The sequence below is a fragment of the Nelumbo lutea genome, chromosome 1 (assembly GCF_056320005.1).
Source record: "Nelumbo lutea isolate HS-2025 chromosome 1, American lotus-T2T, whole genome shotgun sequence".
NCBI lineage: Eukaryota > Viridiplantae > Streptophyta > Magnoliopsida > Proteales > Nelumbonaceae > Nelumbo > Nelumbo lutea.
In genome coordinates this window covers 219,021,556-219,082,503 of record NC_142684.1, presented here as the reverse complement: position 1 = coordinate 219,082,503, position 60,948 = coordinate 219,021,556, and the positions used below count along the sequence as shown (strand labels likewise).

The window sequence follows — 60,948 nt, the reverse complement described above, 5'->3', positions numbered from 1 at the left end:
ATCGTGAGGATAGTAAACACCTCGCGTGTTGTCTTTTATGAAAAAGATTGGTTCTTCCGTCTTCGGCCTCTTTGGAGGGTTCTGCTCTTCTCGGGCTGCCTCGCGAACTGACGTCCGTGCTACTGCCGAAGTGCAAGCTGCTACCACCGAACCGCCCACTATCACATGGATGGTTCCCCAAACTGGCCTCTCTTCTGGGGGAGGTCGCTGCAAGGCTTCGGCCGGTCTACTGCTGGACTCAGGGGCATCCTTTCCGTGCTTCCCTTGCCGACCTACTTTATTATTATTGCCATTATGTACAAAATTTTTCAAGTATCCGCGATGGATGAGTCCCTCAATCTCGTCCCAGAGATTATTACATTGTTCGGTACTATGACCGTGATCTTTATGAAAACTACAGTATAGATTTTTATTTCTCTCGTTTGGACTACTCTTTAGGCAAGGTGGCCACTTTATGTAGGGGGCATCATTGATCATCATCAAGATCTCGGTCCGCCTTGTGTTCAACAATGTGTAATCCGTCCGAACTACTAAGGGAGCTCGGGACGGCTGGCTTGGCTTTGCCTCTTGGACCTGGCTTCTTCTGTCGCTTGGGTTGGAGGGCTCGCCTTCTCTTTTTCTTTTCTTGACCCTGCCTTCGGTTCTTTGGTTGATTTCTTCCTCTGTTCTCATGAACTTGTCCGCGAGCTTGAGGAAATCGGCCACGGTTGCTAGCTGGTTGGCCACCATGTGCGATTTGAACTCTTTGTGCGTTACCCCTCTTTTGGCCGCCGCTAGCTGCACCGCGGGGTCTAACTGCGGTATCTGCAAGCATGCTTCATTGAACCGCTTGATGTAGCTCCGGATAGATTCTCCTTCCCTTTGGACTACCCCAAAGATACTTTCCTCGGTTCTGGGGCACCACTTGCTGGTAACGAAGTGTGCGGTGAAGATCTACACGAATTGGGCCCAACTTCTTATTGACCCCGGAGCTAGGTTCCGGTACCAGGTGCGGGCCACCCCCTGAAGGTGGTGGTGAAGGCCACGCACATGCATGACTCACTGGCCCTAGTGAGGTGCATTTGTGACTGGAATGCGTCGACATGGTCATTGGGGTCAAAGGACCCATCATACTTGTCTAGAGATGAAAGTTTGAAGTCTCTTGTCATGGGGACTACCAAAAGTTCTGATTCGAGGGGGGAAGGAACTGAGAGAATTGGGACAGTTTTTACCTCATCCGAGCTTATCTCTTCCTTACCTCTGAGCTCGGGTAAGACACGGGTAGCAGTTCGGTGACTTCACTGGCGCCTTCTTTGAGCGGGGCTGGTGCTAGCGCTGCTGGGCACTGAACCGGTTCTCCATGAGTGGGAACTCGGGCTTGGAGCGCTGAGGTGACTTTGTGGGTGAGGTTCCCGACCCACCTGTGAGCCGCGAGGCGGGGGTAATTTTTCTTTACTTTTGGCCTAGGGATGAGGCTTGGCTATTAGGGGGGTTATGGAGTTGGGAAACTTCTCCTTGGTTAGGGCGCCCACCTTGAGGGGAGGCCTTAACCGGCTTCGAAACAGGGTGCCGGGGGGGAAGCAGTGACTGGTTTAGGGGTAGCTGAGGGAATTGCTGCTGATAATGGTGTTGGGAGAGGTGGTGTAGTACCTGGTGTTGCTGGAGTTGGTGCTGCTGGAATTATTGCATTTGGGCTTGCATTGCCCGCATGCATTGCATTAGGTCGTCCAGCAAGTTCTGGCGGGTCGCCAATGGGACAACAGTTGGTTCAGTGAAGGTTGTTTCGATAGGGAGTGGAAGAGGGGTGTTCAATGAAGGAAGGTTCAGGGGCACCACTGCTTGTGGCGCATTCAAACTGGGGATCCCATCCACTGAAAGAGGGATGGTGAACTGCCCAATGCACACCATGGGAACTTGGAGTTGCTCTCCGGTGGTGGTCGTTTCTGTGCCACGTCTAGCATTGTTGGAGGAAGCCATGGGTGTTGGAGTTTTTGGAAGAATGGTAGGTAAGAGAGGTAAAAGAGATTTAGAGGGAGGCTTTTAGAAGCTTTCCCACAAATGGTGCCAATTGATGGAGCGCAATCCGGCCGATCTTAGCTGTCAACAATTTTGCCTCTGACTAGAGCAACGGGGAGCCTGAAATGGAGAAGATGAGGGAACTCCGGGGGGAACCTGGTGAGATAACTCCGAAGCTCAAGTTAGTATTCTCTCAAAGGCAAAGTAAAGACCAGATGGCGCAAAGTTCACATACCTTGTTGTTGGGGGTAGGGGGCCTTTTATAACCACTTCGTGCACTCGCTCCGAGGCCTCTGTCAGGTCGGGTATGATTACCTCTATTTCTGCTAGTTCGAGTGTCATCCTTTCTGCTGGGATAGAACCACCATTGTTCCTTGTCAGAGCCATCTCTGTAACTGGAGATGGCGGTGTCAGGTGGCGGTGGCAGGTGGCCGTTTGAAGTGCGGTCGTCAAGCGTCAGATCCCAAGTTAGTCAGGTGCGTTGCCCCTGGGTACGAACTTCCTTAGTGTCAGGCATGGTACGGTTTGTTCAGTTTGGAGTCCTGGAGGCGAAGTGCTGAAGTGGTGATCGATGTGAAGTCTTGAGTTCGGAGGTATGTCCCACATTGCCATAGTGCAGGCCAGTCCAGTGAGGTGAGTCCCGAACTGCTATAAGGCAGGCCAGTTCGGTGAGGTGTGTCCCGAACTGCTATAAGGCAAGCCAGTTCGGGGAGGTGTGTCCCGAACTGCTATAGGCCAGTTTGTGAGGTGTGTCCCGAACTGCCATAGGCCAGTTCGGTAAGGTGTGTCCCGAACTGCTATAAGGCAGGCTAGTTCGGGTTACTGTCCTTTGAGTGGTTTGGGGCCAAAGGGAGAGTTCGGGCTCCTAGTAGGGAGTTCGGACTGCTGGTAGGGGAGTTCGGTCCGCTGGTTCCTCCCGTTGGTGCTCGCACCTTAGGCGTGCTTTTGTGCCAAGCTGTGCCTTTGCCACATGTTGCGTAACTATGAGGTCGGGCCAAATCTTCCTTCATCAGGTGTGAATAAAAAAAATGATCTGATTTGGTCTCATTAAATTAATAAACCAAACCAAATCAAATTTACATATTATATATATATTAATATTATATAATATATAATATTTTAGACTTAAAATTATAAATATATAAATATTTAATAAAAGATTTTATTTTCTAAAAAATAATAGAGTTTTAATTTTAAGTTTTAGTTTTAACTTTTAACTAATCTCACTCTTCTAACTCTTCAATGCCTTGCCCTAGCTGCCTTCTTCAACCGAAAACTACCCCTCTATATACCTTTCTTCTCAACCACTGACCACCAGCCATATAGGCCCATTACCACTCCACCTTTGCTAATTCTTAAATCGTAATTACTGATTTGATTTGAAATAATCTCCAACTGCACCAAATCAGACGGTAAACATCCCTTAGATTATAGGGAAATTGTCTAAAATTCACCATGAGTTTTTAACCTTTCACATAAACTCACCACAACTTTTCAAAATGTCTAAACTCACCATGTCACTAAGTTTTTATTTTCCAAAATTCACCTTCCGTTAGTGCATGTTAATGCCTCTAAACAAAGGTGTCCATGTCAGCATGAATAACAATTTTTATGACCAAATTACCCTTGAATGGCAAGTTAGTGGAAAAATGGTATTTTTCAATTTTCAATTTTCTTGTTTTTTTTTTTGCATTTTTAGTGTTTTGTTATAATTTCCAATGCTTTTTTTTTATTTTTTTTTACATTTTCTATTTTCTACAATCTATAAAATTTCCTGTATTTTTTTGTTATTTTTTATAATTTATGTGTTTTTCTATAATTGTTGGTGTTTTTTCTACAATTTTTATTTTTTGATTTTGTTTTTCAATTTCTATAGTTTCTATAATTTGAAAATAATTTTTTATTTTGTTTACAATTAATATAAATTTTTATATATGTTTTTTGTAATTTCTATGTTTTTATGTATTTTATATTTGAAAATATTTTTTGAACTTTTTTCTTTTTTTTTTCATGTCTAAATATTAAAATGGCAATATACTAACACCCGTTAATTTATTTTGTATATATTTTATATTTTTTTATGAAGGTTAAAATGATAATATATTAACACATGTTAATCTGTTTAACGTCAAGTTAGTGACATGGTGAGTTATAGACATTTTGAAAAGTTGTGATGAGTTTAAGATAAATGCTGAAAACTTTTAGATAATTTCCCTAATTTATATATTAAATGTTTTAATTTTTAGTTTGAGAAAATCAATGGTACCTAAGGCTAAGGCTATGTTTGCTTTGAATGAAAAGGTAAAAAAACCCATACAAGATTTGTAAAAGTTTTCCTACCTTTCCCTATTTATTCGTTTAAACCAAACGCAGCCTAATATAGGAGGACTTTGACCAATTAAATCACTAAGGTGAATTTTGATGAAAACCAGCTCTTTTATGATACAGTTGAATAGGAGGTGTAAGCATTTCCGATATCGTTAGTAACGGAGCGAAAACCTATTTTTGCAGAGTTAAAGGCCCATATGCCAACACCGAAAAAAGGGCCCACATCGCCCACCGTCCAACTCAGACCATTCGGCCATATAATTCAAACTGTTTAAATTTTTTTTTTTTATTATTATTATTAGGTAGCTAATTCGTTCTTGACTCCTTGTTGACCCGGCCATAAAAATAAAATGATAGAACTATAGAAGTTCAACTGTTCAAGTAGGCAGGTAGCTAGACCCCTGATGATACTGCGACGGAAATCTGGGGGGGCAGATTCGGACCATCCAGTCTCGGAGCAGAATTGAAGTAGGCCCTAACGACTCGATTAGGGACGGTCCAACCATCCAAGTTGCAAGCGGGGGCCGACCCAGCGGCAGCGGTCCAGCCTTATTTTATACACCTACCCTTGGGCTCCTCTAGCACATGCATTATTCACCGATAAATAGGAAAATGAAGAATTTGTAGCAATGAGAAAGAGCTTACTGACGTATGCCATATCCCACGTAGAGATTTCTCTTTGTTTCTTTCCATTTCTTCTTTGTTATGTGTTAGTGTTATTATCATGTAGAAAGATTTGGAACAGTTTCTTTCTTTTCGTCGGAGACGGACTGTTTCAGAATATATTCCTACCTGCTTCTCGAATCTCCACAGACCATGCAAACTGGGCTGCTCCTTTCCTACTGTTGCTGTCATCAAACAAACAGCTAGAAAGAAGAATTTTTCTCCGTTTCTACTAATCTTTTATTATAAATAGTAATAGCTCCCTCTGTCGTCGACACTCGACACTTACTCTCTCCAAGTCTCGAGACACAAATGGATATGAGTTGATGTTGATCAAGTCTTCTTTCTGTTCTCTTTATGTTGCGTTCCAAGTCTCAGGAAATAACACGACTACTTCTTCACCCTATCAAAAGTTAACTCTCCGCCTTACGTCAATGGCTTTGCACCTTCCGGAAGATTCACCAATGGCCGAACCATATCCGACAATTCGACATAATATATAATAGGTAATTAAACCTGATCATCAATTGCCAGCTCCTTTTTTCTTTTATTCTTCTGTCTTAATTGACAGTATAGTTCTTGACACACAAATTAATTGATAAATGGTTCGTGCTAGATATATAATTTCTTAATTTGTTTTCTGAATATGTGGAGCGAAGAAGTTTCCATCACCTTATGCTTCGGGAGCCTCCGGCATCTACCTTTACTTTGATTTAGGTTATATTTGAAAAACAAGAATTCGGAGAGAAAAATGAATCGAAGGCTAGAGACGAAAAGGTAAATTTTCATTTACTGCCGTGGGCTATAAGGCAGCTTGGCTAACCATTTTATGCAACTTGCTCAACTACGGTTGAGCTCAACTGTTTTCTATTATTCTCTATTACCCCCGTCAAGTTGGGCAGGGAAACAAGACCCAACTTGCCAACTAACAAAGTGAACTGTGCAACGCCTACAGGTTTAATTTAATAAATAAGTCAGCAGGTTGCTTCGCTGTGGGAATATAGAAAGTTTGAATGCGGTGCTTCCGAACATGTTCGCAAACAAAGTGGCAGTCAATATCCAGATGCTTAGTTTGTTTGTGGAAAACAGAATTTGATGCAATATGCAAAGCTGCCCGATTAGTTCTGTTTGTTCAATAAATTAAGCCTAATCTTAATCTTAATAGGGTATCCTGTGTTGTCTCCTTCTCCAATAATAGACTAAGGAGGATGAAACCAAAAACCATGTTTTGTAACTATACCTATTCATGGGCCGGGTAATTCAACGGTCTGACCCTTATTTTTCTGCTTTGGACAAAACTTCAGACCCGCAAGTTTGAGCTCAGGCTTTAAATACATTTTTCAGGCCGGGCTTGAACTTTCTCAAATAAGCCCGGCCTGATACTATTACATATAATAGAAAAACATGTATGTTATATATAAGATATATTTATTTCTTACATTATTAATAAATATTAATTTATTATTAGAAAATACAAAATAATTTATTAATATAATATTAATTTATAAAAATATACTGAAAATAAAACATTTTGTATATAAGTCAGGCTCAGGGCTTTATATATGGGCTTGAACTCAAAATTTAGGCCTAATGGTCAGACCGGGTTCGGGCTCCGGCCAACACATTTTCAAAGCCCGACCCATCAACAGGTCTACTTGGAACAGCACTCCAACCACTAATTAATGTCAATTCATTTATTCTGTGACTCCTGTATTGTAATGTATGTTGGGGTTGACCTGAGGTTGGCACGTCATTCAATGATTCCAAATGCGGCATCCCGAGGACAGGAAAGAAACTGCGTCTGAGTCAAACTGTCTGTTTGCCGGTGTAATTTACGATCGAGAACCACACAAACCAGTTGGCTGATAAAGTCAACTATATAATTCTTCAGACTGCCTTCCAAGTGCAATGCTTGAAGTTGAAGGTCATTTGAGATGTGTCACCATTTTAGTTTGCAAAGCTTAAATGATCTACTCTCTCTTTTGTTTCTTACTTATTGCAGTTACACTGTTGAGTCTGAGAGAGGTGGAAGTCAATGTACGTATAGATTGTATGTTTTTAATTAGAGGAAATTAAACATGATTATTGATTTCAGTCGAGGCGTTATTTTAAGAATGAACAATGACTAATGCACAGTACTCTGCATCTGTGTTTAATGTTTCTGAGACGTCTGAAACTGCATGCACACCAGTCACCAGTAACCACTAAACAAGAAACTAATGTGATTTCATGTTTTTGCGCACCAGCTGACACAAGGAACCAAACATTGGAATTGGAAATGACTACTATTTATATAATTCAGTCAACCCACCCCACCAATTAAGGTTGGGAATTGGGATGCTGCTGCTAATTATTTATTTACACAAACGTTAGATTAGTCGTCTTGAAGCAAGTAAGGACAGTTGCAGTCGATCTTAATTACTTCCGTTTCATGCTCTAATATATCATATCAGTTCGTTGTTTCACTTCATCAAGCCTTTCTTTCTGTATGATTACTACTATTAACTTTTAACTTTGGGATCATGTTAAATATTTAATCCTCAACTGGTGATAAGCCACCGACAGTCCGACATGCATATCACATTAATGCACTGGGAAAGAGAAAAAGACACAATAAAATTAAGCCAGCACTCCATGTGGTGACTGGTGCATGGGCTTAATCGAGAACACAAACATTACAGTAGCGCCACTACCACTCCTGTAGTATATATTTGTTGGACGTTAGGCCAATAGCATACATGATCATATAATACAAGGGACGGGCGTATACATATACATACAATATGAACAAAACTAATTTAATTTATTGGACTCCTCCCATCCATCTTTGATACACAAAGGAGCTCATCAGAGTTGAGAACTGAAATTCATGCATGCTTGAAAAGACAAAAGAATCCCACAACCGACGAGTTTGTGGATTATATTGTGGAACACATGATATATATATATATATATATATATATATATATATATATATATATATATATGGAATTAAAAAAAAAATCTTCAAATTAATATTCATTAGAAGGCTTTTTAGTGAGACTTAACACAGACAGAAATCTATTATATCTTCAATCATTTTTTATCACGTCATCTCAACATGGGAGTGAGACTTAACGGCAATCAGACAGCGGTTTATGCTCGAAATCGAAGCCAAGGGGTTGTGAAGAACGAATGTGCGTAGTTCCACCATGGAAGGTACATAAAAGGATTGTAGAAATAAATAAGAACCCAGATTTGTAATGAGATCTTGGAGAGCCATGGCGTTGTGATTCATTGGTCGGTCAAAGTTGACTACTCGCCAGAACACAATACCGGATGAAGAACTCGCTACTGGTGCTCCCACTTCTATGGAGCCTCTAAGATTCCATGTGGGAGAAGAAAAGTTTAGAACCAGACATTAGATGAAATAAATAAAAAAATATTTGTTTTTTGGTGTCCACCACAGCACTGGCACTGGCGTTAAAGGGTAGACAGTAGACTCCTTTAATTTTGAAAATGGAGAATAGGAATGGCGTGGCACAACGTTGACCGAGATGTGAGCTCTCAACCAACAACTTTAATGAACGATGAATCCTATCTGCACCCACTATTCAAGTACGTGTCATGCTCTCTTACACGTTAAGTGTTAAAAGGGGTTGCGCATGTTTATGCTTTCTTCATGGCGAGTTGGTTGTCTCTAATAATCTCTATCACCCATTTTGCACACACCCGTCCCAAAAAATCACTTTTCTCTTTTTGTTTTCTTTAATGCCTACTACTGTGTAGATGCTCTGAACTGAAAGAGCTGCATTGCTGCTGCGTCACTGCGCGCGCGAGACTTATATATACGAGAGTAGATTGAATGATAATACTGTATGTAAAACTCTCTCCCTCTCTCTCTCTCTCATGTATCCGGCGACACTGAAGCTTTCAACCTCCTTCGTTCGTGGAGTGTGAAATGGGTATAATGGTCGCGACTAGACCCGTGTTAACTTTAACAGGAAGGGTCATCAACAACGTTGTGAGCTTCATTGTCTTCTGTTTTCTTGACCTTTTTGATGTCATCCTCTGTATTGTTTACAAGGTTGTTGATTTCTTAATCGAAGCCGAATGGAAACCGTGTTACTGCTCCTCCGCCAAGGAAGCCATTACGAGAATCGCTACCTTCTTGCTCTCCGAACCCGGCGAGTCGAAGGTCGTTTGCCTTCGTTCCAATAAGTTACAGCTGGACGACGTCTCAGAAACCCTCTACTCGCGTCCGTCTTTGGTGTCGGAGGTCTCGAAATCCACTTTAAGGGAGCTAAAACGGCTGAAAGTGGAAGGAACGACGAGCCGGTCGTCCCACTCCGAGAGGATCAAGAACGGGACCCTGAGATCAACGTTCACGATTAACTCCACTATTATTGAGATGTTACAAGGCAAAATCGGAGGCCAACAATCGCATCCCATCCCTCGATGGTCTGATTGTGATTGCAGTACCTGCACTTCCTGGATTTCTTCCTGCAAAGAAACTCTATACGTCCGAGTCGAAGGACCTAAAGGTAATTAATGCAATACAGTCCGGATAAATTTGGTGGGTTTATAGCTGAGTTTGGTGGTTTTTTTTTTTTTTCATTTTTGGGTCTGAAGTCTGAACTGAAATAATAACATCAGGTAATGAGGCGCGAGAAGACGTATTGTTCATTCATGGCTTCATTTCATCTTCTGAATTTTGGACGGAAACGCTATTTCCGAACTTTTCTGGCGCTACGAATTCCTCATATCGGTTGATGGCGGTAGATCTGCTTGGATTCGGACGGAGTCCCAAGCCAACGGATTCCCTTTACACTCTGAGGGAGCACATAGAAATGATCGAACGTTCAGTATTGAACCCGTATAAAGTAAAGTCATTCCACATGGTGGCCCACTCACTGGGCTGCATCTTAGCCCTGGCCATCGCCGTTAAACATCCCGGAGCTGTCAAGTCCTTAACGTTAATTGCACCGGTAAGTTTTAAATATGTCATAATTAAGATTTAAGAGGCTTATTATATATATATATATATCATTGATGATTAAGATTATATTAAAAAAAAACGAGGCATGCAGCCATATTTTCCGGTACCAAAGGGGGAACAAGCGAACCAGTACGTGCTAAGAAAGGTGGCGCCCCGGCGAGTATGGCCGTTGATAGCATTCGGTGCATCGATTGCTTGCTGGTACGAACATATAAGCCGGACCATTTGCCTGCTTATTTGCAAGAACCATCGCTTCTGGGAATGGCTCGCCAAAATCGTCACAAGAAACAGGTAAGAGGTAACCCAACCTTGAAAGTGAAACCCCACTTAATTACTTCCGTCGTGGCGGTCTTATTATTGATATTTTGTGACAAATTTTAACCTAGCTAATTGATAATTGACTGGATCTGGATGCCCATTAATAACAATAAAAATAATATACACTGCGAGGTTGCTGAATGAGAAGTGGATCGAGTTACAGAGGTGTCTGGTCAGTGAGCTAGAAGCCTGATCAGGTGTAGTTTTGAGTGAGATTGAAGACTGGCTTGATACTACGTGGAATTGCAGGCTGAGTCCAGTAGCTAGCTAGCTACCAAGGTATAGCTTGCAACTGGTCAGTGCGCGCGGTCACACGAATATTGGGTGAATCACCTTGGACCTTGATGGCAGGAGGTGGAAAGTACAACATGAAGAGATAGATCTTAGTAGGTTTTCAAGAAGCTTAATTGGAGATGATAAGCTAGGAAACAAATCGATTTTGTGTTTCTAGGAGATGAATTCTTGTTCATCTTTATGGTTGTATGTGGCGAGGGAAACATAGGGTGAGAGAGAGAGAGAGGAGCTGCTCCGTCTTCGGTTGGAAGATCCAAGACAAAGAAAAGAAAAAAAGAGAGGAAGGAGAGAAGAGGAGTTATAGTTTAATCAAGCCTTAAGTTACATAAATAATTAAACCTCACAGTGAATTAATTAAAGGTATCTTACGAAGAAAAAAAAAACAAGTCCAACAGGTTGATCAGTCTCAGCACATACCATACACATGGAGCTTGATCCTAGGGTTCTTTTCTATTTTGATTGGCATTAAGTCTGTGGGCAAGCATCCTTCATCCAGGGCGTTCTCCACTATATATCCAACTTGTGATTAATTTCTTAATTTCTGTGTTTTTGTTAGAGAGGAATTGATCATGGGTCTGGCCTACTGCCTTTGATGAATTCTTAATCGATAATAATTAAATGATTGGCTTAGTATATCTAGCTAGCTCCATCTGATAAAACCGACCAAACCAATCTGGTTGGTTTTTTGAAACTTTTGGTCAGTCATATTTTATAAATATAAACAACCCGACAGGTTGGGTTGGTCTGAAAACCGAAACGGACAGAACTGACTATGGCTAATAAAAGTTTAACACTTCTGGTTTTGGAATAGAAACAATAGGATTCCTTCCACTTTTAAGACTTTACACAATACTTTTTACAAATATAGATAGTTGTACTCCACTTTATTTATTACTTTATTAATCTTGAAGTTGGAGGAAATTGGGCTCCCCTTCATTCATTACTTTTTTGTAATAGCCTTGAAGTTGAAGAGGCTTACACAAATGGATTTGGGAGAGTTCAAATCAGTTCCCACAAAATTGCCCCCCCAGCACATCCCAGCCATGTATTGGAAACATCTCCCAATTATGACATCATCATTTTTTATATTATCATCAGAAGATGTTTCCAATACACGGCGAGGATGTGTTATGGGACGTTGTGAGGGGCAATCCTGTGGAGGGTTGATTTGATCTTGGTTTGGAGTTACTTTACTTAGCAGCCTATATGACTTAGAAAAAGATGATGTTTGACTCAATGAGCCAAATCAGACAAAAAGAGCCATATACAAAATAGGTATAGGAGATTGAAAATCAATAAATCACCCTTGATGTTTGGGCCGATTTTTCCTTATAACCAGTCCATTTTGAGTTATTTGTTTATCAAACTGACCAGGTTGGTTCCGTTGAGCAAAAAACCTACACCCAACCCGTGAACACCCTATAAACTTATTAGCAAAAAAAATATAAAAAAAAATTAAATTGGGTCCCTAGTTTGATGTACTTTTCTGTTCATCAACTTTATGTTTTAGGTTCTGCATATATATATATATATATATATATATATATATATATATATATATATATTCAATTCATTCCAAAAAAGAAAATAAATAAATAAATGCATGGCTGCAGGATGAGAACATTCATGTTGGATGGGTTCTGCTGCCACACCCATAACGCTGCATGGCATACTTTACACAATATCATTTGTGGTAGTGCCGGCAAGATTGATGAATATTTGGACGCCGTCCGGGATCAGTTAACGTGCCAAGTCACCATATTCCACGGCAAAGAAGATGAACTTGTCTCTATCCACTGTAGCTACGACATTAGAAAAAGGATTCCCCGAGCTGACGTTATGGTGATCGACAAGAAAGATCATATTACCATTGTTGTGGGAAGACAGAAGACTTTTGCTAGGGAACTTGAACAAATTTGGAAACATTCAAGTCGTTAATTTTTAAGTTAAAACTGCGTATCTGTATCCATATGATCATAACAAGTGAACTTGCCAAATTTTTAAGTCGCTGAAATCATTCAACACTTGCGTCACGTTAATTGGGCGGGTTACTTCCATGTAAACTTACATTCAAAACAAAGGCCCACAAATAATGACCGACTGGAATTAGAGTTTTACACTGATCCATATTTACACCTAAAACAACCGACAGCCTAAAAATGCTGCAATCTCCCTGATTGCCAGATTTTCAAATAAAAATTTAGACGTTGTGGTTTCATGAAAACTGTTTTTTTTTTTTTTTTTTTCTGTATAAGAAGATTTTATCAGCTTATGATTTGCCACCTCAATACCCACTTGATGATTCCACCTTTTACCACCGAAAACGTCCACGGTGTTTACTGTTGGACGACTCACTCAAAAATAGCACTGAACCAAAGTGGGGCCGAGTTCCTCCTGTTGAACCATGATAAGCTTAATTTCAACGGAAAAGTACGGACAGGCCAATAAAGATTCCACCTTTTTTCATTCATCTCTCTAATATAACTATATACACCAATTATATAGAATCGGCCTGCATAAGTGTTGTTTCACCATCCCATTTTGTTGAGAATATCTTGTCTTATTTAAAATTTAAATCTAAAAGACAAAAAAAAAGTGATGGCTCTATCCACACAAGCAAATCCAAAAATAGCAGCAAACTTATCATAATGCATTATGATTTCTTTACAAAAAAGAATTCAAATGCTTAAGATTTAGCCATACAGAAAAGCGCTTAACTGAGATAAAAATTGGTTCACATTATTTAAAAAGTGATGCTTAGCCAAAGAGATTACATATGGGTTGCATCAGTGTAATTGCTAGAGGAAGAGACAGTCACATCACAAATGGACCCCCAAGCTTGTTATTGACCCAAGTTGGAATCTTGTAAATTTTATATCATTCAAACTACGGGTATAAAGTTAGGTTAAGGAATTTAATGCGAAACAAATTTAGTGAACTGATAAAATACTCCCAATTAGGTGGGTTAGGTTAGGTTGACACAAGGATCAAAATTTCTTCATGTATCGGCCGATACATATCATATCGGAGCCTTCTCGATACACCCCTACAGGGATGTTTCGGGTCAACAAGTGGTTCAGATGGTAGACCAACCTTAAACCGGTCCCTCTGGACCAGTTTCAAAAAAAAATAAAAAAATAAAACACAAAAAAACAGTAGCAATACAGGCTGATATACCCTACCGGCATATCACCCTGTCGATATTTTGGACCTTGATTTGACGAAATGGTGGAAATAGACTTTCTATGAATGTGGAGGCAGAGAACCTGATCTGCCACCTACTCCCTTCCATTCAAAACTCAATTTGAAGAACATATAAAAAGGGAACAAGAAAACTGAGAACAAGGGGAAAGGGGGTTCTAGAACGCTAAGTCATAATCTTCAAATCAACCAGCTTGGACTTGAAAAGTGGAGTTTCTGTAATTGGTTAAAAGACTCGGAAGCAAGTATTATATCATGTATGACCAACATGCATACTTTGTGACTGTATGTTCACTCTCTTGGTAATATAACATACAATCTAAGAAATTGAGAGAGGACTAAGAACATAACTTTTTTTGGATTTTGAGAGAGGGGAAAGTTGGTCAATGGGATTTTAGTTCCCATTGACCAAGAATCCCATGTTATTTTTTCATATTTATGTGGGGACCAAGGAAACTTTATTTTCTTGGGTAAGTGATACCCATCTCCTAAGTGGGTAAATAACTTTCCCACCTAGGGGAAGTTGCGAACACTTGATGGGACAAAAATGCCCATTTTAATAATGGATTTTTATGGCTACAATGGTCATTACCTTATTTACATGAGAAATTAAAGAACATGGGTAAATGCTTACCTGGTTAAGTGTTTCCCAGGTAACTGCATTTACCCGGGTAAGTAACTTGCCGAAAAGCGAACAGGGCCAAAAAGAAAAAGCAACAAGAAACAAAAATATTTTTTCCAATGAAATTGAAAATTATAAAACCAAATCCATATCCCAATGGAAGAATTATATACCTTGATTAATTAACTTACGGAAGATTTCCATCCACATTCCACATTCTCTTGCATCCTCGCATTCATTCAAGATACAACCAATGCTGTTGCCAATATAGGTACCGGATATCGAAGTAAATCATTTTGGCAAAAAAAAATGGTCTTCGTGAAAACCACTCTAAATCCTGCCAAAAGAGGGAGGGAGAATTAATCATGATGCTGAACCAAATGTAGAAAAAACATTTAAAGGTATGTAATGTACTACTGACAAGTTACAAGTTATATATGGGTTAAAACAAGCGATCATCTCAGTGTACACGTACTGTGCTTGGGGACTAAGATTTTTTGAAGATCAAAGACTGATGTGCAGTCTCAGGGTACAGAATTTTGATATTTTAGTAATAAAATGCACTCCTTACCAGCAAATCTGCTAGATCTGTTAAGATGCTGTAGCCTGGTTGGTCTAAACATGAAGGGGAGGATGCATATGGGAGATCATACCCGTTGTGATTATTTGGAATGTTAATAGTCTCAAAGGAGTCTTTTTGACGGCTTCTTTTTTCTTTTTTTGTGAAGATCATAGACCGATGTACAGTCTCGGGGTACAGAATTGGCTACATACTGTATTTTGATATTTTAGTAATAAAATGCACTCCTTACCTTTAAAAGAAAGAAAAATAACTGGAACCCTCAGTCTTCTATCACAACCGCTAACACACTAGTTTAAGGAGTTAGCAGACAGAAGCTGGTTTGGCTAACTTACCCTTCTAAACAATTTGGTTGTAAGTCTAAGCTAGATAAGAATGGACTGAGCAACACTGGGCTGTCTCTAAGATTTGAACAACAAAACATGTATTACTCAGCATATAAAATGCATACTCTCTTATAGGCTAATGATAAAAAACAGGAGCATATTGGGGACTGCCAATTGATGCCTGTGATATTCATGAAAATCTGATAGGTTAAATTTGTCGTTCTGGCAGCTAGAGACCTCTAGAAAAACTGAGACAGCACAAGCAAAGGGAGTTTGACATTGGGCAACCATGGATTGTTTGGAGGTAATCCTAATTCATAAATTACTACCATTAAACAGGACAGAACAAATTTCCTTGAGTCATCTCAATATAACAAGATATGTGTTGAATTCAATTAAGAATTAGTTTTCTTTGTTTATACTAAGTTTTGTCAAGGAGACTTGACTTGTTTTAAACCCCTTACTAGAAAGTGTTTTATTTATGTTATTTGTGACCCAGCATTGAGTTTATTTTCCATCATATGCCCATTGTATATGAATTATTTGACTTTCAATTCAAAGTTGATTATATCATTTTAGGCTTCTCCTGTGCATGTTGTGACAAACCAAAGATCTAGAACGATTGGCAAATAGAGAAACAGAAAACAAAGTAACTCAAGAGCACACAAAGATTATGTGGACCAGTAGCCTACATCCAAGGGAGGAGAAGAAATCCACCATATCAAGAAATGGAATACAAAACTTGAGCAGCCTCCCACAAACCCTAGTGCCCAGTGCACTGTGCACCCGAAAAAAAAAAATAAAAAAAAAACTCTCATTGTCTACTGTCTCACAAACCCTCATTGGGACCCATATTCGAAAATGGGTTGGGTGGAGCAAGTCCTCTGCATCCACCCTCAATGAATTTTCCCCTTCAGGTTCTTCTACACAAATGTCAAGTCAGGTCATGGAGCAGGGCACAAAAACAGGAATCTAAGGCACATCTTATAGTAGAAATGGTAAATTCTTTTGTTTTAGTTACATGTATGATGGATATAAATTAAAAATAAGGTAACATCACTTTCTCATATATATTTAGCTTTTAGTATATCAATATTTAATTGTTTGACAAGTTTGCAAAAATAAAAATAAATTTACATTCACAATTCAACTCATTTCATCTTTCTCTATAATTTAAAGCATTGTTGCCAACTCCGGTTCTTGTGTCAAAATTTGGCAGCATTTCTTTTTGATGATAGGCACACAAACATTGTCAACAGAGATTGATGCTCTTGTAAGAATAGCCTTCTTTCCAAGACCCAAGGGGGAAGATTTGTATGCAGGTCCACTAGAGTAGCAATCCCTTAGTCTCTATGGGAAGAACACAATATAAGGGTGTCCAAAATATAGACAAGACTCAAGAAGAGATAGACCTTAGCACAGTTCAGGCATTGATGACATAATCAAGGCATGGACAAATATTTCAACTTCTTCAACTCATGGAAATACAACTCCCATCATGTCGACACCCTACCCAAAGGGCATCTTAAAGCTAAAATTTTGATAGATGCTGCATGAGGAACCAAAGGCGAGGCATGCGCCTTTTGAAGCAAGGCGCATAAAAAAAAAAAAAAAAAAAAAAAAAAGCTAAAAATCAAAAAATGCCAAAATTTTCAATAAAAAATAAAAAAAATATTAGGCATAATATTAATAAAAATATAAACTCAAATTTTAAAATAAATGTTTAAAAAAACCTATTATCTAAAATTAAAATACATAAATATAACATGTAAAGTATATTCAAATGAGAATTTAAAAATAAAATCAAAGAAATAAAACCCACAATCTCTTTTTCTCTCAATTACATTACTTCAAGTAGCTAACGTGAAGTAAAACATATTACATTCCTGATTCTACAAGCTGCCTCTGTGCCACGCCCCTCAAGGCAAGCCCAAACAAGTACACGTTAAGTCTTAGATTCTTAGTTCTCATACAAAAAAAATAATGTTTTATAGTTTTAATTGCTTTTTAAGAAGATATTTTATTAGGATTAATGAATGAACAACATTACCAAAAGGCACACGCCTGGTAATGAATGAACAACATTACCAACCGCTAGACACAAAAAAGCAAAAAAGCGTCAAATTTTCAAAAGGCACATGCTTGGGCTGAGGCGCAAGGCGTACTAGGCACACGCCTAGGCACACTAGGCGTACGCCTTTTGAAAGGTTTGTGCCTAAAACCTGGGCGAGGCATCTACCCTAAAATACACCTCGCTTTTGCGCCTAGGTGTGCTTTTTAAATCATTGGTCGATTGTCCACAAATGATAGGAATGATATCCCCTAGCATGTTATTAGGTATGGATCCTACTCTAATTAGACCACCAGCTATCCCCACTGGCCGCACTCATCTCTCTCACTACAACAACATCACAGTTATCAAGCGAACTTCAACCTCAACTGCTATTATTGACCAAAAACATGGCATAAATGAACAATAACGAGAACTACTACAACTTTTTTAAAACAGTAATGCACATATAAACATGGGATAAAACCTAAGACCAGATTCGAGCACAAAAATTCAAGCCCAACCCAAGCAACAACTCTTGCTGGTCAGGTTAGGCACAGGTGGGGCCAGCCCAACTTGTAGCCCTACTTATAAGGTAAATTACAAGGACCCTCCCTATACAATGGGGTTAGTGACAAAGACCCCCTTATACTTTTTTTGCGACAAAGACCCCTTTGAACTTTGACCATTAGACAAAGACCCCCCTCCCTTAGCATTCCGTCAGTTATCAGCGGAAAAAACTCATTTCATTGTTACAAGAGTATTAAATCCCCAAACTGCCCTTTTGATAATTAAATCCCACAAATGCGATTGAAAATGCCATCTCTGCCTACATTCTACCATAAGAATAGTGTGGGAGGCTTTCTTCACCATTACAAATTGCATCAAATGGCGAAGATCAAGGTTCTTGAGCTCCAAACAAAATCGAAAACTGAGCTTCTGAACCAGCTCAATTTGCTCAAGGCTGAGCTTGCATTGCTCCGAGTGGCTTACTGTTAAGGTTTTTAGGTTGTCCATTGCTCGTGTGCTTACCGTTATTTCCAAGAAGCACAAAGCTGCATTAAGAGAAGCAAGCAAGAAGAAGTATGTGCCATTAGATCTCCGGTCAAAGAAGACTCGAGCAATCAGGCACTGTCTCATAGCTTTATTGAAAACCGAGAGGGAGAAAAAGAGGGAGATGTATTTTGCAATGAGGAAGTATGTCGTCAAGGTCTAATATGGACATTGAACCGATGGTAGGCAATGGTGCTGTTTGGGTAATTGCATTTTTGTTTGCTTTTTGGTTTTAGCCCTTGTGTAACCGTCTAGGATGTCTTGTGAGTTCCTACTTCCTATTTTGTGGCTAGACGAGTATTGAAGTTGAAACAAGGAACTCAGGGGTTATGTTCTTCGGTAGAAAATTTTATGCTACATTTTATAAAGTTATTTCAGTTTGATAATAAAATGTCATCTTTGCCTGAATCTTTAGAGCTTCAACTGTCATAGCCTCAATCTTTTGCATTGAAAATGCAAGAATCTCATCCACAGTCACTAGCTCCTCATTCACATTCCAAATCCCTGTTGCAATTCTCTCTTTATTCCTCCCATGGATGATTGCTGAAGCAATGTCTTGAAAAGCTACCTGTTCTGCAGTTTTACCAATCAATTCATCTATTTGCATTGAAGATAAGATTTCAGAGCTTGGTTCTCCAACACCAATGGTTGCCATCCTCTGAAAGAACTCAAACCCACTCAAGGATTTTTGTGAGGGAAGAATCATTGGTTTTGAGATCTGCCTTGCAAGTTTTGGGGTTTCTTTTCTTGACACTTCAATGTCTAGAGGGTTCACGGCAGCCAAGTAACCACTCTCTTGTTTGAACCACATAATCCAGGCCCTTTCCAAGACCATGCAAGAAAACCTAGGATTCAGCCTCACTATCTTCTTCATCTCCCCCTTATTTGAAATGTGGAATATCAGATTGATCAAGTTGAAACTCCTTATCCTCTTCATCCTCAAGCACCTGAAGAAATTCCCTTGTCACTGTTTCTTCTTCTGCATCTAATCTTTGTGATTCAGTTTCATCCTCTGCTTTAACATTGTCATCTCCCATCATAGATTCAAGAGCTTTGATTTTCTGGGCAGTGGAATCAAGTTCTGTTCGTCTTCTTAGATGAACATACGTACCCGCAAGTACAGATGAGTGGTTTCTTTCCTTTTTATCTCACTGGTTCCAAATTCAGAGAGTAGTTTCTCTTTTTTAGGGAAACAATTGGACAATGGGAATAGGAATTGTAAGCAGAATTGAGGTGTCGGGTCCACTAATCTGAACTTAACCATCTATGTTAAACGGTCAGATTGTCAATAGGGTTCTCTCTATGTGTCATGTTACTTCACCCAGCAACACATCAAGTATGACCAATAATACCGTTACCTGGTAGGAACCTTGTGTCCTTGTCACGACCCATAAGAGAAGTGATGGAAAGGTTGGAGCCTCATCACGACTGTCATTCTTCCATTGCTGGAAAACCAATGGCAGCTCTGATAAATCCTGTTTGTCATCATTTTCCACCCTTTGCACAGACCAGTTTCATGGGTTAGCTTGTGGTTGACCCATGGTAAGCAACAGCCAATCCGACGATGAGGAGGATGACCACTATTACAGAAGTTATCTTCTAACTTTAGCTAAGAAAACATTTTCCAACAAGAGGAGAGAGGGACTGTGGGGAGAAAAGAAAAGAAAGAAAAAAACAAAAAAAAAATAAAAAGAAGAGTAAAATGTGGATTTGACGCATGAAAGTATGTTTAAGAGAAAAGGGCAATAAAAAGAAAATAAAGAAAGTTCAAATGGGTATTTTGGTAATTTAACACATTCCATTGACTTAACTAGGGGGTCTTTGTCTAATGGCCAAGGTTCAGGGGGGTCTGTCAAAAAAAAAGTGCAGGGGGGTCTTTGTCACTGACCCTATAGCATAGTTTTCAAGGCATCAAGGTGAGGCTTAGTGACAGGGGGGCACCTTGTCGCCTAGGTGGGCGGTTTTTTTAAGTAAAAATCACATATCCTAGGGTAGTTCCCTAGGTTCCATAACCAACTTTCTTTAATATCTATCCATAATTTTCATAAGAAAATTATAAACTTCACTAGAAAATCAACATATTTATGAGAAGAAAAAGAAGGGAAGAATATAAAAAAATATAGGGGCTGAATCCCTATTTTTGATGAAGGAAAAGAAGAAAAGAAAAGATGGAAGAAGAAGAAGAAGAAGATGTGGAAGAAGAAATGTGTGGACTAGACAAAAATGTAAGTTCTTCCCTTACTTAATGGTTCAGATTTTGAAGTCATTGAGGGTTCAATACAGCAGTTAGCAATGTTTGTGTTGATTAAACCCTAACAAATAAGAAAATAATAAAAAGAAATTAGTTTATAAACACAATAAATGAATACTTTTCTTTAATAATATCTAATTTATAATTACAATCTCAAAAAAATAACAATACAAAAGTATTTCATTACACACTATGCAAAACTGCTAGGCGACTGGGTGAGGCGAGCCTCCAAGGGCACCTTGTTGCCTAGGCACCCGCCTAGGCGTTGCCTTGACAACTATGCCCCATAGGCCATAGTACAAGGGGGGTCTTTGTAATTTACCCTTAAAAGTAATGAACAATGAAACTACAAAATAAAAGAACAGCATGTATTTCCTGAAGTCTCCATAAAGATAACTGCAGCATTTGACTATCAACAATAATTAAGAATCAAATGGCAGATTCAAAAAACATGGGAGTTGGGCAGCATAGTAACACATCCACCAAAACAAAGGCAAAAACATACACTGCAATAGTAAATACTAGAGGTCATCATGCAAAAATTTAATGGAAAACAAATTGCAGAGAAGCGGTGAACATACTACCTTCTAGATGTTGAGGCAGCTCCAGAGGTCCTGTCAAAGGAATACAAAGTTACTTAAGATTCCTTATATGCAAATTTAAAAGGAATTGCAGCATAAACCCAAGACATTGAAGACTCAGGTTGCAAACATTGAGATCATATGAAAAATCACCAAATACCTTGCCTGCTGCTTCCCTCCAAAATACATGCCATGTCTCCCATTACTTGACGCTTTGCTTTGAATAGCACCCAAAACTGTTTTATCAGGATTTGATCCATTTCCAACTGACATATTTACAGAAGATTTGCCATGTATTACTTCAGATTGCAAACCATTTGATTCAGACACATCTCTAGGTTTGCTCAATACTGTTACATTTGAGAGATCTTGAACAATGTCAAGAGATACACCATTCAGATGTTGATTCTCCACAACTGGAAAGTGCGAAGATATATTAGATACATCTGTACGAGTGGCATTAGAATGTTCTGTTGAAACACTTATCACAGATTTGGTATCAATTGAAGGAGCTTTCTTAAGGCGATTAGACTGTGCCATAGGAGTAACAGCAACAGATGGCATTAATGATGAATAAGGGGCAGATGCTGCAGCAGCAACTTTTGCAACTGCTGCTGTTGCTGAGATAATTTCCTGTGCTCCTTCACGAAGCTGAATAGAGTCCCCTTGAATCACAAATAACTGAAAGTACAATGTCAGATTCCAATGCAATAAAGATTACATGAAAAAGTACTGGATGCTACACAAAGACTTACTTCAGGATGACCGGCCACAAAGTCATCAAGTTTTCCATATTTTTGCTTATAATCATGCCAATGAAGAGGTGCAAGCATTTTCCCCAGTCTATTAGGGAGCTGTGCTCAACGAAGATAAAAGTCACTGATTAAACTCTGAAATAAATAAGATTTCATAGCAAAAAATAAATGTAGTGCCAACATTTGTGAATTAAGTCAATTAACTTACAGTTGAACTAATTCTTATTCTGCCACCAGAACCAGCTGGAATGGCACGAACAATGCAAGCCAATAGGGATCTTTCATCCAGCAGAGTATGCTCTGGTACCTTTGCAGGTGTCAATAAATTTGTAGTCCGCCCAGCTGAAGTGGAACCTTCAACAACACCACTGACAGTGCAATTCACGGCTTCACTGGAATCAACTGGATAGGTAGGTATATCAGATACCGATGCTTTCACAAGGTTCCATGGTTGTTCAATTGACAGACTCTGCCCTTCTTTTGGATGGTTAATTGATGAGACAATGCTCTCATCTTGTCCCTGCAAAGACCAGATTAGCTTAAAATTTATGGGTCTCGAAGAATTCAGATGGACCCCCTTTGAACCAACCCTATAAAAACAATCAAACCTTTTTCTCATTTCTGTTTTTTTCAGGGTGGTGGGTGGTTGTACATGGGAGTGAAACAAAACATAATTCAGGTATTCTGCACCAGAAAATTACAAACCTTGACCTGACTTTTTTCTTCATGATGATTCAATCTCAATGAGTCATGAATTTGAGATGAGCCATCTTGAAGGTTCTGATGTGGTTGTCGGGAAACCAAATACCCTCTATCATTTGACTCAACAACCTGATAAACAAAAGGATTCATGGGTCATGTCATTCACTAAGAATAGGAATTCATAATATGTAAAGAATGCAGTAATTGCATCACCTGCTCTTCTTCAGTGGGTGTATTAACTAAAGAACCAGGCTCCCGATTTTGGCTGATGTGAGCATCCAGATAATCTGGAGGAAGAACCTGCCCGTCTGTAGAAAGCTCATAGTCATAATGTCCATCAGACCTCAAAAGGTTCTGATCGGTTTCGGAAGGTTGATGTTGATTTTGATTTGATACTTGTGAACCCTCTGATACAGTCTAAAGAAAGAGAGGGAAAAAACTAGTAATTAGAAAACTGTCAACATTGCATATAGCATTCCTTCTGGGTCTGCGCGTATTATCACCTGCTGATTTTGCCAATGCTGCTGGGATGAAATTGCAGTGATTGGCTGAAAATGGCCCACTTGAGACTGAGGAACATGTGAACTGACTGCTGACATGGAGTGTGGTACACCTTGTTGATGCATAACAAAAGGATGAAGAGCAGTCACTTGTCCAGGTGGAAAGTAAGCACCCATGCCAATCATGGATGATTGAACAACTGGAACTCCAGGGGCATGATCAGTCTAAAAAAACACAAAATTACAACATTAATCAAAACATACAAATAAAAAAATAAAACCTCTGAACAAAAAGTTCTTAGATGTTAAAGAGCATCAACCATGTCACTGAATACAATAGCATCCATCAATCTTAAATCCCATAACATCAAACATAATTTATATAAAACAAGAAACAACAGCCAATAATAGGAAAAAAAAACATGGATCCATTTTCTTTATATTGATAACAAGAACATGGATGATAATGGTTGAGTGACAGCTAACTCAAAATAAAAGGTTACACATAGCAACAATGTTTTCAAACCACCGTTGACCCAAACGGTCAGACCGTTTGAACCGGAAACCAGTCACTCTACCGGTTCTGTTCTTACCCTGAACCAGTACTTAGTCAAAAACCATTGAATAGAGGTAGAATCTGTTTTAAGTTTAAATGGCGGCCAAACCTCTGCAACAATGCCAACAACCAGAGGTGGAATCTCATTTTTTGTCTTCTTAAGTTCTAACGGCGGCAACCACCTGAATTTAACTTTTCGAAACAACCACCGATGACCACAATTTGCAGCAGCTACCAGTGACCACAATGGAAGGGATTGCAGTGGCAATAGCAGGTAATCATTTGATTTCTGTTTTTTTTTTCCGATTCATTCTCAAATTCTGCATTTTAGTATCTCATTTTTTTTTTTTGCAACACTGGGGTTTTCTTGCACAGGCCATCAAGTATTGATCAGCGGCAGAAACCTCCATTGAAGCCAACAACCAGAGGCAGATGTAATGTATATTCTATTTTATTTTCTACTTTTTAATATATATTAAATATATTTATATTTATAATCATAGTTATGACATCATGGGTCAGTGACCCATTCAACCCAGATGGTTGAACTTCTGACCCAGAAACCGGAGGCCAAAGTGGTTCCGTTTCCGGGTCGGTTTTTAAAACTTTGCATAGCAAGAGCAAGGTGTGCCACCAACTTCACTTGTTGCAACTTGCAAGAAAACTAAGAAACCAATGTATATGATTTAGTAAACCATCTAAACAACTACAACTCAAAAAAATTTGGAAAAGCTACTAAAATGTTAGGATTCCAAGTTGATCAATGACTGTATTTCATCATTCAAAGGGAAAAATCTTGTACGCTTGGAGCAAGGTTCAAAGTATCGGTATTGTCTATTGCATCAGGAAGCTTGGATATGGATACATATCAGGATACGCATGTGTTTCTACAGTTGCTACAGTAGTCCGAACCAGTAAGGAGAAGAAGAAGAAGATGAAAGAACTGTCAAACCTAATAACTAAACCCTATCAGTCGACCTCTTAATAGTGATTAGGCTTCTAATTAAATGTACAAGGACTAAACTGCCCCTACTTAAGTATGGGACAGAGAACCTCTAATAAGACTGCCACATAAGCTCATAATTTAACCAAGGTGAGTTGACTAATCTACCCTTGTTCGGCTAACTCTAACACTCCCCCTCAAGCTGGAGAATATATGTCATATAATCCCAGCTTGTTACATATATAATTCACTCTCCCTGAGCTTAAGGCTTTTGTAAACAAATCTGCCCACTGATCACCTGAGTTTACATGTTTTGTGCTTATCTCTCCAGTAAGAACCTTCTCCTCACAAAGTGGCAATCAATCTCTATGTGCTTTGTTCTCTCATGAAAAACAGGGTTGGATGAGATATGGAACACGGCTTGATTGTCATAGTACAACTTCATAGGTTTATCCATGTGGAACCCGATTTCTTGTAGGAGATTCCTCAACCACACTAATTCACATATAGTGTGTGCCATGGCTCTGTACTCGGCTTCAGCACAGATTCTAGCCACACCCGTCTGCTTTTTACTCTTCTGCGTCACAAGATTTCCTCCAAGAAATGTGCAGTAACCTGTAGTAGATCTTCTATCAGACACAGAGCTCCCTTCAAATATCTTACAATTCTAAGAACTGCATTCCAATGAGATATACAAGGGTTCTACATAATTGACTCATCACATTGACTGCAAAGGAGATGTCTGGTCTCGTGGTAGTCAAATAGTTCAGCTTCCCCACTAGTCGTCTATACCTTCCAGGATCATCAAATATTTCCCCTGTATCACTGCTCAACTTAACATTTGGTTCCATAGGAGTCTCAACCGGTTTTGCACCAAACAGTCCTGTTTCGTCCAATAGATCGAGAACATATTTTCTTTGGCACAGGTTTACACCTTGTCTTGATCTAGCAACTTCTATACCCATGAAATACTTCAATGTCCCAAGGTCTTTTGTTTGAAAATGATTTGGCAGAAAGACCTTGAGTTTGTCGATCCCCAATTTGTCATTGCCAGTTATGACAATATCATCCACATAGACCACTAATAAAATCTTTCCAGCTTCTGAGTCATAGTTGAACACTGAGTGATCAACCTGGCATTGTTTCATTCCAAAATTCTTCACCACTTCACTAAACTTCCCGAACCAAGCACGAGGCGATTGTTTCAACCCATAAATTGCCTTTTTCAGTCTGCACACCTTACCAGCCTCCCCCTGAGCAACAAACCCAAGTGGTTGCTCCATATATACCTCCTCTATAAGGTCACCATGAAGGAAGGCATTTTTATGTCAAATTGAAATAAGGGCCAATCATACATAACTGTCAGGGAAATTAACACACAGACAGAGCTAATCTTAGCCACTGGAGAGGTCTCCATATAGTCCACTCCATACAACTGTGAATACCCTTTAGCAACAAGTCTGGCCTTCAGACGCTCCACACTTACCATCTGACAAATATTTAACAGTATACACCCATTTACAACCCACAACATGCTTACCAGGAGGAAGAGTAGTGAGCTCCCACGTGTGAGTATGCTGAAGAGCAAAGAGTTCCTCCTCCATTGCCTGCCTCCACCCAGGTGAACTAAGAGCCTCTTGGACATTGTTAGGTATGGAAATAGATGCCAATAGTAAAACAAACTGGCAATGTGAGGCGGAAAGGCGAGATACTAAAACAAAATTGAAAATGGGATGGAGAGTAGCACTATGTTTACCTTTCCGTAAGGCAATGGGTAGGTCAAATCCTGGGGGTTCAGCAACAAAAGCAACGACAGGATCCGCAGACAAGGTAGAAGCTAGAGGAGGGGCCAGTGTCGTTCGACATGTATACACTTGCCGAATTGGTGGTCGTTCAGTAGGGATCTGCACTGGATGAGGTAACGAGTCAACTCCAACAGGAACACCCGAAACGGGATCACTGACTAGAAGAGGAAGAGGAAGTAAAGGTGGAGACGAAGATGCTTCAATTCCTGAGAAGAAGGGAACAAACTCAAAAAAAGTAACATCAGGATAGACATAGCACTTTCGAGTAATGGGATTGTAACACTTGTACCCTTTTTGAGTCCGAGAGTAGCCAAGAAAGACATACTTAATGGAGCATGCATCCAACTTGTCTATTCCAGGACTCAGATTGTGAACAAAGCACACACAGCCAAAAATACGAGGTGTTAATGGAAAAGGAGACAAGGTGGGGAACAAGATAGCGAAGGGAGACCGACCATGAAGAATAAAGGAGGGCATCCGATTAATGAGGAAACACGCAGTAAGTACAACATCAATTCAAAACCGTTTAGGAACACTCATATGATGAAGAATAGATCGAGTTGTTTCAAAGAGATGACGGTTCTTCCGTTCAGCCACCCCATTTTGTTGAGGAGTGGATGCACAAGAAGTTTGATGAATGATGCCATGCTGTTCTAAATACTGTTGAAAGGAAGTTAGAAAATATTCACGACCATTATCTGAACGAAGAACTTTGATTGGAACACCAAATTGTGTACGTATTTCAGCATAGAATTTTTGAAAAATGGAAAATAATTCATTCATTTTTTTCATAAATAAATCCATGTCATTCTTGAACAATCATTAATAAAAGTGACAAAATACTTGTAACCATTATAAGACTCTATTTTGATCGGGCCCCAAACATCTAAATGAACCAAAGCAAAATGACTCAACATACGACTTTCAACTCTAGGACTGAAGGAAACACCGAGCAAAATGACTAACATACGACTTTCAACTCTAGGACTGAAGGAAACACGACAATGTTTCCCAAACTGACACGACTCACACTGTAACACTGACAAATGACTCAAAGACGGAACTGGTATCTTGAGTGCCTTGAGAGAAGGATGTCCCAGTCGACAATGCCACTGTAGAGGAGTGAGTGAAGTTTGAAATGCAATTGACGATCCACCACCGTCAAGACAATACAATCCACCAGCTTCATGCCCCCCACCAATCTCCTTCCCCGTCCTAAGATCCTGAAAAACACAAGAGGAAGGGAAAAAAGTAACAGAACAATTAAGAATCTTGGTTAATTTACTAACAGACATAAGATTGAATGGAAACTTAGGGACATATAGAACAGATGATAAAGAAAGAGAAGCCATGTCAACATTGCCAACACCACAGATGGGAAAGGAGGAACCATTGGCAAGGGTAACAGTTTGAGATGTGGAAGTTTCAAAGAGAGAAGAAAACACACCTGGAGTCCCGGTCATGTGATCAGAGGCTCCAGAGTCAATAATCCAAGGAGAGGTTTTAGATGACAGGCAAGCTATACCTGAGTGGGCAAGAGTAGCAGTAGTGTAAAGTGGACTGAAGGAACCGCTTATACTCATCACGCGGTACACTCACCATATCCCTTCCGGAAACATATGTAGATGTGGAAGGAGTTAGGTCTACCTGTTGATTATCACTGACATCAACCCCACTAGCAACAGCATGATTGGCCCATTTAGAGGGAAGGCGGCCATGAAGATCATAACAGAAATTTACGAAATGTCCTTTCCTGCCACAGTGGGTACACTTCCTTGTAGAGCTGCCTTTTACTTTACCACGGCCAAATATGGAACCACCACGACCTCCTCGAGAGGCATGTCCTCCCCCTTTCGTACCATGTCCACCTCCTCTGGCTGTCACAAAAGCTGATCTATCAGATTGTGTGAGATTCTTTGTCTGTCCCAAAGAAATTCTGCGAAGCCGAACAAACACTTCCTCAAGTCTAGGAAGGGTAGAGCCCCCCAATATTTGGGCCCTAACTGGTTCATACTCTGATTTCAACCCCACTAAGAACCTTGTGACATCTAGTTGTTCCCTCTGTTGTTGCTGAACTTTAACATCTGGAGTAAGAGGATGATATACATTGAATTCATTTTTTAGGTTCTTCATACTGGCATAGTACTCTTCTAGGGTTTTATTTCCTTGTTGCAGACCAAAATACTCCTGATAGAGTTGATATACCCTTGTAGTATTATCTTGCCCAGAATACAGCTTCTTGGCATGTTCCCATATGTCCTTAGCTGTATCTAAGAACATGAAGTTGGCACTTATTTTGGGGTCCATACTGTTCCATAGCCATGTTATGATTTGAGCAGCTTCCTGTTCCCAATCATCAAACCCTGGAGAGTCAGCTGGTGGTTTATCTTCTTTCACATGTTTCACTTTTCTCTTTGCTATGAGAAAAACTTCCACCGACTTGGCCCATAGAACATAGTTCTCACCATTCAGTTTAATTGAGGTCATCTGTACACCTAGATAGTCAGAGGAAACTACCACACTAGGTTTCTGATCACTACAGCCATCTCCCATTGTTGCCATGATACTCTTTCAATGCTACCTCTAATCTGAATTCCCAATCACCAACTAAGTGCTGCTATCAAGAGTTTGATGTTCTAGAACCTACAACAGTCCCTAAACACAATGATAGATACACACGCCTTTGTTCTTATCCACATCACTACTGATTTCACAAAAAAACACAGACTACACCGACATTAATTCAGCACTTACTAACCACATGCAAGCTCTCTTACAACTACTCAACAGAGTTTGTGCCTCACAAGCACCACCACACAGCCATAGCTGTCACACACAATACAAACCTGCTTTAACGCTTTTAAGAGGGCACCACAAGACCAACAAAAACTCAACTAGTACCATTGCATTACACATTGCACCATTCGGCCACCTATAGTAGCAGCCCTTACACCCTTTGGTCATTGTAAACACAGCCTATTCTTGGAATTTTTCCAAGAACTAGGGCAACAACCAACCTAGTTCTCTAGGTTTTGATCAGTCCTCTCAAGTTCTTGAAGATTTTCAACCCAGAAATACCAACAGCACACAGAGGAGAGATAACCAACCTTCGTTTGAGAGCTTCAGCCAACCATTCACTGCTGAAGTTGTTTTCTTAGGAAAGGAGGTTCTGTGCACGAGAAAAAAGAAGAGCTGTGATGTTTCAGGCCTGGGACGAACCACTTTTCTCCATTGACAGCCCAAAGAAGAAAAGGAGAGAACTGAAGCACGAACTGAAGTTGTCACGAACTGAAGTTGTCACGCTCTGATACCATGTTTCTAATGTTGCTACAGTAGTCCAAACCAGTAAGGAGAAGAAGAAAGAGAAGGAGAAGAAGAAGATGAAAGAACAGTTCGAACCTGATAGCTAAACCCTATCAGTCGACCTCTTAATAGTGATTAGGCTTCTAATTAAATGTATAAGGACTAAACTGCCCCTACTTAAGTATGGGACAAAGAACCTCTAATAAGAGTGCCACATAAGCTCATAACTTAACCAAGGTGAATTGACTAATCTACCCTTGTTCGGCCAACTCTAACAGCATGAATATGGTGGAAAGATATGGATATGTTTGGATACATAGAGGTTAGAGGAAACTGCATATTATAGTAGTTTATATGAAGAAATACATTACAATCAATATGACAGGTCATATTAAATTATTAGTTAATAATTATAAAAATATATTAGACTATGAGAATGTGTAAGATCCACTACACAAATGATAATGCAACTATTATATTTTAATTAATAAATAAATTATTTTCTACTTATGATCTTTACTTTTGTATATTAACTGATAAACAAGTCAAGTTAATCTTAACCTCTTACTATGCTAGCTAATGACTATTTACCTTCTTAAAATTCACTAATAAAAGCAAGTTGATTTTGTAAATGATTTTTATTTATTGTAAATAGTAAATATATTGGTGTTATTATAAATTAAAGTATTAATTAATAATTTATGGAAATATATAATCTTAATTTAAAAATAATTCAGATCCATTAGAATTTCTAAAATGTCTCATATGCATATCCATAAAATTTTAATTACTAAGATAAATATTTTATTTTATAAATTATTAAAAAATAAAAATAAATTTTTACATAAATATTAAGATTAGATTTGATAGTTCATCCATAAATATTAAAAATCATTTTATAAGCTTCCGGATTTCACAAGTATTGCAATATGCGCATCACCTGTTACTTGTAAAAAAGGATAAGTATCAATATCCTAGAGATTTGCACATGCCAACTGATGTATACAATTCAGGAGAGACAATAAGAATGTCAAAAACAAATCAGAGAGTAATCTTCAACAGTGTATTGACTTGAATCTACCTTGGTTGATGCATTTCCAGATGTAACAAAAGGAGGAAAGTTTTCTACATTTCCATTTGGCAGGCCACTACAGTTGCCATTTGCAGTGCCACCTTCAATTACATTGAGCTGGTTCCCCCCCTTCTTCTGTCCAAATTGAGATACATCCTTTGAATTTGCATGACTAATGTGTGACTCATCTTTATATACTCCACTCTTTTCTCTTGCTTCAGCCAACTCTAACTGAAGCTGTTGCATGGTATGCAAATGAAGCCTCTCCATTTCTGCAAACTAGCAAACATAACATAAAAAAAAGTCAGCCACTTTTAGTATAAACCAACATTTAACCAGAATAGGACATAAGTGTAAAAGAACAAGTAAATGACACAATTTCATCCCCATGAAAATACAAAACCTAAGGGCATGCATATATTACACAAACTGGGGGAGAAAATGCTTTAACGAGTTCAAAGATGAACATAAAAGCAACCTGTCTTTGACAACCAAGCCAAAACTGATTAAATTGTTCTGTACGTTCTCGTAACTCAGCTTGTAATGAATGATTGGTTGTTGATTGCAAGGCATCCATTTCCTGAACACGTGCAATCCAAGCATTTGCCTCCCTGATTTGCTCATCCTTGTATAGTATAGTTTCCTGTGCAACCCTATGCTGTAAAATGGGTCAATGTTAAACAGTTAAAGACAGTGTACCTCTTCAGTTAAGAAACAAACAATCTGATAAAAGAATAAAGTTTAAGAAATTATAAAAGTACTAAACATAAAATGAGATGTAAAACATTTTTAGAACCTGAATTCAGGCTGATGCTTGATTACAAAAAGTTTTCTTATGAAAAGACAATCACATATTCAGATAAAAAGACTGATAAAAGTTGAATTCCAAAATGTAGTTAAAATGCTTCAATGTGCAGTCTTTTTTAAAGAAAAAGAAATTTTCCGAGAAATAGCTCTCATTGGGAAAGATGCCCCTAGTTTGCCAGGACATGTAAATATAACTGATATCTTAAGCCTATCCATCTATATATGCATTCAAGAGAAAATAACTTTCATACCCTGGTGCACTAAAGGGAGAACCTATTCCCTGCATCCATTGTTTTCTAGGCGCCAAGGTGAGGCTAGGTGACAGGGGGCGCCTAGTCACCTAGTCACCTAGGCGATGGATTTTTCAAGTAAACAACATATATCGTAGGGTAGTTCCCTAGGTTCCATAACCATATTTCCTTAATAATTTTTTTGATCAATTATTTCCTTAATAATTATCCATAATATTCATGAGAAAAGTATAAACTTCATGCTAAAGTATAGAAAATCAACATATTTACAAGAAGAAATAAAAGAAAATTCAAAAAATATAGCAGTTGAACCCCTATTTTTGTTATAGGAAAAGAAAAAAAGAAGAGATCGAAGAAGAAGAAGAAGAAGAAGAAGAAGAAGAAGATGTGGAAGAAGAAAATGTGTTGATTAGACAAAATTTTAAGTTGCTCCTTACTTATTGGTTCAGGTTTTGAAGTCTTTGAGGGTTCAAAACAGCATTTAGCAATGTTTGTGTTGATTAAACCCTAACAAATAAAAAATAATAAAAAGAAATTAGTATATAAACACAAAAAATGAATATTTCAGGTTAATAATGTCTATTTTACAATTATAATCTCAAAAAATTAAGAATGTAAAGGCGTTTTATAACACAATTTACAAAACTTTTTGGCGATTCGGCGAGGTGAGCCTCCAAGTGCTCCTTGTTGCCTAGGCATCACCTTGAGAACTATGCCTTCATCCCTGACAAAGCCAACCAAACAATGCCATACAAAGGTATCTTAAACTTAAGTGACACATCCATTGCATTTTTTATGGATGCAAATGAATTGGATTTGATCTGATTCAAATTCGAATTCAATCTGATACTTGCCAGATTTGAATCCATTTATTATACTAAACAAATTGAATCAGATCAAATAAATTTGATCTGTTAATTAATCAGACTTCTTTTGATTATCTTTCCCCTTCGCTTTCATTAATTCTTAGAAATGACGATGGAGGCATAGAACCGCCGGCACCGGATGTAGCACAGGCTGCAAGTTGCCAGGTTCCACTCTCCTCTCCCTCCCACCCACCCACCCCCCCTCTCATATCTCTTGCACCAGTGAAACTATTTTTCTGTTATAGTCTTTTAGATTTCTGCAGACAGAGTTCTCTTCTGAGTGAATTAATTGGATGCTGTTACTGTATTTTTGTTTCAAAAGCATTATTTTTCTGTTTTAGGTTTCTGCAAAACAGAGTTTTCTTCTGTGTGACTTCATTGGGTGCAGTTGTTGAGTATTGACTTGAAATGTTAAAAAGAACTGAATATGTATCTAGTCTGTCTAGTTGCAGTTAAGCATTGAATCTCCGTTGTCAAATCTAATTGAATTTGAATAGAAAATATGTATATCCACCGGATTCTAATCGATCCAGACACCATGCATTTCTTACCAAAACAAATCCTGCTATACCCCTATCCCAATTCAATTTGATCAGTTTGCATCCCTAATTTTTTAACCAATGAAGGATGGCAAGGAACACTAAGCACAGCTCACTTGATGTAATGTGTTAAATTGAATTCCAAAGAGCATAACAGAAGTGCATCCAATAACTGATAAAAAAAAAAACAGAAGTGCATCCAAAAAAGCTAAGTAAAAAAACCTGTTCCTCCAATTCAAGGAACTGCCTCTCTTTTTGTTCAATATGCTCTTTGAGGTCATGTATCTGTTTGAGATGTTGAACTCTTTCAGCTTCAGAGTTATCACGCTCTCTCCTGCAAACAAATATAATGATCCCACTTCATATCAAAATGTACGCTAAATAAGAAAATCATCTTGAAAATAATTTTACTTCGTAACATGACCTTAACATTTGGGATGGGGCAGGGAGCTATGCAACTGCTGAAGACATGCTTCTGTGGGTTTTGGTGAATGTAGAAATGAAATTATGCCATCATAAAGTCACAAGTTCATACCGGAAGGTTGCCAACTCCTTGTTTTGCTCTCTAAGAAGGTCCTCCTTAGCCCAGGCCTATAAAAAATAAGAACATGACAGGAAATAAGAAATCAATCTTCGAAGCAGACGGGAAGTTAATCAAGGGAGTAAATAAGCAGATGCTCAACAAACCACTTCATTGTCAATTTTAATTGCCTGTAACTCTCTATCCTTCTCTTCCAACTTCATTTGCAATTCATGTATGGTTTGTTCCCTTTCTTGTAGTTGATCCTACACAATCAAAATAAGTCACATTAGACGGGAGGAATGAATGATAATATTCTCTCTCGCAGGAAAATAAGATAGTATATGAAGGCAAGATTTGAGTTGGTGACAGAAGCATAAGAATCCCTCAATATCATTTTGCAAGTCGTTTACAAAATTTGAACAACTTCACTCATGAAGTCACAATAGTGGCAGAAACAACGATAATAATAGCCATTATAAACAGCACCGGACTTGCATTTAGATGATTTTAGAGGTCCATGGAAGTAGCATAAAAGCAAGAAAAATCGTTCGTGAACCTACAGCACTTAAAATAAGAAAGGAGAACAGCATAAAAAATGTAGTCGATTTTCCCTCGATGAGTGATGTAGAATGCTAAGAAGTAAGAAGCAACAAGTTATCCAATTGAGTCCAACTTTCGGGGAAATGGTTTATAAATATCTCCACATGTAGACGGCAAATAAATGGATCTATAACAAGTTAACAACTAATACCTTTAGTTTGGCGGCAACATTAGTATGTTCTTTGATCTGAGCATCAAAGCTAGTCTGCACCTCCATTATCTCGGATCTAGCTATTAGCTGAGCTCTAAGCTCGATTTCCATCTGTTGCAGTTGTTCCCTCTGTCTGGAAACACCATGAAGACGTTTCTGCAATATGTCATTGTCCAAGCTTCCATCCACGGTAATCGAACAGAAGTCAACATCAAGTGGCCCTGTTCCCTGCTGCACCTTGCATAACACATGATTGCGCTCAGTCCTAAACGTGCATACACGGACACATAGACACAGAGAAAAAGGAATCACAAATTGCAACCTAGTACTTAGAACATGAACCTTACCTCATATATTGTTCTCTCATCGGATTGCCCCATCTTCGACCGCTCCAACTCCTGTCCAATAATCACGTCCAACTTAACAACAAAAGAACGAAAACAGAAAGCAGGAAAATGGAGAGGTAGAACGAAAGGAATATTAACCTCATTTGCGGCATTCCGAACAGAATGATTATCGGAAACGGCCCGCCATTCCTTCCTGGCAGACTGAGAAGAAGGCATTGATAGCGAACTGCCACGCCCTGCGGCAACTCCGGCCGCAGCCTCCATCAAATCAGAAACTCCTCTATCTCTCTCTATCTATTTCTGTTTTCCTCGACGAGTTTTAAGTTGAGGTTGGAGATAATTGGTAACGCGATGCGCTTCCTGCGAATTGAAAACCCTACTGTTCTTTTATACAAGTTTTGCAGAAACCCTAGAACCAGAGCATTTACTGGTAAAGCTACTTCAATGAGATTGAGCGTGAAAATAAAACGAAATAGAGAAAGGACTGAGACTTGAGAATACGAAGGCGAATAACCTAATTTTGACTGCCCAAGGAGAGAGATGCCTACTTTTCTTTCACTCAGTTTGGGGAGATTTCTTATGATTGCAAGGGCATTTGAAGGGAAGTACAAAAATACGCTGACAAGGGGGAGAAATAGATGGGAATGAGAGAGAGAATGCGTCGCGTCGCCTTGCTTTCAAAAATAAGAATTCAATTATAAGATTGGTCTTAATTAGAGGGAGAGAACAAACAAAAAAAAATGGTTTATCGGCTATCGCCTTTCGCCCATCGGGAGCGAGAGGGAAATCAATCGGACGTGGGACGAGGCTCCCGTCCCGTTCCACAATTTGAGTTCAAATCAGCCCCCCACAATACACGGCGGGATGTGCTGTGGGACTTTGAACCCCACTTGAATGCACTGATAGAGTTCGGCTTCAGTCCAGGCAGCTTCAGTCAATGCACCGTTCGCGCACAAGGACGCGCCACGCGTGCGTCTTTCAATTCGTGTAAACATTTGAAGCATGCGAGGGAGCTTTACGCCGTTACGTTGCAAGTTGCAAATAGTCTAGTCCGCTCCTCTCCTCTCGCTCGAGTCGCAAGTTCTCTTCTCCCTCTCTCTCTCTCCCCCCATCCACCCGATGGCAACTTAACAACCATTACCGCCGGCGACAAACACTCAGCCTGGAAACCAACCGCTGCTCGGGTACATTCAACTCTAATCTTGCACAAAGTGGGCAAGGAGGATCATGTTTCTGTGTCTTCGACGTTATCTGCTCCAAGCACTCAGTATGAATGAACTCCAGCAACCGGCATATCTCCACTTCTAGCAATCCTGCGAGAACTCCAAGGTGATCTTTGAGACTCACACAATCCGCATTTGAATCCTTCCTATGGATTGCATTAAAGTGCAAAACATTCAGAATCCAACTACTCAAAGCATTTTCTTAATCAGAGAAGTTTGAACTTGTAAGACGGGGTTTTGCATATTTCAGGCATGCAGGGCCCGTCATGCCATGTGGTCTCCGTCTCCCTCCCACCCAAGTCCAATGCGCTATCAACCTTCAATTTGAACCAGACTATGAGACATTTGAACTACTGACCACTATCAAGAGGTACGTGCAGTAATTGGTCCTTCACTCCTTGGATGAAATTAATTAAAAAGATCAAAATTTCCTAAAGATTATTCCTCACCCCATAGATAGCCCATTAGTTAGCCCTTTGTGTCTTCAAAGTTTCGGATGTTGCATAACACCATCTCCTTCGACTCTGTTTAATTACCGACGCTCAGCGTGCTCTGATCAATGAGACCTGGTGTAAGGGTATGCCTGATGAAGATGGGGTCGCTTTGTTGTGTGGTTGCAAGGCCACATGGATCCAATGCAGCCAGTGGAGAATGGTCCATTGGTCCCAATGAACCGTATTGGCGAACTAATACAAGTTTTTCACCACCCTTATCCAGAAGATGGGATCACAGTTTCCAATCTGAAGGTCTTCCATATGGATCAAATAATGTTGTTCAGCTCTATGGGTCTTCTATCTCATCAAACAGTAAAGAAAGCAGAGTGTGGATGAGAAGTGACCAATTTTCTCATCATCATTATTCTGCATCTGATGGTTTTGGATCATATTTTAGTAGTCCGTCAGATAGTTTTCAGACCGAATAGTGGACACCACTACCAGTGCAAAGAGCCAGTGCTGATGATTATGTATTTGTGACACTGAGAGGTATAACAAAAGCCAACATAGGGGCCCTTAACTTTTACACCGTTAAATGGAGGGATCTTCAGCTATCCCGTACAGTGCAGGATCCACTTCAACCTATTCAGATGGTAGTGAATATGAGTCCATTACCAAGGCACATGCTTCTTCACATCGTCGTTATTCTTTCATGTCCAAGCCTGTTCACCCTCTATCTTTTCCGACATGCCAGTTGCTGAAGTTCATTCATGCCGTCATGTTTTTCATGCTGAGTGCTTGGAGTAGACAACGCCGAAGACACAGAAACATGACCCTCCTTGCCCACTTTGTGCAAGATTAGAGGAGAATGTACCCGAGCAGCGGTTGGTTTCCGGGTTAAAGAATGTTAAGTCGCCGTTGGGTGGATGGGGGGAGAGAGAGGGAGAAGAGAACCTGCGACTTGAGCGAGAGGAGAGGAGAAGAGAGGAGCGGACTGTTTGCAACTTGCAAGCTAACGGCATGAAACTCCCCCGCAATCTCCAAACGTTTACACAAATTTGGAGGACGTGTGGCATGCGCGCGAACTATGCCTTGACTTAAAGCTGCTTGGACTGAAGCCGAACTCGCACTGATATGGGGTTGGTACATCCTCAGCCATGACTCTACGTCCAACTGAGGGAGTTCGGATCTGTTCGTCACAGGGCGTGCCTCACACCGACCTCACAACGTATCAGCCGTGTATTTGGAACATCTCCCCTAATTAAAATTTTACAAGTAGAAAATGTTCAAGGTGCACGGCTGATATGTCCTGTGAGGTCGATGTGAGGCATAGTTTGTATTGAGCAGATACTATCACCATCTGAGGACGACAATATTCCTATGCTGTGACTACACTTACATCGAGATTTTATTTTCTTGAGGCAACAATGGGCAAACTACTGAGAGGACTAACCACCCACTCGTAATTTGGGGTTGTAAAAGTAGTAATGATTTGATCCCCAAACTTTCATCCACACAGAGCTACTTGTAATTACCACTCTACAACTGTCACCAAGAAACTGTAATCACCAACAAGTTGGTGGAATATAATCGAGAAACAGCCATTGATGGCAAAATCCAGAGCAGATGGCCAACACCAAATTAAGGAAGAGTCATCCTTTTGTACCAAAATCAAACAAAAAGAATAAAGGAAAAGAATGATAGTTTTCACTTCAGCCGAGAACACCTCCTCCTTTCCTTTGAGCTCGGGAGAGGCTCTCAAAGCGGTTTGGCGAGCTCGTTGGCACCTTTGCTGCTGCTTTGCTGGTTTGGCATTGGTGCTTGATGCCTCGATGTTGTCGAGATCAATAGGGTCAAACTGTTGGTGATGGCTCTGGACCAAAGGGCCCTGTCTGTAGCCCGCTTCTAGGACCTCGAACGGGTTGTCTGCTAAGGGGAGCTCGAACCGCAAAGGTTGTGGTGACACGGGCTTTGTTGGGTGAGAGGCCCTTGACCTGCCCACCAGCTGCAAGGTGGGTGCCGAGATGGCGGCCGACCTCTCTTTCTTGCCACGGGAAGAGGCGCGGCTCTTGGCTAGATCTTGGACCTGGGAGGCTTCCCCCTCCTCTTGGTTCCCTCCCCGTTATCTCCAGAACTCCTTGCTATCCCCATGCCAAAGGATTTCAAGCTCCCTCCTCTGGACAAATATGATGGGTCTTTTGATCCAAATGACCATGTGGACGCCTTCCAGTCCCAGATGCACCTGGCACGGGCTAGCAAGTCCTACATGTGTGTAGCATTTTCCACTACTTTCAAAGGAGTGGCCCGCATCTAGTACCGGAACCTCGCGCCAGGGTCGATAAGAAGCTGAGCGTAGTTCATGCAGGTCTTCATCTCTCACTTCGTCACCGGCAAGAGGTGTCCGTGAACCCAAGAGAGCCTCCTCAGCATAGTGCAGAAAGAAGGGGAGTCCATTCGGAACTACATCAAGCGGTTCAATGATGCTTGTTTGTAGATACCCGACCTAGACCCTGCACTTCGCCTCACAGCAACCAAGCAAGGTATCACCCATAAGGAGTTCAAGTGGCACGTAGTTGTCAACCAACCCAAAACCGTAACTAAGTTCCTTAAGCTCGCGGATAGGTTTATTGGGACTGAGAAGGAGATCAACCAAAAGGGCCAACAGGCCCCAAAAAAAGAAAGAGGGAACCAGAACCCCCATCCCAGGGCGACAATAGGAAGAAGAAGGACATAGTTCGGGGGGCGAGGCCAGTCCAGCCCTCTCGATCCCCAGCAGCAGAAAGGGACTACATGCCCCTCAATACAAAATAGGTTCAGATCCTCATGGTGATCAAAGACGCCCCGTATGTGAAGTGGCCACCTCGGTTGAAGGCCGACCCTAGCACCCAGAATAAAAATTTGTATTGCAGTTTCCATAAAGATCATGGTCATAGTACCGAGAGTTGTAAAAACCTCCGTGATGAGATAGAAGAGCTCATCCGTTGCGGATATTTATGAAATTTTGTACAAAATAATAATAGTAATAATAATAATAAAGCAGGTCAATAAGGGGAGCAAGGCAGAGATGCCTGGCCTAGCGTTGTAAGGCTCAACCACGACTTCTTGATGGTCGCAACCACCTCCCCATATAACGCCATAGTAGGTCGGCCAATTACCCATGCCTTACGGGCTGTGGTGTCCACCTACTACTTGGCCATGAAGTTCCCTATGGACTTCGGTATCGGGGCAGCAAGGGGTGACCAGCTTGAGTCCCGCAAGAGCTATGTTACCGCCCTTAAGGGAAAAGCTAAGGTGGACGATGGCCTCGAGATGGAGCGACCTGTGGAGCAAAGCGAGGAACGAGCTGCGCCCACGGAGGAGATTGTCTCCATTCCGACCTCGGCAGAGGACCCTACCCGAACGCTTCAGATCAGCGCTTCTGTCGATGAGCCCCTACGGTCTGAACTGGTATGTTTTTTACTTAAGAATTTAGATGTTTTTGCTTGGTCCACGACAGAAATGCCCGGTATAGACCCCGAGCGGTGGAGGGTAGTCGACGAGGAGGTCGGGAAGCTCCTTGCATTCAATTTTATCAGGGAAGTCCATTACCTGAGCTGGGTGGCCAACCCCGTTCTAGTGAAAAAGGCTAACAGTAAATGGCGCATGTGCGTCGACTACATCGACCTGAACCGAGTTTTCCCAAAGGACTACTTCCCACTCACCAAGATTGACCGCCTAGTGGACGCGACCTCGGGGCATGAGTTGCTGACCTTTCTAGACGCCTACTCGGGCTACGATCAAATCAGGATGGACCCAGTAGACAAGGAAAAAACTACTTTCATAACTGAGCTCGGCCTGTACTGTTACAAGGACATGCCCTTCGGGTTAAAAAATGCTAGGGCGACCTTCCAAAGACTTGTAAATAAACTGTTCGAGCCATTAATTGGCCAAAAAGTGGAATGTTATGTAGACCACATGGTTGTCAAAACCCAACTTTCTTGTGATTTGATACAAGACTTGAACTTTGTTTTGGAAATTCTGCATAAGTTCAATATGAAGTTGAACCCGAACAAGTGTGTCTTTGGAGTCACCTCAGGTAAATTCTTAGGGTATATTGTTAATCGGCGTGGCATCGAGGCCAATCCAAACAAGATAAAGGTCATCTTAGATATGAGACCACCCTGGAAAGTGAAGGAGGTTTAGAGGTTAAACAACAGGATAACCACTCTGAGCCGCTTCATGTCCAAATCGACAGACCGCTGCCTACCTTTCTTTAAGGCAATAAAAAGCAAAGGGTTCGAATGGACCCAAGATTGTTAGCTCGCGTTCGACGAGCTCAAAAGGTACCTTGCCAGTATTCCAGTTTTAACCCGACCCGAAGAGGGCGACGTTTTAGAGTTGTACCTCTCGGCCAGTGACAAAGTGGTCAGCTTGGTACTAATAAAGGAAGTAGACCGGGTCCAATGGCCTATCTACTACGTTAGTAAAGTGTTGCAGGGGGCAGAGACAAGATATTCCGAGATAGAAAAATTGGCCTACGCACTGGTTATCGCAGCCCGAAAGCTCTGCCCATACTTTCAAGCTCATACTGTTGTCATCCTCACCAACAAACCTCTGAGGTAAGTCTTACTCAAGTCTGAGGTCTCTGAAGTCCCCAGGCCTTAGCGGATTTTGTTGCAAAATGCACTTTTGGCTCTGAAGTCCGTAGGCCGGTCGAGCCCGAGGCCCCCAACTCGGGCGAGCCCGGAGCTCCTAGGCCAGTTGAGTCTGAGCACTGTGAGGTTGTAGCTAGTGTGGCACCTCTCCTAATTAGGCCGAGCACGAAGTGGGATGAGGAGCCCTAGATCCTTCATTTAGATGGCTACTCAAACCAGCAGGGTAGCGGGGCCAGAATAGTCCTGCATGGCCCAAGCGGCATAAAGTTGGAGTACGCACTACGCTTCGAGTTTGCGGCATCCAACAATGAAGCAGAGTATGAAGTGTTGATAGCCGGGTAGCTCTAGCCAAAGAAATGAAAGCCAAGCACATTATCATCTGAAGCGACTCTCAATTCGTGGTCAATTAGGTCACAGGGGAATATGAAGCTCGCGAATTGACCATGATTTCTTACTTAGCCAAAGTAAGGAGGCCCCGCTCAACTTCCAATCATACTTCATCAGGCAAATCCCAAGGTCGAAAAATGTTGAGGCCGACGCCCTGTCCCGGTTGGCCAACACTTGTGATAACACCATGAGGACCGTGTACATAGAGGACCTGCCTCGGCCTATCATTCTCGGGGAGGCAGAGGAGGTCGCGAGCTTCATGCTACATGGGACCCTCTCTGTGGACCGCAATGCCGCCAGAAGGGTAGAGCGTTAGGCGACTAAATACGTCATAATAGACGAACGGTTGTACCGAAGATCCTACATGCTCCCCTACCTGCACTGCATGCGACCTTCCGAAGCCGAGCTTGTACTCCACCACACTCATGATGGCCTGTGCGGCGGACACTTGGGGGGTAGGGCCCTCGCCCAAAAAGCACTATGACAAGGGTACTACTGGCCAACAATAAAAGCAAACGCCACCAAACTCGTCAAGAAATGCGATAAGTGCCAGAAGCATGCCAACATCCATTATCATCCCGTTGCTGACCTCAAATACCTCACCAGTCCATGGCCTTTTGCACAATGGGGTATCGACAAACTCGGGCCCTTCCCGCCAGCGATAGGCTAGAGGAAGTTCCTAGTGGTAGTAGTGGATTATTTCACCAAGTGGGTAGAAGTTGAACCTCTTGTAACAATCATGGCCCGAAACGTCCAGAACTTCTTTTGGAAGAACATAGTGTGCCACTTTGGTTTATCTCGGGTGCTAATCTGTGACAACGATAAGCAGTTCGAGGACATAAAATTCCAGAACTAGTGCCGAGAGATGTAGATACGATAGAACTTCACTTCGGTAGCACACCCTCAAGTGAACGGTCAAGCAGCGGTTACGAACAGAGCTATTCTCCGCGGACTGAAAGCGCGCATAGACCAAGCTAAAGGACTATGGGTAGATGAGCTACCCAGTGTTTTATGGGTTTACCGAACTACAAAGAAGACTACCACAGGAGAAAGTCCCTTCAACCTCACCTATGGCACCAAAGCAATCATCCCAGTTGAAATCGAGATTCCCTCGTTATGACTAGAAGCCTATGACGTTAAGGCAAATGGAGACGAGCTACGTACCAACCTCGACCTACTCGACGAAGTAAGGGACCTCGCATATATTAGGACTGCACCTTACCAACAAAGAGTAGCCTGGTACTATAACGCAAGGGTCAAGAAGCGAAACCTCCGCGTTGGCGACCTGGTCCTTTGGAAAGTTATGGTACCTGAGCCCGGTGTTGGCAAGCTCGGACCGAATTGGGAAGGACCTTATTGAGTAAAACGAGTTCTCGGGGAAGGAACATACGATCTCAAGACCCTTGAAGAGAGACAAGTACCTTGGGCATGGAATATCGTCAACTTAAGGTGATATTACCTATAACTACAAAGTAGACCAGGAGTCACTCCCAGAGCCTAAGGGCCAAAAAGCCGAGCTAACACGACCTTGGCATGATGAGACCCAGTTGCCTCTATGGCACGGGTGAACTACTGAGTAGACCATGAGTCACTCTCGGAGCCTAAGGGCCAAAATGTCGAGCTAACACGACCTCGACGCAACAAGACCCAATCGCCTCCACGGCGTGGGCAAACTTCAGGGGCAGACTATGTCACTTCCTCCGCCTAAGAGCTAAAACACTGAGCTAACAAAGACCTTGGCATCAGGAAAGACTTAGCCACTTCAGTAACGAAGGCAAGGTGTGGAATATCAGAAGCGTAGTCAGCTCGGGTTTAAACCCCGCGAAGCATGACTCATCCCGACACATTGGTTAAACCAAAGTATAGACTACAAACGTGTTGTCCGGGCACACATTGTGGCCACTCCGTAGTGTACTATGGAGATGCCTTAAGCATAATTGCTAAAAGGTCTTATTTTTGGCATATAGCCCTAATAGCTTGAAGTGATAAGATCACTTTAGCAAAATAAAAAGAGCACACCTTACATGGAAGAAAAGGGAAATTTCGTTACTATCTCAAAAAAAAAAAAAGAACAAAACAACAATCGAGCTAAAAAAAGCCCAAAAAGTCTGGTAGAAAGTAAAAGGGCACAACCGCCCAGCAAAAGATCCTGTCAAGACCAAGTTTATGGCACCCGAGAGCCACCAGAAGTAAAAGTAGATGATCAAACACTGCCAAAGCCTTAGGGATCCACCTCCTCCTCCTCATCCTCCAGAGAGTCAGGCTTTTCTTCTTCCACCTGGTCCACCGTCTCGGGAGACAGGCCCTACATAGTGATGCCATCGAGGTTGAGCCCAGAGAATTTCTTTCAGACCAACCACCGGCAGAGCTTGAACCAGGAGCGGTACGAACTTGAGCCATACTCTACCTGGAGGTCTTGATATTCCTGGGAATCTTTGAAGTCCCAGACCGCCTTCTCTCGCTTGGCCTACACCATGTTGTCGAAGTTCCGAGTTCGGTCCAAAAGAGTGGACTCCAAGTCCCGAACCTGTTGGCGAAGGAGCTCCCTCTCCGCTGCCACCCTTGATGACTCCTCCCCATAGCGTGCGCTCTCTTCAAAAAGCCTGACAATCTGCGTCTCCTAGTCTCGGACGAGCAGCTCCTGGGACTCACTCCACTTGCGAGTGTGAAGGAGCTTGCCCTAAGTTTGGTCGAGCTCGCTCTAAAGCTTTTGAATGTTGACCTTCTGGTTATGAGCGTTGCAGGAGTGGACATGTGTCTAGAGGGCCATGGCGTGTACGGCGGTGTTTACCTGCCAACAAGAGCCTGGAGTCAAAGGACAACAAAAAAAAAAGGAAGGAAGGACGAAGGAGGAAAGAAGGACCACTTACCACCATACAGTGAGAGGTGGCAAGCGCGACAAGATCCCCAAGCTCCATCGCTCCCCACTTAGCAACCTCCTCATTGCAGATCTCCCTTCGGCTCCTCCGATGAGCCACAATGAAGTCATTTACGCCCTCCCAGTTCCCCATTGGGAGCCACGGATAGGGAAACGACCAAGAAGGACCCGAGGGGACTACCTCTTGCTGTAGGAGCTCGCCCTCCTCGAGGCTAGCCCCGTCGGCACCTCCTTCGGATGGGGGTGGCGGAACATCGGGCGGCGGAGAGGTGAAGCCCGGCTCAGCAGACCCAAACTCAGTACCCCCAGAGGGGGGAGTTTGGTCAGGGCCCGACCTCTTCACTTTGCGCCTCTGGTTGCTGGAAAGAAGACGACACGAGTCAACACCAGACATGATGGATGCCAAGAAGAAACCATAAGGTATTAGTTCGGTAAGAACAAAGTATATGTATATACACAACATTGTGACAAGGTACTACGCGACCTAAAGAGACAACCTACCCGGGCTCAGGCCAGCCTGCACGAGCTTCTCCTCGGTCAAGTAATCTAAACAGAGGAAGCCAACTAATGCCCAGGACAGCATCATTTTTTGAGTATCAGAGTCCAGCTTGACTCCGAAGTCCTGGATGGTGCCCCTCCAAGAAGTAGGGAAAGACCACCCTTCAGGGTTGTGGACCAAAAAATAATCCCGTTTCCAGGTGGGAATTTTATTCAGAAGCTCATATAAGAGCTTGTAGCCATGGCAGGGAGAGAATAATAGAGACACCTCTCCGATGGAGCCCTACGAGGCATTTTTTATACAGAGGATAGCAGAAAAAATGTCGAGGTTCAAAGGAAGACAATATTCACAACACAAGGATATAGTCCCAACCATGTTCCGAATGGCGTTGGGATGAAGTTGATCGATAGTGACATTAAAGTGGTTTAGCACTTCCACTATCAAGGGGTGCAGGGGGAGACGCAGGCCAGCCTCGAGCTGCTCCTGATAGATAACTATCTCGTTGGGACCATGCTCCCATGGAAAGTTACCAGTGGGAAGGCAGTAAACAAGGTCCTTGGGGAGGTGGAAATAGCTGTTTAAAGACCTAAGCCTCCCCTCTGTCATAGAGGAAGGGCCGAAAGTATCGGGCTCCCTTCCTCGGGAAGTGGAGGCTCCGTCGCTGGAGGTCTCCCGGGCCCCAGGGCCTGTTCCCAAGCTCCCCCCGAACTCAAGGGAGCATCATCATCCTTGCCACTGCCCCGGTGGTGATTATGGTACGGGTACCCAGACATGACCGATAGTGATGGAGACTCACCAAAAAGGACGAGATGAAGTAAAGTGAGAAACTCGAGTAGACCTAATAGATGCACGACCTCAGAATCCAAAGGCAACAAGATGGCGTGAGAGAAAGTGAGACCCAGAGGGCCCTTCTATTTATAGACTCCGTGCCTCCGAATCAACAGCCCGAAAAGCGATTGGTTGCACGTCTCCCATGATTGAGGTAACGACGGGTGCACAACATCCGGAGTTAAAGAGCCACCTCAACACATTTTTGGAATACGAGAGGTCAGAAAATATCCCAAATTCCTGTGAACGCATTTAATGTGAGCAGTCAATCAAGTTTGAATTTCGGTCAAATCAGTCCATCATACTTCATGAACTCTTTGCGCTAAGGCAACACTCTTAGCTCGAGGAGTGGGAGGCAATTGATGGAGGATGATTTGACCCGACCTATGAAATGTTGACACGTGGACCTGACTTAGCACGAGCAACAGCTCAACATCATAGCCTGATCCTGGCTAAGTAATGAGCCCATAAAGTAGCTCGCTACATCTAGTTCATTGTAGGAGGAGTTCGCTACAACATGAGCTCCAGGTTCCTCGAGCTACCCAGAAGGGGATACTCCAAGACTGCTTTAGCTTGTGTACTAGGGAAACCAGCTCGCTCCAGCCCTCGAGCAGATAAGTCACCCAGAGAACAACCTTAGTAAGGGTAACCCCAAAGTATTCCCAAGCTCGCGAGTGAGCAGGGCAGACGTTTCTCAGGAAGATTCTACTTGACAAACTGTACCGATCAGTCTGCGCCACATCTCTTAACTGACGGCATAGTCCCTGTCCTTTCGAAAGTCTGCATCCACGTTTCTTAGCAGAAAGCGTGCTTGCCCCTTTAAGACGTGTCACTCATCCGAGCAAGAGGTACAATGCAACGATCACATGCACAACCCTGGCAGGTAACGACTGCGACAGAGGCCCAGTGGCGGTTACACTCGATTTGACAGTAGCTCCCCTATAAAAGCTCTCGAGGCAAAGGAGAAGATCTCTCTGAGACTTTTGAATACTTCCGCACTCTCATATCCTTAACTTGAGTCTTTACTTGCTCGCGAGCTAATCTCTCGAGCACATTGATAAAGCGCGACCTACACTCTTAGCTTTTGCACTCTTTTTTTTCTCCTTCCCCAACATTCTAACTTAAGCTTCGAAGTATTCCCACCAAGTAAATCCCTAATAATCATTCTTTCCATCTTCTCAGGTGCCGTCCGCTGCCAACAAGGAACCAATCAACTGCCAACTAGGAGTGTCCGAATCGCGCCGCATCATATATATCTGGGTGATGACCAATGAACATTACATAATATTTCCTACGAGCCATTAATGATCTTTAATGAGAGAATATATACTATCAATTACTATATTAACATAAAGTTTCCAAAACACAAAGCACCTACGTACATTAAAGTATTCAAAACGCAAAGTACCTACGCATAATAAAGTCAAATACATCTGCATTCAAGGCATATTATTTATCAAGGCTAGAGAAAAACAAAGACCATGACCACCAACATGGATTATGTTGACCTACACCTCCTCAATGGTGGCCGATTATGGTCATATTTCATCTGCAAATTGTTGACTAAGCAACAATATCTCTTGTTGCTGATCTACACTACCAATATCAATCTCATCAATATCTTCTTCATTTGTTTTAGATGGATTTTGAATTTTGAACCCTCCATCATTCTCAAACTCTTGAAATAGGGTGTTTGTATCCCGTTTGTCCTTAATAAAGTTGTGTATTTCCATGCAAGCCACAACTAATAGTTGTTGTGTTCTCATTGGATAGCACGACATACACTTTAGTATAGGGAATCGAGCCTTCAACACACTGAAACTCCGCTCGATGACACTTCTCAATGAAGCATGGACATTGTTAAAGTACTCTTCTTTTGTTGTAGGTCATCCTTTACTTCGAAAAATAGGCAAATGGTATCTTGTATTACGAAATGGTGCCATACAACCAGCCATGTTGGGGTATGCAAAATAAGCAACATAATACTTACCTAAGAATGTGTATGGGATAGAGATTATTATTTTTTGCACAAATTCAGATAATACATGAAAATATTGCAATGTATGCATACATACCCTGTGGTGGATGTGAAAAATTATATTTCAGATTACGTATGACTTCTGCAAATATGTGATAGTCATGTGCGGTCCCCTCCCATCCAACAAGGACAAATGTAAACTGCATGTTGAAATCACACACGACCATTACATTTTGTGTGAAAGGCCCTTTTCTATGTCAATACAATGTCTGCTTGTCACTAGGAACCCATGCAGATATGTGTCCCATCAATAGCCCATATGCAATTCTACCAAAAAAATAAACCCTAATATCTTTTAGTGTCCATTTATGATATAGTTTTAAAATGGGTTCATAGTGTGCGAACGTTACCTTGAAATACTACCACTATTTTGGATTCTGGCAGATATGTGGATGAACAATGTTGAAGTTGGGGGGGGGGGGTGTGCATATTATTGACAATGATAGTTTTACCACCACCATCAACATGTCATTGAAAAAATGACTAATCGTCTCGCTGGAATGTTCGAACTGTTCTTGCATCATTTGGTTCCTCTCATTATGTCCAACAACATGAAGGAAAATAGGTAGTTGTTCCTCCATCGAAACATTCCGACTGTATGCAATGAGGCCACACTCTTTCAATGTATTGCACATCTATATAAACATGTGCTTGTCCATACAACAAAGCTCAGTCTTTGTTTTGGTTTCCTTATCACCCATCTCTTACACTATCATGCAATTTAATAAATACAAACAAAACTTATAATTGTAGAATAGAATGGAAGACATAAATGCAAAAAATAAAATAAAAACCACACACTTAATTAATATTAAAATGTAAATCAAGTCCACCGATAATAATCCTAATATAGTGTAATGAAAAGAAAGAGTACTTAAGTTCTAAAGTCTATATGACAAAAAACAAAACACTGATTAGTGCAAACATGTTTTACACTCTATCAAGACGCTTGTATATGAAGGGATGAGAGTTCCATCATATGGATGGCCAAACCCTATGGAAAGATTGGACGGAATTTCAAAAATTTCTTTACTTTCATCTGGGAATCTTATTCCCAATTTAGAAAACTGCATTTTCAATGTTCGTTCTTGTAACAAAACCGGACCAAATCTAAAACCAAATTAAGGGAGGGATATACTAGATACGGAATTCACGCAAGAATGCTCCTCCCAATGTAGGTGTTCACGCCTAAAGAGTGTACCATATCCTCCATCCACTGAAGATGACACAGCTTAGGATGAGACAGGATCAACAGGTAGTTCTTCACCAAGAACTAGTGATTCTTCGGCAAGAATCGAATGGGATAGTGAGCACAGTTTCTAAATTGTTTCTTCTAGCAAGAAACAATATCAAGATCGAATCTTGATCAAATCCAAGAACTGGAGATCGAACAAGGTAGAGCGGCAAGAACAGGAAGAAAAAAGAGCAAAAGGCAAGATTAGTCTAACTGAGTTGTCTTCTCTTTGTATTGAGTGAGTGTGTATTCAATGTTCACCCTGCTCTCTTATTTATAGCCTTAAAGGGATAATTTCCTAATCTCATTAGCAGTTTCTTGATTCAAATATTTTATTTGGATTTGAGCTCTTTAATTGATAAAGATAATCCCTTATCTTATCTATAGATAAAGATAAGCCTTCCTAATCAAATTAGGAGTTCCTTTGATCTGAATCTTTATTTGGATATGGACTCTTTAAGTGGATAAGGATAATCCCTTATCTTATCTACTGATCCAAGGCAATGCTGGAATTTTGGTCCAGTTCAAGGTTTCAAGAAAATCCACACTGCATGTACCTCAGATCTCACCCTGGCAGTTGAGACAAGTCACCCCAACCAACTTGGTAGTATATTAATGTTAGCCTTGGTAGGATAAATCTCCCCAGATCTATCCAACAGCTGTGAAGATTCTAAACTAACATGAGTCTCATATGTGTCCAGTTTAAAGGTATTATACAGAAACACACCATAATAAAATGAATCAAATATGTACTTTATTCATTTATAATAAATGTCATATTGTACATCATGCTGATTGGATCTAAGGGCATACACTGTCTAGCAATATAACTCTCTAATCATCTTCAATCGCAAGGCATAAGATCCGATCTAAATAAATAAGTCACAAAATTCATCCTTCAAGAACTACAGACTAGTAAACATGAATATAGGACTCCCCTCTTCAATCTTAGGGATCTCCTTTAGGAGGTTCATGCAACGTTCCATAGAGCTTAACCTCGTGTCCTTGCCAACTCTATGAGAAGTTGTTAGCTCAAATGTAGAAGCAATTCTTTCCAAAATCTTGCTAATCTATATAGCACCCTTTGTCTTCTTTTTCTAGAGTTGCTACTCTCCCCTATGTCTTTGGGGATAATCCTATGTGAGTGAGAGCTACCTGGGACCGTTCCAACCTCTTACATTGTTTCGGATGAATCAATGGGTGTCTCTGGCTCATGGTATAATTCTTCATCTATCCGGTGATCATCTAGAGTCGGTTAGGTTAACGATACCACTTCCAGTAGTGCACCCACACTTGGTGCCCAACTATCGTAACCATGAGCAAACGTGCCATCAAATGTGATGTCCAAATTTGTTGCATGGGGAAGACCCTTGTGTCTAAACTATGTCGCATCAGGGTATGTCCATCACACAAGGACATAACTATGTAAGGTTCTGCCTAACAAATTAATTAACCTAAAATTTTATTGCATTAACCTACATACCTTCAGATAGTTATCCCCAACAATGAATGTTTTGTTCATTGGGTCCCAACCCAAACCGGTATAAGTTGATAGTCTATGGAATATCTTCCACTCATTCTTCACCGAATCTCAGTGATTCTTCATTTGTTTCTAGATGTAGTTTTTCCCCATTATCCTGTTGAACTCCTAACTCAAATTTGCCCATCCTTGTCTATCCAGTGTAGTATTGGTTCGGTGGCCAACAATCACTTGTGTTAGATAGTTTTGTATGCCCTTAGCTTCAATCAAGATGATGTACTTTATGAGTTTATTGTAAATGAATAAAAGTGCATATTTGATTCATGTTCCCTTGGTATGTTTCTGTGTAATACCCTTAAACTGTACACTTAATGAGACTCGTGTTAGTTTAGAATGTTCACAGCCAGTGGGTCGGTCTGGGGAGACTTATCCTGACAAGGCTGACACTGTGGTTCCACCAAGTCGGTTGGGGTGGCTTGTCTCAGCTGCCAGGGTGAGACCCTAGGCACATACAATGTAGGATTAACTGAATCGTTGAACTAGACCAGATTTCCAATATTGCCCTGGACCTTGGAGATTGATGGGCAAAACTGGAAAGTTACACCCGACCCCTAGACTCGATTATGATACTGCACTGGGTGTTGGATTAGGCTATCTTTGATGTACTAATCAGTGAGATCTTTAGTGGGGGTCAAAACCTAGGTATGTTGGGATAGTCTGAGAATTCATCTGAGTGGGTAATCATAGTGACAGGATCAACCCCTTTGTCGGACAAAGGTAATGATCGGGGATGCACTCTCACTGATGGAAACCAAATCTGCCGGTAGCCGATTCCAATCGTTGAGATTTGTTTTGCAAAATATATTTTATATGAGATATAAAAGTATATATATTATTGTTTCAAAATGATTTGCAAAAGGTTTTAATTCCCGGGATCCATATAAGTAGAGAGTGCAGCACTGTTTCTTGTAGCCGAGGGAGAGGTCCTCTCTTGTCGGGCAGTGTATGATCATTATGGGCTGAGAGGTTAAGTGTAAGACCATTGAGGATGATACCTGATGGGCTAATCTTGCATTTGCCACAGTCCCTAGGTGTTACAAGGTAGCTTGGCCCAGGGACCACTTAGGGTAAGTATTGGGCCCATAGAGACCATGAGATGGTTTTCACGGGGTGCACTGTCCATAATAGTGTATTCGGCAAGACCTTGTAACAAAGGCTGGGCCGGACCCATGTGGCTGATGTATAGATCAATGTTAGGGTCCCATGCCATACAAGAAAGCCCATCTGGGCAGCAGTTTGGAAGGCTAAATGAATATAAAACCTTAAATGGGCCTTGAGCCCATTTTGAACTGGGCTAATTTGATTAGTCACTTAAGGGGCAAATTCTAAGATGGATCAGCTAATAGGATTGGGCCCAAACCCTATCCATTTAGAGAATACAAGATCTAAATGAGATTTAGATTTAAAAACCTCCTAATTAGATTAGGAGATGGCCGATCTAATCTACAGATAAGATAAGGGTTATCCCTTATCACTTAAAGGGACTTCTAATCCAAATATGATTTGGGTTAGCAACTCCTAATGTGATTAGGAGCTTATCCCTCTGAGATTATAAAATGAGGAGGGGGGGGGGCAGCCTTTAGACATGCAATCCACAGATCTTTGTCTTCAGAGCTGAGACTACTAGAAGAGAAAATTTTACACCTTGCAAATACTCTCTTGTCGCCTCCTTCCTGCAGCCACTGCCTCCAGCAGTTCGATCTCCAGTTCTTGGGAGAAATCAAGATTTGATATTGATACCAATCTTTTGGAGAAAAGATTGGTGGGAGTTGTATTCACAAGCCATCCAGTTGATTCTTGCGAAGGGTCAAGTTCTTTTGGAAGAACACTGCTGATTCTGCTCCACCCTACACTGTGTCATCTTCAGTGGGAGTAGATTTTGGATCCTTCCTTGAGCGTGAACACACCTCCATTGGGAGATACTGTTTCTCCGTATTGGGTATTATCTCTCCCTACTCCTTTTGGTTTAGATCTGGTTCAGTTTATGGTTCAAGAATGATCCCTGAAAATATGATTTTCTAAATAGGGAATGCGATTCCCAATTGAAGGGAGAGAAAAATTTTTGAAATTCACCCCCTTATTCCGCAATCTTTGGGCGTCCATGTGATGGACACCCTATCCCTTTAACTTGTTGCAAGCATATGTCCACCCAAATTTTGTGTAGTTTGAGATTCCATGTAGCTAAGAAGCTCCTCCCATTTTTCCCTTGACTACTAGCCATAAACTACAAGTTAATCAAGAAAATAAAAAAACACCACCAATTTCAAATTAAAAAAAATAAAATAGGATAATATTAACTATACATATAAATCAATAATTGGAAATTCAGATTATTCAAGAAAATAAAAAAAAAAACACCACCAATATCAAATTAAAAAAAAATAGGATGAATAAATTTGGATTATTCAAAAAAATGAAAATTTGGGTTATTCAAAAAAAATTAAAAACATTACCAACAAAAATTCCTGAAAAAATGCAATTTGAATTTAACATCACCAAATAATATTTACTATCAAATGAAAATTTGAATTATTCAAAAAAACATACAAATAGGATAAAATTTATTATACAAATTAATAATAATGCAATAATTGAAAATTCGGATTATTCCAGAAAATAAAAAACCACCAATATCAAATTAAAAAAAAAGGATGACTAAATTTGGATTATTCAAAAAAAATGAAAATTTGGGTCATTCAAAAAAATATTGAAAACATCACCAACAAAAATTCGTGAAAAAATGCAATGTGAATTTAACAAATATTCATATAAAAATTCATGAAAAAATGTGATAACAATTTTGAAAAAAATCAAACATTTAACTAATTATTAGTCACAACAACACATATAAAACATAACAAATATTCATATCAATTAGAGAAAAAAAATGCAATCACAATTCAAGGATACATGTAAACATTTAACAAAATATTAATCAGAATTTAAAAAATAAAACATCACAAATATTTACACATCAAAATGCAATGTGAATTTAATATCACGAAATATTCATCCAACTTCAACAATTTTTTTTGCATGATTTTTAACAAAAAACACCCAAAAAATCCTACTTATGCATCGGAACCAATTCATAGACAATGAAAAAAAAAACACCAAGCAAAAAAATTTTTGGATTTCTCATTCGAAACCAAAAACATTTCAAATTAGACAAATAACCATCCAAAAAGAACACCAAACATGGAAGGGAGGAGTTTGGGCAAAGTAACCTTCTTGTCATTGACAGTTGGGCGGTGGGATTGTCGTTGTTAAACTCACCTAAAAGCAGATCTGCGAACATAGAAAAGAGGGGAGTTTCAGACTTAAAAAAAACCCCAAGAAAATAGCTTTAAATCGAAGAAAAACTTCACAAAACATAGAAAAGGGCAAACTGATAGATCTACCAGCCATTTTTTCTCACTGAAGGTTCCACTCCCTGGTTTGCTGTATTCGAATGAGAGGAGAGGAAAGAAAACCCTCGTGTGAGAGTATTTTGGGTATTAAAAAAATTAATAAGGATTAATTTGTTCCATTCGATTGGAAGAAGCGCTTCTCCAATAAATGCTTAAAATTAAAATGATGCAGATGGTGAGAGAATGGTCTGGTTCGTTCTGTCAAAGGAAAAAAAAAATTATTAACTGATCATGAAAAGGAGGGGGGGCATGTAATCACGGATGTTGATTCTGTCAGCTTTTCTGATCTAATACCAACAAAAAAAAAAAAAAAGAAAAGAAATAAAACAGCGCTTTTGGGCTGCTATATATAAAGATAATAATCAATTTGGCCACTTTAGGGGCATGGCTGATTCATCCTTTGCAAATATCATTTTGTAGTTATAACCATGATGGGATCATTAAGAAGGCATTACAAGACTTTCTCGTGGTTGATTCATCATTTTCTCTTTAGGTTTTGTCAGTATCTTGGTAATTGGTAATTAAGATGAATATAAAATTGTTCATGCCCAAACATCTAGGTCATTATTTCCACGAAATCAGTAGCTTTCTCTTTTAACCTCAATGTCAGCGGCAAGGAAACAACATTTCCATTATAAAATGTATAAAAATATAAATTATATTCTATTTATTGCACATTGAAGCATACACATCTCACTTCAAATTTAAGTATTGATGATGTAAAGCGTAATTGAAAGTCAAATTTAACACTTTAATATTATGCATCTAGATAAGCTACGAAAAATCAGTGTTGAAGGTTGAAACATAAAACCGAAGTGATCGCTAGTAAGAAAAAACACACACACACAAAACTCCAATTTAAGGCGTGGTACATGATTGATGTGGATGTTAGATGGAATGAACATGTAGCAAGCAAACATAGAGGTTTAGAGAGTGATTCATCTGATGGATCATCCATAGAATTCCTTAAGACAGCAGAGAAAGGGTGGGGTCATATGGGAAGTTTCCCAAACAATTTGGTATATGAAAAAAATTGATTTTTTCTTGGCTGAATTATTGTGTTCAACTTTTTGCTATTGAGTCGAAGTGGAATAGATTTGTTTTGGAATTTGGTTGCCTTCATCTTATTAGGTGTCTAGTGATCCAAAAACAAACCTCTAGGTGCTTCTAATGTTTTGTTTTTTTATTAATACATAATGAGTTATCTTCTAGGTTAGTTGTCAAGTTTAGTTTTGTTTGTTGTGAAAAAAAAAAAAAAATTGTACTTCATCAGGTTGCTCAAAGAGGCCTCGACGATAAGGGAGAATTTACATCTTTCTTTCCCTCCGGGATCTCAAAGCATCGTAGGGATTTTTTTTTTCTTTTTTTTTTGTCTTCGGGTCGTATTTGTGTTATTTGTATAGTTAATGAGTGGATAATTTGGTTTGGTTTTGTTTAGTTTTTCTTAATTTATTTAAGGAGTGGATAATTTTTATATTTTAAGATGAAGAGGGATATTCATGTCAAGTGCAATGAAGCATGAATTTAGAGAAATTTATTTTTCCATGTCTGAAATGATTCATGTTATTTTAGCATTATTTCATTTAGGCTCAGTTTAGAAAGAGTACAAATACAAATATGAATAGTATAAATACATATAAAATACAAGGTTTTGTTGTACTCCTTCCAAACTGAATGTTAGAAAAAATGGATGTATTTTGGGGTCAATTAGGGTTTAAGAGAAAAGGGCAACAAAAAAAATAAGAAAAGATTAGGTGGGGATTTGGTATTTAATGCATCCAATCATCCAACTTAAATGGCCAAGGGGATAATTATCACAATTCACAAAGTAAAAGTTCAGGTAGGGGTGATCATAGGCTGGGCCGGGCCGGGATTTGTACTTATGATAAGGGCTATATCTTAGGCCCGGGACCGGCCTGGGGTTTCAGGCCTGAAACATAAGCCCTAGCCCAAGTGTAAACGGGCCCGGGCCTGATTCTAGATCAATGTCTTTCATATATATAAAACATTATATATCTATAATATTTTATATTAAATGACATAACACACATATAATATTTGTATATAAAATATATAATATAATGTAAAATAACTTATATACATATGTATACATTATACACAAAATGTGTAAGTTTAAACATATGCGAGCCAGACTTGACTCAAACCCAGCCCTAAAATTTGTGAACCAGATGTGAGCCCAGGCATAAGCCGGGTTTGAACACAAAACCTAGGCCCGAGCCCAGAGTTTTTTGAGCCGAGCTGAGCTGAAATGATCACCACTAAATTCAGGAGATATTTGTCATAAATGAAAATTTAGGGAGTAATTTCCATAGTACAAGCGGATCTTTATAATTTACCCCAAATATCAAATAATGATCTCCTATTTGTTAAGGTGGATATTAAATGGGGTAACCCACCCTGGTAAACATATTAATCTATCAAGCCTGTGATAATGGCTCAGGTGAAAAGATACTTGATTCATTGTAACAAAGACGTGAGATCAAATCGTACTGCCACCACCAGATTTTGGGGGTGTTGGGAGCGTTTTGGGGCTGGGCAAGTTTACCCATTCACGCCCATGTTATTTTATCAAATAAGGGTTTCTCAGAAACGCTCTCAATAATATAGGCTAATAAAGTTTTCCGGAATGGTGGATGAGTTAAAAAGGGTTTCTTCAGTCATTGAACCAAAATCGGTTTGAAATCATACAATCATGCTCGGTGCTATTTGTCTTATGTGCCACATTCCTTGAACTTGAAGAACATCGAACTTGAGCACATGTGGGGCATAATTTGTTATGTATATATGTTGCTGTACACTCAGTCAAACAAAACAAATTTGTTATTAATCGATCCCAGTCCCTGAGCCGCTGAGGAATGTAGTGTTGCTGAAGGTTGTATATTAATTGTGTTTCCCTTCCCACTTCCGTGCTGGTAAGTAAAGTTGAGGAATCGGGATAAGCCATAAGTAGCGTGAATGCGCAGCCGCCCACGTTTCTTTTATGGATTTGCAGGTTGTGAATCATCCATTTTTCACGTTTTGGGGTGCGTGTATACGTGGGAAACAAAGAGGAAAGTGGAACAAATTCAACCCAACCCACCTCACCACACTAATAAGTCTCCTGAATCATGACTACGTTCCTTCTCTTTCTCAATATCTGATAGTGACCCCGGTTTGTGTATGAGGTAGCAGGGGCCGCGTGCTGTGTGTATTGTTGGTGAAATGACTTCGCACCACTCAAGTAACTGTCCTTTTGTAATTGTGCATTGAACGATGGCTCCATGCGCCCTTTCTGGCCATTTACGTGTCCATTCTTTCTGTTTCAATTTAGCTTTGTTTTTTAATATTTTCAAATTGATGTTAGGAAGTTGCCACGTGTCCAACTTCCTTCTTTTTCCAAACTAAGTTAATGACCTTGTCTTGCTCTGACGACAGCAAAAACAATTTCATTTGGGTCTCACGCTCACCATCCACATAGCAAGTTTTCAAAACACTTTCACTTTATTTTTGGGTGGCTTTTCTATTTCACTTGGAAAATAAATCGAGAGAAGAGACCTACTATCTAATTGCCTAGTCTTTTCTATTTGGCTTTGGAAACTAAAGTAGATGTGATTTGTGATTAAAATTAAATTAAGACATAGCTCGTTATTACTTTTCTTAATTTTTAAACGCGTGTTTGAAAAAAAAAAAGCTCCGATTAGATTACAAGGAGCAATTTTGGCTGCCCTGCCCTGATTACACACTACTATATCATGCATATTTACAGGTATTGTATGTTAGTTCATGCACAGCGGTATTCAAGGGTCTATTAACATAGTTATTACATACAATATCAAAAATTCCAATTAAGCAGGCATAAAGTATTCTCCTTAAGAGGAGGTTTCACAGACCAGTCCTCCTCTTCAGTATTATGTAAACTACTTAAAAAACCCCTTGAATCAGAAAAGACAGAGTTGAAAGAAATTTGATGTTCAAAGAGATCGACTTCTTCAATCCACCATTCTTTGTGGTGGTTTTGTTTTGTAATACATATTGGACTGATCTGTACATACTTTCTTTGGAATCCACTGTCAACTTGGTAAGTAGCAGTTCTGAACTACCAAGGCAGAGTTAATCGTTTCTCCTCTATCACTAGATGGATCCAAAAGAGTTCATGAAACATGACTCCATTTTACGCTATTTTGACGCCAAGGTTCCTTGTTTCCTATATGTTATAATTGCAAGTTTGATGGTACACATTAGACAATGAGACATATCTACTGATCTTTGGGTTGCTGAAACTTATTTTGTTTTTTTAGGCCAAGTGTTTGTTAAATCATTGACTCTATTATTGTATTTGTACCCAAAGTTTGCACACTTAGGTGGCGTTTGATAACACCATTTGAGGCCTGAAAATTTTGCTTTTCAAAAACTATCGGCATTTGGGTTTAGATCTGATTAGAGGATCTAAAACATAATTTCAGATCTGAATTGGTAAGACCTGGTTTCATGTTTTATCAGAATAAGATGCATTTTAGATCGACAACATAAAACAATATTATTTCCCTCGTTATTGTCATCTATTTAACAATAACAACAACAACAACAACAATAATAATAATAATAATAAGTATTAATATTTATATAGTAATATGAATATTTAATAATGTGTCCTCTCTCTCTCTCTCTCTCTCTCTCTCTCTCAATTATAGGGCCTTTGTTAACATTGGGGCTGTTTGGCATTGTTGCCATTTCCTGGAGCAACGGCGCCACATCAGAAAAAACGGTACTCTAGGAAACGGGCATTTGTTTGGAACCATTTTTCATAAAAAAATGGTACTCTAAGCCATGCCTCAAAAATCGAGAAATTTATCAAAAACCAATTACTAAAATCAGGTTGAAAGGAGGAATCACCAAAAATGAGGATTTCTATTTTTAGGCTGATTCCATTATTTTTCAATAGCATGGCATCTGACATGGATAGGGAATATAGTTCCCATAAACACAAAAATAATTGTTGATAATTACTACCAAACAAACTCATAACTGATTTTGAATAAGATAATAATGGTACCAAACAAGCAATTTCTCTAATTTCTAAACAAGAAAAATCAATGATTTTTGAACATTCTCATCAGAGGAATTAGCATTGATCCCAAACATCTCCTGATTTTCTTGAATTATGTACAACTATCATACTAGTTTTGCTTTCTTAAATTTTATCAACTGAATTGGGTTAGCGTGGCAAAATATAATGCCACAAATTAATATTTCACACTTAGCAGAGAAACTATAGAAATTCTAACCGCTTAATGGTGCTGATTATTATTATCATTATTGTTGTTGTTAAAGGATTTTAAATTAATTTTATCACATGATGGGTGCTTGGTAGCAAGTGTAGAGCCTTCAGTTTTGAAAATTGACAAGGAATTTCGTTGACTTTGGTCAGATGTAGGTGTGATGCTTATGTAAGTTAGCAAATGTGCATGTTCTTTGCATGTCAAAATTTTTAGATGAAGATAACGATATAACAGTTAGTGAGAGGGAATCAAATGAGATGAATTGATGAAAGGCGATAATTCAAATGGCATTTGTTATCCTTACAATAAGAGTGGTATGATCAAATTTGAAAATACAAATTTTAATTAAAAAGAAAAGTTTTACTTACTCATTTATAATTTTAATAATAATATAGGTTTAGATGAAAATATATATTTATATGAGCTTTGTATATCTTTAATTTATTCACTATCTCTTTGGTTTTCTGGAATATTATTATTTGTTCCTAGAAACTGGTAATGCAAATCTTCATGCTCCTGGGTAAAGGACTTCAAATGCAGTCCAAATATTCTACACATGGAAAGGAATTGAAGGTTGTGAAAAAGGAAAACAAAGCCAACTTACTAAATTTAATTTGCATCTTTGATCTTCCAATGAACAAAGCCAAGTTATTTACTTGTGCAATCATGATCACGTCTCACTTTCATTCGAGGAGGTTGTCTTCAATATTGAATTTCTTGTGTGATGGATCAACTTTGGCAATGTGAACTCTGCCTGGATGGACATGGACACAGTGATGTTGTGTACCAGAAAACAACAATGAAAATTTTGAGAAACGCTGTGGGTGTTCGTTTGGTGTTTGGCCTAATTAGACTTCTTTTCTAACTTCTGTTGGGGATGATATCATCTGTGAAGAAATGCCCCATCGATCGGACCGATCCTAACCCTCTCTCTGATTAGACATCTGACAGATTTTTTCATGGCCCTGTTCCAACTTACACCGGCTTGGCTTGCTAATCTAATCTTCTCGGCATTATTAGGTGTGGTGGACCTGTGATTTCGTAAGTCACACCTTGGTTCCATACACATACAACCAAAGTTCACCGGTGGGAGATGCAGTCCAAATCCTATGTGTATGTATGGTTTTGTTTCAATTTCCACGCCATCAAACTCATATCACTTTGCTTGGGCCGAGGTGACATTTATTTTCTGTTTCTTAAAAACAAAATTATATTTACTGGCCAAGCACCCTCTTTCCTTTAATCTATTGAAAACGTGAGGCAGAATCACCAATAGAAGAAATAAATGAGTGCATCTGCAACTATCGAAAGAGAGGGATAAATATAGTAGTGATTCGTTATAATTTTAACCATTCGGAACTGATGTAGCGCGATCTAGCTGCTCCTAGTTGGAGGTGATATGGCTTCCAGACGGACGGCGGACTGAACATGTAAGGATATCAGAGAACCTGGGGATGCTAACCAGGCAAGGTTGCTCCGATGCTTAAGTCAATAGACTGGTAGCGAGCTAAAATTGCTTTTAAAAGTAGAGATCTAGAGAGTAGGAAAATCACGCGTACCTTGCACCCCCGGGGGGTGGAGCCTTTACACAATGGAGTCCTCGC

The 60,948-nt window shown here is 40.1% G+C and overlaps 2 protein-coding genes and 1 pseudogene across 8 annotated transcripts; 2 read left to right on the top strand and 1 right to left on the bottom strand.

The window, feature by feature from the left end:
- The first annotated feature begins 8,756 nt into the window (after positions 1-8,756).
- Positions 8,757-12,598, top strand: LOC148881098 (putative lysophospholipase BODYGUARD 3). Its single transcript, XM_088963364.1, has 4 exons — positions 8,757-9,509; positions 9,622-9,953; positions 10,056-10,255; positions 12,190-12,598. The coding sequence occupies exons 1-4, from the start codon at positions 8,927-8,929 to the stop codon at positions 12,512-12,514; spliced, it is 1,440 nt and encodes a 479-aa protein (XP_088819490.1). The 5' UTR covers positions 8,757-8,926; the 3' UTR covers positions 12,515-12,598.
- Positions 12,599-14,314: 1,716 nt separating this feature from the next.
- On the bottom strand, positions 14,315-35,815 carry LOC148881096 (uncharacterized). 7 transcript variants are annotated; one of them, XM_088963358.1, is made up of 17 exons: positions 35,475-35,815; positions 35,099-35,320; positions 34,961-35,011; positions 34,614-34,850; positions 34,027-34,125; positions 33,875-33,930; positions 33,562-33,673; positions 31,355-31,534; positions 30,886-31,155; positions 23,201-23,422; positions 22,911-23,114; positions 22,701-22,826; positions 22,204-22,515; positions 21,996-22,094; positions 21,401-21,921; positions 21,244-21,273; positions 14,315-14,736 (listed from the first exon to the last, which is right to left on the bottom strand). In XM_088963358.1, the coding sequence occupies exons 2-17, from the start codon at positions 35,222-35,224 to the stop codon at positions 14,730-14,732; spliced, it is 2,652 nt and encodes an 883-aa protein (XP_088819484.1). In that variant the 5' UTR covers positions 35,225-35,320; positions 35,475-35,815; the 3' UTR covers positions 14,315-14,729. The 7 variants fall into 7 exon arrangements, with proteins under 7 accessions (XP_088819484.1, XP_088819485.1, XP_088819488.1 ...); XM_088963359.1 differs by having other exon boundaries at positions 35,509-35,815; XM_088963362.1 differs by having other exon boundaries at positions 34,614-34,844; positions 35,509-35,815.
- Positions 18,244-18,571, top strand: LOC148881097 (large ribosomal subunit protein uL29 pseudogene; annotated as a pseudogene).
- Positions 35,816-60,948: the final 25,133 nt, after the last annotated feature.

Excerpts from the sequence above, each read along its gene's own strand:
- LOC148881098 (XM_088963364.1), top strand. The coding sequence starts at position 8,927 with ATGGGTATAATGGTCGCGACTAGACCCGTGTTAACTTTAACAGGAAGG. Across the intron at positions 9,510-9,621 it reads CCGAGTCGAAGGACCTAAAG|GTAATGAGGCGCGAGAAGAC; the intron begins GTAATTAATGCA and ends TAATAACATCAG. Across the intron at positions 10,256-12,189 it reads AAAATCGTCACAAGAAACAG|GATGAGAACATTCATGTTGG; the intron begins GTAAGAGGTAAC and ends GCATGGCTGCAG.
- LOC148881096 (XM_088963358.1), bottom strand. The coding sequence starts at position 35,224 with ATGGAGGCTGCGGCCGGAGTTGCCGCAGGGCGTGGCAGTTCGCTATCA. Across the intron at positions 34,851-34,960 it reads ATGAGAGAACAATATATGAG|GTGCAGCAGGGAACAGGGCC; the intron begins GTAAGGTTCATG and ends GTGTTATGCAAG. Across the intron at positions 21,922-21,995 it reads TTGTGGCCGGTCATCCTGAA|TTATTTGTGATTCAAGGGGA; the intron begins GTAAGTCTTTGT and ends TTGTACTTTCAG.